The sequence below is a fragment of the Mytilus trossulus genome, chromosome 10 (genome assembly GCF_036588685.1).
Source record: "Mytilus trossulus isolate FHL-02 chromosome 10, PNRI_Mtr1.1.1.hap1, whole genome shotgun sequence".
NCBI classification, from domain to species: domain Eukaryota; kingdom Metazoa; phylum Mollusca; class Bivalvia; order Mytilida; family Mytilidae; genus Mytilus; species Mytilus trossulus.
In genome coordinates, this window is record NC_086382.1 from 67,685,512 (window position 1) to 67,757,600 (window position 72,089).

Consider the following 72,089-nt stretch of genomic DNA (forward strand, 5'->3'; position numbering starts at 1 on the left):
GTATATGAGATACAATATACAAGATATGCAGTTGACCTTTAAAGTATATGAGATACAGACTAGACAACCATACTATGATCTTGATCACTTATCCATGAATAAGGTGGAAGTCAGATGAACCCTGTCTGGTGGTCATGTAGACTTTGTGAGGATCCCATATACAAACTATAGTTATTCTGTTACTCATAATTGAGTACTTCAAATGACAAAAAAAAATTTAAGCAATTGCTGAACCAAGAAAATGAGGTCAAGAATAATGGACATATAACAGACAGAAACTTCCTACCATGACATCTGCATAGAAGATGTGAAGCATTCAGGTCTTCTACTTTCTAAAACACATGTATAAGCTTTCCACAAATTTTTAACACTGTTGTATCGCTGGATTGTAATCACTATGGCTTGCATTCTGCTTCTTTCAGGGTAGATGTGACAAAAAAAAGTATAGAAAAGAGACTACCATCAACACCAAATTTCCTATAAAGGATACACATACACTGATTCTATGAACAAAGGAGTCAAAAATAACATTCAAATAATAAACAAACATCTTTATTTTAATCTCATTTAAAGGATATAAAAACAATAAACTTGAAAAACACATAAAATACATAAAACTTTTCAAAAAGATTGTCTTGTCCTTTTACTGAACACATACATACATATAAAAAATATATAGCTAAATGCATAGAATAGAAATTTAAACCTAATATTAGTTGTAACTTGTGATAGCTAAAACAAAATATTGCTGTGTTATATTGTTGTACAAAACCCATATGACTAGAAGAATGACCACAAATATATTGCAAGTAAGATTCAAGATAAAATGTAAGGTTTTCTTTGCTTTAGACAGTATGTTGAATGAATATCTAACATTAAACCCTTAAAATGATAGCAAAATTTTCAAACAGTGCTTTGTTTTAAAGATTTTAATTTCATAATACCATTGAAAAGTATTCCTAATGAGAGAAAATAATGTCTTAATTAAAGACAATGGATAAAATATCTTAAAATAAGAAAATATTATCACAAGCAAAAGTCAAGGTCAACTGACTGTCCTTTGTCCACATGCACTACATGTTTTCGTTGTTGATGTTGACCCCAACATCCTGCAGTGACAGAGTATGTCCCAGGCTGAACAACTACATGTACGTCTTCTGTTCTTTGAAGCTGAAATTAAACACAAATTTATTCATTTGGTCTTCAACATTTATTCCTCATGACTGTAAACAGAAAACAAAATAACATCAGACTCCAATGAGTAATAATGGGTGCCAATAGTATTGATAAGTGAAATACAAACTGCTTACTCTTCAAAAAAAAAAAAAATCAGATTCATGTAGTTTTTTGGTGTTTCTTATTATTTTTATTATGGTGTGGTTTATATTGATCAAGTTCCAATGTTTGGCAAGCAATTTGGAAAGGAATATGACTTATTTGATGCTACAAATGGATAAAACATTAATAAAAGACAATTTGCAACATGTTCTAATGAAGCAAAGAAATTATTTTGTCTAAAATCAGAATGATTTGTACGCTCTCAAGTAACAAGTACCGGTATTGAAAGAAAGTATTTCATACAAAGTTATTAATCTTAAATAACATTCCATCAATCTGCAAATAATTAATCAATGCTTTTGTCATGTTTTTAAAGAAGGAAATTGGTTATGTCTTTAATTATAGGATGTTTGACATTGTTATTGTCATGGACTGATATTTTTTGTTATTATTTGTTTGACTGTGCATATAAAACGCAAACCGTAAACGGACCGGAAGTTGATAAGCTAAAAGTCCGGAAACTTCAACGACAAGCGATTGAACAAAATGCCAATGGATTATCGACATCGCCAGCCAGGCCCAACCAACTGATTTCCCACTTATTCCGATCACCGGAAGTTGATAAGCTAAAAGTCCGGAAACTTCAACGACAAGCGATTGAACAAAATGCCAATGGATTATCGACATCGCCAGGCCCAACCAACTGATTTCCCACTTATTCCGATCATCGGAACAACACTACTATTAAATCTGTAAGGACTACATACAGGGCTACTGTTCTGTATTTCACTGTATGCTGGATTATGGAATCTACTACAGTGTTGTGAATCACAATGGTCTCTGTTTGTTTTGTTAGTATCATAGTATTTCTGAAAATAAAATAAAACATAGATTAGTACATGTAGCATTTATATAGATTATCATGTATCTCTAAAAATGAAATAACAAATAATCTATCATATACATGTAGAGGTTGGCTATTGTTATTCACAATGATACAACCTGTATGAATTAGGAGATAACTGTATTGTATTTTAAGCTCGGATGGCATCAATTGGGGATTTGATGGTCGCAAATTAAGTTTACTGGCGACACGTTAGCGGAGACAGATAACAGGTATTTGCGACTATCAAATCCCAAATAGATGCCGTCGGAGCTTAAAATACAATATTGTTATCTCCATTCTAATGAAACTGACAGAAAACAACGTTAAAACATGTATTTAAAATCTGTAATATACCATCTGCACTTGCGAGTACACCCATAACATCAATTGTCAATTGATGCCATGTAAGAATGTGACCTTATCCAATCAAAATGAACATTACAAACGTTGTTGCATTAGAATGGTTAGTATATTGGTTGAGTTGGTGAAATTTTCTTTTCTTTTGTTATTTATAAACAATTTTTGACTAATTCTACTAGGCCTAGAAAAAGTTGTCAACTCAAATAAATTATTATTTACCCCCTTTTTTCAGAGTAGCATGAGAACTAATTAAGGCATACAGACTTAAACAGAACAGTATATATAAACAGATAAATTATCTTTCTACTTTCATTGCAGCAAGACGAAATCCTTGCATTTATTTTGGAATATCACTGAAAAGTTGATGATGTACATGTATATGAAATCAGTTAAAGGGGCATTAGCTGTCAATTCATGTTTAACGATGTGATTAAAATTCTCATATTTATTTCATACATGTACTAAAATGTATATCCAAATTATAAAAAGAAAAAACAAGAGTGCACACGCTGAAATGTCTCGCCTTCTTAACTAACCATTGACATTATGTTGATAGACCTAAATATAAAGATTTATTACAGCTGTCACATAAACTCAACATTAACCCAAAGATAACGAAAATTGATCAATGAACCATGAAAATGAGGTCAAGGTCAGATGAATCGTACCAGACAGACATATAAAACTAACAATTCTTCAATACAACAAATAGAGTTGACTTATTGGTTGTAAATCAAGAAAAACAGACCAAAACACAAACACTTAACACTTAGCAACAACTCAAAAACTTAACTTTGACCACTGAACCATGAAAATGAGGTCAAGGTCAGATGACACCTGTCAGCTAGACATGTACACCTTACAATCATTCCATACACCAAATATAGTAGACCTATTGCATATAGTATAAGAAAAACAGACCAAAACACAAAAACTTAACTATAACCACTGAACCATGAAAATGAGGTCAAGGTCAGATGACACCTGTCTGCTAGACATGTACACCTTACAGTCCTTCCATACACCGAATATACTAGACCTATTACTTATAGTATCTGAGATATGGACTTGACCACCAAAACTTAACCTTGTTCACTGATCCATGAAATAAGGTCGAGGTCAAGTGAAAACTGTCTGACGGGCATGAGGACCTTGCAAGGTACGCACATACCAAATATAGATACTTAATAACTTATATTTTAAAAGAGAGAATTCAACATTACAAAAAATCTTAACTTTTTTTTTCAAGTAGTCACTGAACAATGAAAATGAGGTCAAGGACATTGGACATGTGACTGACGGAAAGTTCATAACATGAGGCATCTATATACAAAGTATGAAGCATCCAGGTCTTCTACCTTCTAAAATATAAAGCTTTTAAGATGTTAGCTAATGCCGCCGCCGCCGGATTACTATCCCTATGTCGAGCTTTCTGCAACAAAAGTTGCAGGCTCGACAAAAAACTAACTTACATAACGTATGGGCTCAATAATATGTATCAGCATTGGTTTTTATGTTGTATAGACCCCATGTAGTTATTAAACTATTGAGGTGACCTCAGATGACTGTTGTCAAATGGTCATATAAGCAATATAAACATGAATAGATAAATTGTGCAATTAGATTATTTTAGGTCTGTTTGATTACATATTATTTGTTAACAATATATTTTACATACCGACAAAAGAAAGGACACACAGACCAGAAAACATATAATGCCCATTAATGGGGCATAAAAAAATCATATTCTATTTTTATGCCCCACATACGATAGATGAAGCTGAAGTCCAATCAACTTGAAACTTTGTACACTCGTGACTTGTTGCTTATGATATGATCTTTCTAATTTTAAAGCTAAATTAGACCTTTGATCCCAATTTAACGGTCCACTGAACATAGAAAATGAAAGTCTGAAAGTGGGAGTTTCAGGATAAAGTTTTTGGTCAAGGTAGTTTTTGATGAAGTTGAAGTCCAATCAACTTCAAACTTAGTTCACATGTTCCCTATGGTATAATCTTTTTAATTTTAATGCCAAAGTAGATTTTGTACCCAATTTCACAGTCCATTGATTTAGCATTGAACATGGGAAATGATGGTGCAAGTGGGACATCTGTGTACTTTGGACACATTCTTGTTGTTGATATCTTGGAGTTAATACCCCTTTAAGAATGCTCTCTCAACTTAAAAATGAATCAAACATTATGACTGACCTTACACTGCCTTGAGGTTTGTGACATGAACTGTATAATAGTACTAAATGCATCATCTATACTGGTGTATGAGTCTGATTCCTACAAAATAAAGTCAATAATAGTACTGAAGTCATCATCTAATACTGGACCATGGCTTAATACTTGATGGCTGTATTAGCCAAAGAAGAAATGCACACTGAACATGCTGAATTTGACTTTCATTATTCCAGTGCATTTATTGAAATTTCTTTACATGGCTCAGACAAGTAGATGTCAACATCATGTACTGCACCGTACCTGTGTCTATACCCTTTGATTGAGTAGTAGGAGGCATGAAACTGAAAAAGTCACTTTCAAGTTTCTTAGGATGTTAGGAGGGGGTGAAAAATAAATAAATTATCATATAATTTTGTTTCTAACATTGATCACTTAATCAATAAGACATCATTAAAGGGAAACTTCGCAAAAAAATCAAAAATTCATATTATGTCCATTCTGTATAAAAATGCTCAAATTTATAAATATTAAATTTTTATTCCGCTAGATAAGAGATCACCATCGATTTTAAATTTTGAGTATCAGTTCTTTGCGTTCCGCCATTTTGTTATCTTGTCCAAATAAAAATCACGATATGTCTATAAACCATAAAGAAACAAAACTACAGTAACCGATGTTGTCGTAATTACGTGTCGATATCTTGTCAATCGTACGGTTGTTTTATCTGACTAACTAACTTGATTGGGAAAATGTTCTTATATTTTTAATAACCATATAGTCTGTTATTTTTAAACTGTTAATATTGGAATTAGTTAAAAGTCAAAGTTCAAATCATAAATAAGAGTTCCGTGAAAATTGTTTTCGAAAATCTAATTCGTTCATAATTCTTTAAAGTAATATACTTTATTCAAATAAATTAGGATCTTCGCTCCACTGATCACCCGCATGGCTTAAGGTATTTCTCCCAAAGGTATTGTGAGGGGTGTAAGGTGACACGACCAGGTATTCAAGCGATTTCCTGTAGGGCCTGCAAGTTCATGCATCGTTTCACTTCTGTAGGTATTGATCAGTGTACACGGCCGATAACTTATAACTTTCCATTTTGAACTATCAGGTGCATGTATAATATACATCTCTGTCTTGCGTGTCCGAAAGTGATATAATATACTAGTCATTACTTAACTCATACGCTTGTTTATAGATAAAATTTCTGGTGTAAAGAATATTATTTATAAAAAAAAAAAATTGAAGATATACAAATATACGTATTTTTTCCAAGGGTTAATTTGGGGAAAATCAGAGACATATAATTGTATTATATGTCTCTGGGACAATGTAATATTTACTCGTTGTCAATAGTAAAGGACATAGTTGGATCATTCCAGAAATGTTGATTAAAAAAATGTGCGCACTTGTCGACGATTCGTTTATACGCCCTGATAGAAAGTTACGGAACTACAGCGCAATTTAAAATATATACATGTATACATTGAACATAAGAAAGAAACATACATTTTGTGCAAATTGGGGTAAAAGTTTTGTAAATAGACTAGTCCACGTATACCAACAGTATGTAATCATCCAATTCGATAGACTATTGTATACCAAAAGAAGAAGAAGAAGAGGACCAATTTGATTTAAATACAGGTCGATCTATAACTTGCTTTGGTTCATCGAAGTTATGAACATAGTAAAATCACAGATTTATATATCAATTAGATTGTTCTCGAATAAAGAAAGAAATTCGTCATCACCACAACTGTTCCGACATATGCAACTGGACGTACACTAATAATCCCCGAGGGATGTGAATATTTTCTAGGAAAGCTATTGAGTATTAAAGTTTCAAATCATTTTCGGGATTTATTTTCTTTCTTGATATTCAATGACAGCAAATTTAAAGAATAAACTGCTTGTCAGATATTTGTCCCCTTTAGGGGTATTCTTGCCAGTTGAACAGACTTATAATTACATTCAAAAATAGGGAAAGATGACATTAAATTCGTTGTCTTTTGTTTTTAAATATCTTTGGTCAAATAGTTATTAAGTATTATACGTTGTTAGACGAAGACTACTTTAATAAGGACGTCCCCGATTATGATTAAATTTGGTTGACGTTTTTCACACTTGATAAAGAATATCTATTCGTAATTATTCCAAGAAGACCTTAAATTTGCTGTCAATGTTTTAAGACTTCTCAAGTACAAAAGTATTTTTTCTTTATTCGTTCATATTATATTCCGCTTCGGTAGAGTTATCTTCAGTGAGTTCCAGTTATTAATTTGTACGTGGCTTTTAAAAAGTCTAAATCTAAGTGTTCTCATTCATTTATTTGCCTAATAAAGACAAATAAAAATACTTTGGTAAAGCTATTTATAATTTCTAAGTTCTCCTTTTTATTAGACATCAATCAAGGACAAAAGGTGTAAATTATTTCAATCGGACATATGAATTAAGTTTCCCGTCTTTAACCAAAAATTGTGTATTTCTTAGTAAATTAACTTATTTGAATTCAAATAAATAATAGCACCAAACATAATTAAATAATTCCACGGCGATCAATTTTTATTTGTCACCAACTTGAATATATATTTTAAATATGTGTATTGGATGCTCCCCTTGTCTTATAATTCACTGATCCGAATAGACAGTCACACCTGGCAAGGTGTGCCCGATAGGCGTGGTTAAATACCGAAGTGCAAATAACAATTTACCTTTCAACAAGCCATCTACGAGTATTGCTACAGAACCGTGAATACACACATCGTATCAACCAAGTCATAGCAGAGATAGTAAAAGGTCAATAAGAGTACACCAACATATTGTCTTTACAGATTATTGTACTTTACTTTGTTCACCTTATCAGTCCGAAAATACATTAATTAAAAATCAATTTATAACTTTTTGTGTTGTCTACAAAAATAATTCGAATATATACGTTTAACATAGAAAATTTATCTCATGAATATGTACAATTGAACGTATGTGCGTTTTATCTTCTTATTATCGGATGGTTATCAGTGATCTGGAAGGTTTTTTTCACTATGGGCCCAGGGCCCCTCAAAAATAAATTCAATGGGCCATTTTAAAAAATAATGGGCCATGTTGTCAAATGAGTGGGCCATTTGAATTGACTTCTGTAAAAAAATAAAAAGTATCATTATTTTCCCATGTTTTGGAAAAGAGGTGTTGGTACAAATTTACTTAAAAATTATGATTTTAAATAATATTGTTACTGTGATTCTGTAATTTCAATGAATATACAATAACTTCTTCCAAAAAGGACAATATTAAAGATAAACCTTTATTTACAATGTTTAAACTGTTACTGTTGACTTGTTTTCATGTTCATGTTTTTTTTAACATTAAATTTGGGTCTTCGTCGATACCATACTCATTCCAGACGTTCCGTATTAGAGGACATTTCAGGAACGTCCTGTGCACTTCTTGTATTATTATTATTGCTTCATCAAGATGCCAAGAATAACAGTAGAGAGTACCATTAATTGATAGAACAAAATAATAATTCGCTGAAGTCATGTTTACAAAATGTCAAAACGAGCCAAAGACCAAAAAATGACAAGGACATTTAAGCGCCTATAATGGAGACAAAAACTATATTCATAAAATGGCTTCAGGGGTTTTCAATCGAAATAATAAAGCTAAACTAAATCAAAAGATTATATATTAGAGTTAAATCTCGTCTGTAATAGCCAAATTTCACAAATGTAAAGTTGTTTATAAAAAATTATATCATGAATGATGGTTAATTGCGTTTTTTGGGTTATCAGTTAAACCGCATGGTTCTATTATAACCATAGGAAAACACCCGAGACGTTAAACCGCATGGTTCTATTACCATAGGAAAACACCCGAGACGTCCTAAAAATATATAGGTGCTCCAATGATTGGAGGAACATTTTACAGTTGTTTCCACACACATGTGGCACGGAACACGATCGGAAATCTATTTGACGATATCTAAACGTTTCGAAACGATGTGAAAAATATCGTGCGCCACGTGGGCGCTTACATTTGTCACTCTATGCGCCATTTCTGGTGAATATGTGCTATAGGCGCAGGGCGCACGTCCTTCCCGATCACTGGGTTATTAGATAAAGCATAAGTCATCAGCGCGCTTACGATTACGTTAAAATATGATTTAAAACCAAGACTTTTAATGATTGTTATTTAAATCCCGGCATGCAAAAACCAGGAGAAAACGTCACGACCTACAGGAAGTAGTTAATATTTTTTCATTAAATATTGAATTTCTCCTTTATTACTACACATATAGCGATAAAACTTTGTGAATATATATATTATATCATAATGAACATATTTAAACCATAAGTAAAAAATCGTGAATTTTCCCTTTCAGGATTTCAAAGGGATATAATAAATGTGTCATTAAAGGATTATCTTGTTAAATGCCTAAGGGTTCTGTGAAGACAAACATAAGTTGAGAAGATTTGATTGCAATAAAAACATTATGATATTAATTAGGTGAAATAACAACACAGACAGGACCCAAACCACAGTTTGGTCTAAAAATGTTGTTTGATATATTCAATATTTCATTGAAATACATGTAAGGTGTGTATAGAATTATGAAATTTTCATCTTCATATTTTTTTCATCGATCTATATAGTTTTGTTTGATAATTTTTTTTATAAGATTTTTCATAGACCACCAAACACCATAATATTCTCATATCATTTGCATATACATGTAATATTAAACAAATATCAGAAACCAAGATCAAAGACTTGATATTTTTTACCATTTTATATTTCTTACCTTAATGTGTGTTTTAAAGATTGATGTCATTATTTTGATACAGTAATTAACTGTGACAAAAATTTGATTCCATACTTTCTTTTGTTTTTGTTAATATTTTATTTTTATTATACAATATTCTTCAATTTTGTCTAGTTTACCAATTTGTAATGAAAAGTAATGTACTGTAATGGAGGCATTACATCAATTTTTAACTAAAGTAATCATTACATTACATGTAATTGTAATGCAGAAAATGTGCATTACTATTACTTTGCATTACATCCAAAAAATGTAATATTACAATGCATTACAATTACAAATTACCATTACCCCAGGCCTGATACTGGTGTATGAGTCTGTCCTACAAAATAAAGTCAATAAAGGATAGACTTAGTTTTGACAAATTTCTTTGAAACATGTCATGCACATGATGCATGTAATCAATTATTTCAGTTGTTAATTAGAATGTGTTTTTACCCCTTAAATTTAGCCTAATCAGAAATACCATCTTTAGAGACAAGAATTCTAAGAAGAAAATGTCCATTATTTCATTTTGTCATGTGTTTGACTGTCATTACTGTACAATTATGAACAGAACTTAAACATTTTTTGTTAAAATGTCAAATGTTCTTTTTTCAATTTAAAAGATTTTCCAAAAGGTACATGTATTGTTCATGATGAAATATTGGACTGCTCAATATTTAATACATTCTGAATATGTAAGGCAAACTTGATTTGATACATCCTGTACATGAAACCAATTTTCACATTTTCTCTGTAAAAAATTACATGCAAAAAAACATTTTGACAGTGTTTACCTCAATAGGTCTTTGACCTCTTGGTTTATATTCGGGCCAATTAACTTTCCTTGAAGCAGCTCTGAGATAAACATTCTGGCCTACTGTTACAGCTCTATGTAATGCATTCTTAGCCCATACATCTCCAATGGGGTCCTAAATGTAAATGTGTAATATAAAATAACAAATGAAAATGTGTAGTGTTTAAATTTGTTCTTACAATATTGTATAGATGCAAAATAACAAAAGTAAATGAATTACAGCAAAAGTTTGACAGGATTGCTTTCCTTAGAAAAATGTGGTAGATACTAAGTCAGCCGTATGCAGTTGAGCTAAGGAAGTATGTCTTTTGCTCAGTCGGTAAACACACTGCAGCGTAGCAGATAGGGCCCTGGTTCTAGTTCCTGGGAGTCAAAGATGATTTTGTATGGAGCGTGGCCTCCGGTTAGATAAGAATTATAATGCAAATTGACAATTGGTCTCCCATTGTAGCCAGGTATATATTTTTTTTTTACGTATTTACAATACAAATATGGATACAGACAATTATAAATGTGTTAAGATATATAATGTCAGAATGTAAAATGACAATTGTAAAACTGTTAACATGGGTAGGCATTATATTTGTCGATATTTTACACTGAGCGTTAGCGAGGTGTAAAATGTGGTCAAATATAATTCCTACCCATGTTAAAATGAGCATAGAGCTTGTCACGTAGGAATTATATCGATTCTAATAGGACAAATACAGTGTTTTTATAGGTCGAAGCGTACGAATATATACCGTAAAATGTTTGGCTTTTCTCGTTTCCTCACCGAGAACTCTGTGCATTACATTTCATATTTGATAAGTTTAAAAAATATGGGCAGGGAAAATATATGTTGTTTTATAAAAATATAAAATACTAGTTTATGCTAGCTGCTTAAATGTATACAATTTAAAGGATAACTATGGAAATAACGTTAATATACACAGTTACAAATGTACTTTGTGCGCATGTGTCAAACATATTTTTTATGCTCATTAGAACACGGCTTTGTTTACAAAGCGTATAAGAACCTCATATTAGAATGTGTTATTTTGGCTTCTTCATGCTTTAACAAGCTCATAGCCATTGTTAAATCAATTGCTTTCTTTAAAATAGTGGAAAAAAATTCTCTAACAAAATTTCCATTTAGGAGCCTCCATGGGGGAAATCCCCAGCAAATAGTGAGTTTGAGGGGATGAATACAGGTTATCGCTATTTTTCTGCCATTACTGAATATCACACGGGTTCACATAAAATTTTGATGTCATAAAACATAATATCTGACGCCAGTGAATAGTGATTGTTGTTGACGTCAAAAGTTCAGGCGGCCGGGTCAGCCGGGATTATCGATAAGGTGTATTGTTTGACCTGTGATTTTTTTTTGTGTCTATTGATTTCTGAAATATGTTTTCGGACAATTTATTATTTTGATTCATTAAGTTCTATCAATGATTTGAATGCAAAAATTATAGGTAATCCTTTTTTTATCAGCGCCTCCCCCTTTTTCTCAAAATTCTCTTCAGACACAATTTTTTTTCAAGGTAAGGACGAGTCTTCTTCTTCTTCTTTAGGTTTCTAGCGATCCTTCAATTATTGAAGATTATTCGCTGGGCGTCGACTATAAAATTTATAATTTACATTTTAGCAGGAAAAAATCAAAAATAACAATATCAAGAAAAAACAAAATAAAGTATGTACATTCAAAAAAATAAATTTTGATAAAACTACCGGTATATACATTTGATAACAGAATAGTTAGGGATAGAATATGGGGATGAGAGCAGATTCTGTGATCATACTCTTAAATCCCTCTACTGTACTGCATGATACTATTTGTTGTGGCAGATAGTTCCAATTTATAATTGTTCGTGGATAAAAAGAATATTTATAACTGTCTTTAGATGTTTGTATTTGCCTAAATGAGTGCGGATTGCTATGTCTGGTTCTATTGTCTAGTGGTATCAAGAGGTTATCTGTAGGGACTGCAACAATTTCATGAATAATTTTGTAGAAGAAAACAAGTCTGTAACGTAAGCGCCTAATTTCGAGTGGGTACCATTTTAGGTCTGTCATCATTTCAGTAACTGAGCTGGTGTTATGGAAGCGATTGCATGAGAAGCGTGCTGCTCTTCTCTGAACTTTTTCGATTTGTGAAATTTGCTGTTTTTGATGTGGATCCCAGATTGTTGAGCAGTACTCTAATTTTGGTCGTACAAGAGCTTTATATGCATGTGCTTTAACTTTTGGAGAGGCTATTTTTAGGTTTCTACGAATAAATCCAAGGGACTGATTTGCTTTTGATGTCATGTTATCTATATGTTTGTCCCATTTTAAATTTGATTGAAGAGTTAGGCCTAAATATTTTGTGGAGTCAACTTTTTCTAGAGAGTGATTGTGTAATTTATAAGTGAAGTCTAAAGGTTTGCGTTTTTGAGTTACACTGAGAATGTTGCACTTATCAGGATGAAAATGCATGAGCCATTCCTGCTCCCACCTGCCAGCCGCTTCTAAGTCAGACTGTAATTTATATGTGTCATCTGTTTTTTTTATTTCTCTATAAATAATACTATCATCTGCAAACAATCTTAATGTGCTATGTTCAATATATTCTGCCAAATCGTTAATGAAGATTAAAAATAAAATTGGACCAAGCACTGTGCCTTGAGGTACCCCAGATGTTACAGGTATTTTATTTGATGTTTCACCTTCAAGGACTACAGTTTGTGTTCTGTTTGTTAAGAAATCTTGGATCCAATGATATGCATTGCAATTTATACCGTAGAAACCAATTTTGTACATGAGGTGTTGATGTGAAACTTTATCAAATGCTTTTGCGAAATCCATTATTATGATGTCTATTTGAATGTTTTTATTATTTGAATTTGCAAGATCTTGAATAAATGATATTAGCTGAGTTTCACAGGAGCGGGACGATCGAAAACCATGTTGTAAATCATACAATATTTTATTTTTTTCCAGGTGTTTCATTATGCTACTAGCTACAACATGTTCTAATAGTTTGCAGCAGATGCAAGTCAATGATATTGGGCGATAGTTTATTAGGTCGTGTTTGTCGCCTTTTTTGAATGCTGGACATACACTTGCGTGACGCCAGTCATCTGGGATCTTTCCAGAATTGAGTGATGATTGGAATATGATTGTTAAGATGGGAGTGATGGATGATTTACACTCTTTTAAAATTTTACCATGGATGAGATCAGGCCCAGCTGCTTTGTTGATGTTAATGTTATTTAGAAGTTTTTCTATGCCCTGTTGTTGTATTTTAATATCAGGCATTTGTGGATGTTTACTGACGCCCTTGTCTGGTATTGGGTCATCTGTTACAGGTGTGAATGCTTTTTTGAACTGTTCATTTAGAATGTTAGCTTTCGCTTTTGAGTCAGATGTAAGTGAGCCCTCTTTTCGGAGTGGTGGTATATTAGAGCTTTCAGACTTTTGTGTTTTTATATAACTGAACAGATTTTTTGGGAAGCTCTTTGATATGGTAGTAGTGTTGTCATCAACTGGTATACCACATATCATATTTTCAATATAGTTCCAATAAGATGTTCTTTGTTGTTTTTGTATATCATGTTTTAATTTTTTGAGTTGGTCTAGTTTCCCCTTGCCTTTCAATTTGTACTTTTGATATTTTTTCTTATACTTTTTCATTTGTCGTCTAATACTGTCTGTTATCCATGGTAAATTTTTGCTGTTTCTCATCATTTTCTGGGGTATGTTCTCAGTGATAGTGTTTTGTAATGAGTTTTTAAATGTTAACCAAAGGGTGTTTGTATCTTCACTATCTTTTTTATATACGATCTTTTGATATATTTCATCGATATCCTCTTTTATTTTTTGCCAGTTTGCATTTTTATATTTGTATACTTTACGTGGCTTGGTTTGGCATCTTTTTAATGAAAGTAAACATTCTATATATACAATATCATATGGTCTGCCTCCCCTAATGGTGGCATGGTTTCAGTTTTTTCAATGATGGCTGGATAATTTGTTAACACAAGATCTAAAATTTTGTCATTTCGAGTTGGTATGTTTACGACTTGTGCTAATGAATGGTCATTTATTATATCTAACAGTTGTTGATGTTGTTTTTGGTTTGCTTTTCCAGGGATGACGCTAGTTGTTTCCCAATTGATGTTTCCTAAATTAAAGTCCCCACCAATAATTATGGCTGACTTTGAGTTTGCGTTTATTCTGCTGATGGATTCATTTAGTAAATCTAAAGATGTATCATCATCTGGCTGAGGTCGATAATAAGCACCTATATAACATTTACGTGCATTTGATATCAATAGTTCTACCCATATCATTTCACATCCTGTGTCTAGTTCTTTGAGTTCTGTACATAAAAAATTATTTGAAATAGCTATGAGTACGCCTCCATGACATTGTCCTTTTTTATTTGGTGGTCTATCTTTTCTAAAAACTGTGTAATGATCTTTTGAAAAATATTCCTAGGAAGATGTTTTAGGGTCTAGCCAGGTTTCAGTACCTATTATGATATCTGTTTTATCATTTATCATTTAGAGTAACATTGTTTTAAAATTTGATTATTTGTGTAAGCTTTGTAGTAGATTAGATGTGTTCACCTGCTTCGCCATGTGATGATATGTTTAAAAGTTAAAAAACATGATGTTTTTGTTTTCAAATTGCAGGAAGTGAAATGATCCGTTTCTGTCATGCGCATAAAATAGTAATTTTGGCGGTATTTTTAAAAGTTCGCTGACAAAATATGACCTCTTTTGTTTTCAAATTGCAGGAAGTGAAATGATCCGTTTCTGTCATGCGCAAAAAATAGTAATTTTGGCGGTATTTTTAAAACTTCGCTGACAAAATATGACCTCCTTTTTTTCTGGCACCTGGCACTATCATCTAGGTTGATCTCAGTGGGCCTTGAGGGTCACGGCCGCCTTTTTGTTAGATAAAATTAAGTTGGTAAATAATTCTAGCAGTTGATCCCAATGCATATTTTAATTATCGAAGTTGGCATTATTTCTAAGTTTCGGATGAAATTTTCAGCCTTTAAAAATACTTTAGTTTAAACATATTTATTTATAGTGGATTGGGAAACAAGTTTTGCAACTTATATTAATCCCTTTCCACTTTGCGGGTGCGAGTGCTGCCTTGTAGCGGCATTAGCCTACTCTTTTTCGAAATCTCGACAAGGGTGTCTTTAACGTGCAAGAGATATGGCTCTCTCTTAACACGGGTCAGCCATTTATCGTCCCCGTCCGACGGACTATCATCGTTTCCTCAAGACCATACTCGCGAATGGTGTCAAGGGAGAGCCGAAAATTGAGTTCCTGAAATTTTCATCCCAAACGGGAATCGAACCAGGAACCTTTGTGTTAGTAGTCCGATGCACTAACCACTAAACCACGGCTCTCATGTAAAAATACTTTATACCCTCATATTCAACGGTAGCACTATTCAAAAGCTATTTATTAGAGCAGCGTCTATAATCCCTTGCTATACAGAATTGCCGAGGTAGTCGGTTTGAAAGTGGGTGATCCTAATCATTTGATCGAATTTGGTCGGCTTTATTTCCATGTTTCGGGCGAAATTTCGGCCTTTAAGAATGCTTATCCCAGAAATTATTTGCCCTCAAATTGTAGTACTGTCCAATAGCTATAAACAGAGACATATAATACAATTAATGTATTATATGTCTCTGCTATAAATAAGAGCAGCCTCCATACTCCCTGGCTATAAAGAACTGCCCAGACAATGGGTCGGAAGAGGGTGTCCCAATGCGTATTTGATTGAATTTGGCTTTACTTTTCATTTCGGACAAAATTTCGGCCTTTAAGAATGATGAATTTACCCACTGAGAATTTCACCACCCTACCGCTATGGTACTATCCAATAGCTATTCAGTAGAGAAGAGTATAATTCCTAGCCATTCAGGCAGAACTGCCGATGTAATTGTTGAAAAGTGGGCGACCTCAATGCGTATTTTTTCAAATTTGACCGTTTTTCGTGTTACAGACGAAATTTTCTGCCTTTAAAATGCTTACTCCAGAATATCTTTAACCTCCCGCTGTAGTTCCATCCAACAGCTATTCATTAGAGTAGAGTCTATAAATTATCCCTAGTCATACAGAACTGCAGAGGCATGATGGTTTGGAAAGTGGGTGACACAGTTTCAAATAGAAGTTGTATTGTCGGTATACCATGAAAAATTTCAATTGACATCAAAATTCTATATTTCTAGTTGATGGTTAACAGAGGCGGATTTAGGGGGCAGGGGGGAGACCCCCCCCCCCCTTTTTGAGAAAAAAATTGGTTGATTATGTAGGGAATCACTGAAGCGGGACCACTCTTAGGCAGCCAGTGGGCCCCACTTATGATAATTTCTAGATCTGCCACTGGTTAATATGAGTTGTGAAAATCTCAAATAAAGGTTAAATATGCGTTAATCCGAATCACATCCTAGACTTTATATATAAAAAAAAAATCGAATCAAAAACTATAGCTAAGATTTTAAAGAAAAATAAAATTGTCGCTCAAGTAGTTTTTAAAACGCAATTGCAGGATAGCTTTTCATAAAGAGATTTGCAGAATGAGAATTGCTGGATAGCTTGAATGACACGGCTAGTCTATAAGACCGAAGGAACCAACAACACCTTAGTATGTTATACAAGATGATTGTGGAACTAACAGAACGAGTCAACATATTTTAGTTACTACAGAAGCTCAAACATTGAAGAACGACAAGAAACAAAATCGAAGGTTTTAATATCAAACTAAGCAGTACCACAATGAAACAAAGTAAGATGGGATCGGAGGGGTCCTGATCTCGAAATACCGGGCTTAGAAACATGAAATCCCGAGGTCCCGAAATTAAAAATAAATCCCGGATCCCGATAGAATCAATCCCCAATTTAACCGTGTATCATCGTACAGCGGATATAGGTACTAACCAAGCGGGCGTGAGCGATTTTGATCTTACACGGTAATGAAAAATCTTTGTTTTGTTTGAACCTAATATCAATGTGTACTTCAATCTAAACATAATTGCTATTTTGAGAAATGAATTAGTCGTAGGTTGATGATTAGAGATATCTCATTATTTTCCCAAAACAAGAGGAATTACTAAAAGCATGTGCAAATACTTGTAAAAGAAGTTGGCACATGTCTCATTCGATATATTTCTATATTCATTGCAACTCTTTTTCTGATAGAAGGTAAATTTGTGTGTATAATAAGTATAGCTGTTTCAATAATTGGTATTGAAATCTTTCATACATATGTTATTCTTCGATATTTTATCCCCAAAGAAGCGTTGTGTACATACGGTGTTTAGCTGACCACATAAATCCTTATGTACGGTGCATAGTAAAGTTGTTATACACCGTACACAAAAGCTTTATTTTCATACTCGTTTATAACCAAAAAGTTTCAAGGAATGAGCAATCACAGGGTTTATGATTGGTAACTATTACTTTTGCCCTGTATTAGGTTTCTTTCAGATAAAACATGTTAATGTCTCAACAACTGTATCGAAATTGAAAGTTGGTGTTGACATTCACAACTATTTGCGCATGAACAAGTTAATTGTTCTTATTAGAATATCAAAGTTGTTTTATGAATAGGAAAAAATCGATGCGAAAATTATTTAGGAGCATGAATTTCATATTTTGAGAAAAGTACATTGAATATTGATAGAGCAAACAAAAGATTTTCGTTACTGTGTAAGGTCAAAATCGATCATGCCCGCTTGGTTAGTACCTATATCCGGTGTTCTGATGATACACGTTGAAAAACACCCGATTCCGACGTCATACAAAAGGTCCTGCACCCCCTTTAAAACCCCAAAGAAACACTCGTTCTATACAAGAATTATAATAGATTTGGAACCACCTGGATAGTATTTTTGTAAAGAAAGTTACGGGATTCCCGTGAGTCATGCACCTATTACATGCAGTTGGAGTATAAGTACTGCTGCTTTGCGTAAATATCATAGAAAAAAGAAGATGTTGTGTGATTGCCAATGAGAAACTGTAAGAGACCAAAATGACACAGACATTAACAACTATAGGTCATCATACTGTGTAACCATGCAAATACAGATATACCAAATTACTGAAAAAGGCGCTTATTTTGACTGGGTGGATATACATACAAATCCGCAGCCATGACCCGTCCAAAGTGAAACGGTGACACTTAATTCGACACTTCTTTGCAAGTAAAGTTTATCAGTTACCTTGCATAGTTCCGTAGTGTACACCAACATGTTGTAATGCAAAATACACACCGCCCTTTCATTTTCTAGTTTAATCATTGCTTGCTAAACAAAATTTAGTCTGACACAGCATGTTTAAAACTAAATATAGTAAACATTATTTATTACCGTAATTAGTCTACATGACAAATAACACAAAAATAACACTATGATTCGATTTACAATATGTTAACCGATGCCGGGACAACCAGGTGTCTAAGAGAAAATCAGAAAAGGTTGTAGAAAAAAGTGCCATATGTACTTGAAATGTTACTTATATTGCTTCCGGATGCATGTGCGTGTACACATATAAGTAAATGTAAAATGTGGTCTTAATTGATAATAAAATTAATATTATCATTAAACATGATATCATTCGAACTTTACACTTTTCGTCAGCACATACTGTACATAGGATGGTTAATGAATTGGATGAACCTCAAACATGAACCCGAAATGGTGGTGTCTTCTGTTTCTAAAAACTTTACTTATATCTGAAATCCATGGACGTGAAGATGATTACAGTTTTCAATGCATGAATAAAAATATTACCAGGAATAAATTTACAGATAATTGCTCATGCATAACTTCAAATGAAATTAAAACGACTAAATTATTTAAATGCAAATGTGAAAGTGCTGGAACTGATCGCACTGTTTGGATGGAATTTGTTTGCACACATTCCTTCAGTAAAGACAGTAATTTAAAAACCGTTAGTTTGGAAAATATTAAAAGCACGAACGAAGTCTATTTAAATCGTTCTTGTATTTCTTTGGTTTTCAGTAAGGGAGTACCACGGTATAGAATTGTTTTGTTCTGTAGAGGATATGGACTTGGAGTTGTATGTAAGTGTAATGCGCCAGTGGACAATGAACTTGGTCAATCAGTGAGTTCTAATGATTTGACATTGAGTGACAATGGAAACCCGGAATCTCCATTGATGTCATGGAATGACAGAGAAAAGAGAGATGTTGATGATGTTGTTAATACCACTCAGGTAAATATTGATTACATATATGTGCTAATTATCTTATCCATTATCGTGGAAATTGATTGCTGGTGCAGGAATAATATGCTTTCTATAAAGAATACGTAATAGGGATTGTATGCGTCTTGACCCTAGCTACCCCCAGCGACCGATATTTTATCTTTTACCAAACCTGTCCAGTGCCAGTAAAGTGTTTTTTTTTCATTTGCTTTGAAGAAGCTAGGTAAAATAAATAGCTTCGGATAAAATAAATCCGTCATCATAACATGTTTTATATCATTACAATTTTTGAAACAACACGAAAAACATTTAATATGCATTAACCTGACAAAACAAATTATATTTTGACATTTCAAGTGATGATGCTTAGTCCAACATACATGTATTTAGTTATGACATAATTAATACTTTCATCCTAAATATCTGTATATTGCAGTAAATATTATAGTTTTGGTTTTATCGAACGACCTTCATTCTCAGTGTACCCAGAAACCAGTTAATGATTAAAGGAGATCTGGGGGAGATGATCAATGAGACAGCAACCCAACTACACATAAAAAAGCAAGACACACATGTCTACATATAGTCTTTGATGACAGACAGATGTCGTCAATGCTGGACTTTAATTTTGCTCTTTTAAAGTCTATCTATTATTTATGTTGTTGGATTGCTATCTTAAAATCCATATTGAATTCAGTTAACAAGAATGGGCATATTCTAATATAATAAGATATACTTATAAGGGAGCAATCAGTTCGTGTTTGATATGAAAGATAGCAGGCAGATATCTATGATTGATACGCCTATCTCTATTTGTTATGTCGGTAGTAAAGAGATTTACAGATAAATCATAAACGTGCAATATATATTCATCGTATAAATATATATTTGTGTAATGCAGTTCTAGGAAATTTAGTACATGTACTTCGATCAGTGACATAAACTTGTTAATATGAAGGAAATGAAATCACAAACACCTAGTACGAAAAAGCGAGTCAGCAAACAGGGGCGGATCTTTTAATTTTTGAAAGATGCGTAATTCTAGAAAGAAAAAAATGTGTACAGATAGATAAATAAATTATATAGATATATATATTTTATTTCCAATAGTGGACCAATCATAGGCGTAATCAGTACCTTGATTTTTTATCACACAATTGCAACAGACAATACACAAAAATAAAGATAGAAATACGTTTGACAAATAACATGAAATATAAATTGAGTTTATAATACATGTAGTCACATATCAAAACCAGTATGTTTAGTGTTTATTGACCATGCATGCACCAAAAGCAGCATCACATCCATTAATTTATAGTAAAAGCTTTTGAGTTAATTCCTTCCTCGTGGCTGATGCATATGAGCAAATAGTATTGTTGTTCATATATATGCAGGAGTCACCAAGGGTAGGTGCTTAAAGGACACTCAAGCCTATATATATATATACAGAAATCTAAAAAAAAAAAAAACACCGTTTTACAACATAAGCATAAACTTATACTTAAAAAAAAAATCGATATTATATTGTATTGTATATATACCGCTCGACCGAATTATTTTAAGGACTATTTTACACTCAAAATCGTATATATATATTCATGTGTATACTGACAGAAACCTCGACAGAACATACAGAAGAGAGACTCTTTTTAAAAAAAGAATAAAGATTTTAAAATCTTTTCATGCCGTGAGCTTGACAAATTTCTTTCTATTCCTAAAGCAATGTCATCTATTATAAATTGACAATAAAGCTTGTAAAAAGATAAATAGAAAATTAAGGTAAAAGGGAGTTTTCTCCAGTTGTATTGTAGAAAAACTTGGTCATAAACCATTGCATTGCCTATTGGCGGCATAATATAAATGTCATTTCTATGAATTTAGGATCAACTAAAACTATAGATCATTGCATTAACCAACCAATACTATGTTAATGCTTTCTAACAGCAAGAAGCTATTAACTTATAGAACATTTCATGTATACTAAATTTTCTATTTTGTTTTCAAGATTTCAGTTGAAACCACAGCACAAAATAATAAAATGACAACAAAGCTGATGACCTCCATACTCTCAAAGGGTTCAACCGATACGACAACTGTTAGGAAAACACAAACGACTAAACAGGGACGTAATACGACTAAGCAGGGACGTACATTATCACATCTCACAGCAAAAACTAGTCAATATGTGGCAACTACAACCAATGAATTAGCCGTAACCAGTCAGAAAGCTCAAGCAAGTCATCAAAACACAATAATTACAACAAATAGTCGCCAGGTGTTATCGACAGAGTCAGAATTTACAAGTGAAACAGAAAACACAACGAAGCAGATTGGCGTCGCACTACCGAAAAGTAAGAAAGGTGGTTCTGCAGTCGCCATTGCTGTAGGAGTAATCGTTCCTATTCTAATTCTGACAATAATTGGAGTTGTAGTTTATAAATGGTACAGACGAAAATATCCCGTTCGTATGGTTCTTGGTAAAAACTTTTCAAAATTTCAAAATCCTGTTTATAACAAAAAGACATCGACCTTATCATTAGTCAGGAGTGTTCCATATGATGCTCCGTATTCAGGTACTGATAAAAATGGTGGCCATGACAATCCAGCGTTAGATATGGAATATAGAGATTTACAACCCGTAAGTTTCAGTACAAATTATGATGATGCCGAGTCTATAACGGAAATAGACGAAGTCCCAAAGAAACCTCCACGATCGAAGAAAAGAGTTTCCGTGATGTCAACGGAGTCTACCGACGGTAGAGTCATGTCTGCATTTTTACAAGAAGCAATAAATGAAGCCGATTCAGAGAGTGATACTACAAATGAAAGCAATAAAATTAAGAAGAAAATAACTGTTGATGTTGACATGAGAAAGAATGTTTCTCGAGTTTCTGTAGAAAGTATTGAAAGTGAAAACGATTTGCATACCAGTGACGAAGAAAGCAACGATGAACAAACTTATGAAAACATTACAATTTCCAGTAAAAAAGAAATAAAAAATTCAGTACCGGACGAATCTATTGTGGAAACGAAATCAAGCGATGACGAAGACAATTATGAGGAAGTGGAAACAGTAAGAACAGAAAAAAACTTGTCAGATGAAAATGAAGATTACGATATTGTTAATGTAGATGAATCGGAAACAAATACTGCATCTCAGATCATCGATAAAACAACAGATCAGGTTGAAAATTCAGACAATTCGGATGCTGATTACGAAAATTTTGAAATGAGATCAGAAAACCATGAAGAGGGCATATCTATCGGGGTGATACAGTTAGACGAAACTGATGGTAATGAAATTCACAGTCCATTTGTTGAAGGAGGAAAAAAGAAAAAGGTGAAGGTTACGTTTGAGGAAAACGAAATACTTGCGTCAGATGAGGAGAGCATTGCCAGCATTGATTTGTCTGCCGTCAAAGATGAAACTGATATTGAAACAAACAATTCTGGAAGTGGTCGTTCGGAAAATAATCAAAATGATTTTATTGAAACTCCGAAAGTCATAAAAGTAAGTGAAATGCCTTTATTGCTCCAACCATTGGCCAAATCTGAATCACGTCCTGTGCCTAAGGCTATCTCAAAGAAAGAAAAAAGAACAATTGCTCCTGATCAATCGGACGTGCGCGAGAAAATTGCCGTGAATCAAAATAATCCTGGTGTCGTTTCCGATGATAGTGAATCAGAAAATGATACAGATAGTCACAAATCAGACGACGCGGGTATAAATCAAACATATTTGCATACTCATGAAGATTCCACGGAGCCCATTGTAAAATCAGTTGGTACTTCTGATTCATCGGAAAACGGTTCTATGGATGAATTTGAAAATATGAACGAAACGATTGGAAAACATGAGAGCAAAGAAAATGACAATAATGAACTAGCATATATACCGCCATTGCCAAATATTCCACCTCCAGATATACAAAATTTTCAATCGAGGATTTCTTCAGATTATGTTATTACAGAGACACCGAATGACGTAGCAGATGCCAGTTCAGGCGACGAATCTGCGTCATTTTCTTATAAAAGGCAAGAACAAATAAATGCTGATTCAAGGATTTTTGAAACCACCTCTATACCTTCATTACCTTTAACAAAACCTCCCCCAACATTTGAACAAAATTCAGCGTCCAGTGACTCGTTCGAAATATTAAATGGAACGAACATTTTGACAACTGATAATATTACTGTGTTCGAAGACTCGATCTTAAACGTTGACAGCGACAACAAATCGGACCTGAGCGAAAATCCCCCGACCCCTCCGATACCAGGATCCCCACCGCCAATATTCCAGCAGAACCAACCAGAATTTCCGTACGATTCGTTCACAGTTATGGCAAAGCCAGGTGACATCCATACTGATGACCAATCTCAAACCAAGAACTTAGGCTCGCCCATGGATGATACGGATGATGAATATGATGTTCTATCTAACGATGACTTGATACCAGTATCATCAGATCCAGATGAACTCATGCCTGGGTCGTCCTACGTTACATCTGTTAATCCTCAGCTGGTTACAAAAAATGAAGAGGGATCCGATGTCATTTCTATCTCAGATACTAATAGCGAACCTGGTGAATATGAAAAGCCGACAGATACAGCGTTATCTAGTTCTACCATGAATGCAGAGGTGGAACAAAGATTTTCTAAAGTTATTAGTAGTCCCAAAATAAACTTTTATGACGCTGAAACAAGCACTAAAGTTATCGCTAGTCCCAAAATTAACTTTGACGACTCTGATTCAGACAGCGGAAAGAGTGATACTAACAGCGAATCTTCAGTGTAAATTTTACAATTTCAGATGTCAATTATACTTCAAGTTGTTAATTATTTAAACTCGTTTTGTTAATAACGCATCCAAACTTGTGGTGAATGCAACCATTAAACTCATGTCCATGTATAGTGCATTGGTAACACTAATGGAAACATGCAGGATAAACTCACTTATTTTAAATACTGAAGACGTTCACTGACCACTTACACATCAGCATTTTAAATATTTGACTCATCTTTATGACATACAATCCTTAACTCGCTTAATAGAAAAATTTACTCCCTATTTTTCAACTAAATGACATAAGACGAGAAAAATAGAGTAGTACACAATGAAAGAATGTGCTTAAAACTGGTACTGAAAAGTGTTCGCTGCCCTGTTGATCCACTGCTGACATATTGAATTATATAGTGTAATGGAAGAGTAAAAAAGTACCTGTTGTTATTAGTTGCTACATTTTCAATGTTCATACCTGTATAGTTCAAGCTGTCGTGTCATCAGCGTCATAATTATAACACATAACGCCACGAGACCGAGTCTCTATATAGCAGTCCTATAGAGGTAGAACCTAATTTAATTTTATGTTATCACATTGACGGGTGTGTAGTTTGCATGAGTGGATGATTGGTACATTATAAAAAATCAAAAAATAAGGAGATGTGGTATGATTGCCAATGAGAAAACTATCCGCCAAAGTTCAAATGAAGTGGATGTAAGCAATTATAGACAATTCTGTATGGCCTTCAACAATGAGAAAAACACGTACCGTATGGTCGGCTAGTATAAAAAAAAACCACCGACTTGAAAAGTATGAAACAATTATATTGAGAATTTCCGTTTTGGAATGAAATATAAGGTTGTTCGGAAGTATTGGTATGTTAAATAATGGACGCGGCATCCAATAAAATTGAGAATGGAAATGGGGAATGTATCAAAGAGACAACAACCCGACCATAGAAAAAACAACAGTAGAAGGTCACCAACAGGTCTTTAGCATGTTAGACTACCTCAGCACTGGTCTTATTGGAAAATAAATTTATCTATGCGGCATTATTGTCAAGGAAACAACTCTCAACAACACACAACATAAAAATGAACAGCTATTTACGGCCTTCAACAATGACCACATGGTCAGCTAAGTAAAATGCTCCGAAATGATTATGATGACAAATGAAGAACAATTTAAACGAGAAAACTAATTAAGTATGAAATAAAAGAATGAACGAAAAAGAAATATGATATATATATATATAGAAACAAACGACAGCCACTGAATGATAGGCTCTGGACAGGTATGTATCATGAGAATTCAGCGGGGTTAAACTAGTTTGAAGGCTTTAAATCTAGCTTTACCTGGGACAGGGTGTTACAGTAAAACATAAGAACTCACCATAAAAATCAGTAGAAAAGGACTTACCTCATAAGATCTATAGAAAGCAGAAATACAGCTATCAAAAACATACACCGGACGTGGAATCGCACAACCATTTACGAAAAGACGAACAGATCTGAGAGTACTAGCAGTTACTGACCTCTAGTTCAAAGAAAATAAAAACAAACAAAAAATCATGCATCATAGACTTAAACAAGTGAAACTGCGAGCTACTGCTCACTGAAAAAATGTGACGAAAATTTTCAACTTGGCTACCATGTGTAAAATCCTACAAGTGTTCGGTAAACAGGAAGTTGTCGAGTGATGAATCTGAAAACGCATCACACGGTATAGCTGACTTATATAAATCCCGAAACCAAATTTCAAAAATCCTTGTATTGTAGTTCCTGAGAAAAATGTGACGAAAATTTTCAACTTGGCTATCATGTGTAAAATCATACAAGTGTTCGGTAAACAGGAATTTGTCAAGTGATCAATCTGAAAACGCATCACACGGTATAGCTGACTTAGATAAACCCTGAAACCAAATTTCAGAAATCATTGTATTGTAGTTCCTGAGAAAAATGCGACGAAAAATATTCATGGGACGGACGGACTGACGGAAGGACAGACAGAGGTAAAACAGTATACCTCCCTTTTTTAAAGCGGGGGTATAAATATCAATCAGAACACATAGTTTAGTCTTAGATGCATGTTTTTTTTTATTTGTTGTTATTTGCTTTGAACTAGCTGTCAGATAACTGGGAGTACTCTCATATCTGTTCATTGTGTCTTTTTGTGTCGGAATGTATAAGTACCCAGCCACGTCCACGTGTATTTTTGTCCATCTGATGAGTTAAGCCTTTTTCAACTGATTTTTATAGTTCGTTCTTAAGTTGTACTGTTATACCACTGTCCCAGGTTAGGGGGAGGGTTGGGATCCCGCTAACATGTTTAAATCCGCCATATTATTTATGTATGTGCCAGTCCCAAGTCAGGAGCCTGTAATTCAGTGGTTGTCGTGTGTTTATGTGTTACATATTTGTTTTTCGTTCATTTTTTTAAAAATAAATAAGGCCGTTAGTTTTCTCGTTTGAATTGTTTTACATTGTCTTATCGGGGCCTTTTATGGGGGCCGTTTATAGCTGACTATGCGGTATGGTCTTTGATCATTGTTGAAGGCCGTACAGTGACCTATAGTTGTTAATGTCAAGTTGTGTCATTTTGTTTTTTTTGTGGATAGTTGTCTCATTGGCAATCGAACCACATCTTCTTGTTTTATACAATAAAAAAATGTACACCTAATGAAATTAGCGTAAAGACGTGTACATTCATTAGGGAACATTATTCGATCCCCTGTTTGCCGACTTGTCCATTTAGCCAGTTTATTTTTATCTATGAGTTTGACTTTCCCTTTGGTATAGTTTGCTCCTCTTATCGTTAATTGAATCTATCCCATTTAACTTGAAATAGAAGTTTCAGTCAGAGACATGTATACATGTATGTCTCTGTTTCAGTCAAGATACAACCAATATAGAGTGTGTATGCGTCATACCTCGACTTAAAAAGTTTAAGTGTCGATGAAGAATTAAACATCGGATGTGTGATCCATATAATCAGACAGAGACATATAATACAATTGTATTATATGTCTCTTGAATGAGATAAATCGGTCAGAACACAGTCAGTAAATGCAGACATTTCACCCTTAGAAGATAAACATATATGACCCATACACCTTATCACTAATCTCGGCTGACCCGACCGCTTGAACTCTTGACGCATACAACAATCACTTTTCCATTGTGGCGCCAGATATTTTGTTTTATGACGTCAAAATTTTACGGGAACCTGTGTGAGACTCAGTAATGGCGGACAAATAGCGATAAGATATAAATTTCTACCGATATATTACTAAAATTATACCTCATTGACATAATTATACCCCCGCTTTAATAAAAAGGGGGGGGTATACTGTTTCACCTCTGTCTGTCTGTCCGTCCGTCCGTCCGTCCGTCAGTCAGTCCGTCCCATGAATATTTTTCGTCGCATTTTTCTCAGGAACTACAATACAAGGATTTCTGAAATTTGGTTTCAGGGTTTATCTAAGTCAGCTATACCGTATGATGCGTTTTCAGATTGATCACTTGAAAACTTCCTGTTTACCGAACACTTGTATGATTTTACACATAATAGCCAAGTTGAAAATTTTCGTCACACTTTTCTCAGGAACTACAATACAAGGATTTCTGAAATTTGGTTTCAGGATATATATAAGTCAGCTATACCGTGTGATGCGTTTTCAGATCATCATCACTCGACAACTTCCTGTTTACCGAACACTTGCATATTTTTACACTAAATATTATCCACTTGCGGCGGGGGTATCATCAGTGAGCAGTAGCTCGCAGTTTCACTTGTTGACATTACAATAAGTTACCCATACCGATTGGAAGTTTGTAAACCTTTCTATAGGAAGAGACCTCTTTGACTTCTATGACGTATCATTGGGCTTTCTCTTGGTTTTGTACGTTATAGTCTGGTGATATGATTATTACAATGTTGGTAATTAGTTTGCGCAGTTTCCCGCGATTACTGAAAGGTAGGTAACTCTATTTGCCTCGTTCTCATGACAAGGACAGATTTCTTGGCAGACGATTGGAATATATTGTTGATAATGTCAAATTAACAGATTAACGAAATACTTGTATACCATAAATGAGGAACGACGGCAATCCCTCGTATAGTATGATCTATTTACGATTTATTGTTGTCACATTGAAACACTACAAAAGTAAACTACAAATCTATATTTTATAAAATACACACCACATATAAAAATTTTAGTCAGGCACCTGTTTCTGTAAAAACAGAGGGGGTCATCATCATGATTTTTCTTTTAAAAATATGTTGATTCTGATATTATACAGGCTGCAAATACTACTCAAAATGAGGGATATCCCTAAGATTATAGAAAGACCCTCCAATGTGGGGTTGTATTACTGTTTCAGAAAAGAAAAGGAAACTTTTTTTTATTTTAAATTTATTATTAAGTAGAGTACTCAGTGACAGTGGCAGAGACAGTGGCAGTGTCTGAGCAGCCTTTGAAGTTGTGCATTAGCTGATATTGTTTTATCTGCACAGTAACACAAATAAAATTGTTCGTATAATAGACCAAAGTGGTCTATTGTTTTAGCCTTTTGAAGCCAAATATCTCAGTGAAGGGAATCACAGAAAAGAATAAACTTGATAAGTTCAAGAATTTATTTATAACTGCAACCCCACAATTTATCATATATAGCCAAATTCCATTAAAATCACATCATCAGATAAAACTTGTTTTATTAAGTTCAAATTTTAAATAAATTTTGCTCTGCATCATTGGCATGATTGGTAGTGGGTCTCGTTGGGGCCTAAGCGTCATGTGGGATTGCTGATTTTTTGTAAGCATGACATGTGAAAGTCAAATTATTATGCCTTAAAAACTAGAAATGATGTCTTACAGGACATTACAAAAAATAAGACTAGTGTAAGCGGGATACAGGAATCTGACAAAACAGTAAGCAGGATCTGGGATCAGAAACACCCTAATAAAGTACGTTATGAATGTCTTCACACAATATTGAATTATATCATTCATTTATTAGTTTTATATAATCAGTTGAATGAAGTGAAGTTATAAGTCCTAGGTGCGGGGATACACTAGGCTGCACCGTATAAATATATAAATGTTATAAAAGAGCAGTCCTTTTATTTCCAATAATCATTAAAGAAAATTGACAACCCTAAGTATACTAAATTCATGAACATATTTTGTCATAATGATACCACAGTCATGATCGACACTTTGTTCAGTTTTTCTTCTAAATACTGCCCACACAATGGTGGATCTAGGGGGAGGGGGGTTCCTGGGGTCGGAACCCCCCTTTCTTTTGCTGATCAATGCATCTAAGCTACATGTATTCCAAAATATCAGCGAGTGTAAATGTTCCTCATGTTCCTTGTTCAAGATGCACATAGACTTAGGTGAATGACACAGGTTCCTCTAGGTTTTTTCTAGCTTTTGAAATTTCTTATTCATGCACATGAGGGAGTGCTTTATCTGTGCAATTCTATGAGTCACTTCATTAGTTTTTTTTATCACAATCCTTTTAAAGTAATTTGATTTGGCTCTAGAGATGTAATAAAAATTAGTATATATAGTATGAACTTAGGAGTTTGAACTGTTAGCTGTATATTTATAATACATGTACAAATGTATATAATGATTTTGACATCTAATGCATATTTACATGAATTAAAGAGGATAGTGTGGTTTAGTTTAAATGACCATTAAGTTTTAAATGAAGATTTGTAAACAGATAGGTCTGTTAATCAAACACAATTATTCCTGTCATTTAAAAAGAACCATTTAATGTTACAGATTTAAATTGATATTTTTTGTATAAAATCTGATTGAATTTCCGACTAGACCTGGTGTTACTCACCTGACAAGTTCTTATCAGAGAGATATATCTAACAGTAGAATATAACACTATTATTTAATGCAACAATAATATATACCTCAGTACACATTAGACTATAAACTGTGAGCCTCGCAGTTTATAGTCTAATGTGTTATATAAGTTTTGAATTTATTCCTGTACTTTGGACTAGACCTTATTAATTTTTGTAATTTTAAAATACATTGTAATGTATTAATTTAATTTACTGTAAAAATAAATAAATAAATGAATGTTGAAATATATATTCATTGATATGCAAGGAATAAAATTATTATTCCCATTTAAATTTCCCAAGATCTTTCTATAAATGTGACAGTAATACATAGCAGTTTATACTTGAATGGTTTTGCTGATAAACCTTATCACCATTTTGGAATCTGTAACATTTGAACTATTGACGTCATATTACAATCAATTGTTAGGTCAAACATTTTGTCTTTAATATGACGTCATGAAATAACAGGAATATCTGTGATGGTCAATGATAATACTAACAGATAGAAATAAGGTGTATTCTATTGTTGAAGGCCTAACAGTCACATAAACTAACAGGTAGAAATAAGGTGAATTCTATTGTTGAAGGCCAAACAGTCACATATAGCTTCTTCTATGCCGTATGGTGGAAAGTTGTCTCATTACAATTTTGGCACATCCTCTTATATTATTATGAAAATCTTTAAAACTTGTATCTTCAAATAGAATAATAAAATGTGAAAGTTAAAAAAAGTTATTAAAAGACAAAAGGACAGGTCAACAATGTAATTTTTGGCTTGTTGACATATTTTTTTTTTAATTTAAAAAGTCTGAAAAAGATAGTAAAAACATATATCATTGGACAGACAAAAGGTCAGGGTAATCTTTATCTTACTTTAATTTACTCTTGCTACTTAACAAACAAGAGACTCTAATAGCCTGTGTCGCTTACATTGTTCTATGATTTCAATCTATCTCATTAGGATTTCTTGTGCTCCTCATTTAACATTTTGTTCGGTTGTTTAGAACTATGTTACATAAACAACTGAAGGACATGAGGAGTAAAAATTGGGAATTTTATTTTTATTTACAACCAGAAACCAGATGACACAGAAATTACCAACTATTAAGGTCACTGTACGGCCTTCAACAATAAGCAATGCCCATACGGCATAGCCAGCTATAAATGGGGAAGCCATGGTCACATTATTAGGAAATCATTGAAAATTTTAATATCTTTTCTATTCAACATCAAATTGATAATTGATTAATTAAAAGAACATTGAAGAACTGATTGTAATGATGAACTTTGACATCCTGTTTTCTCCTGTCACCGAACTACTGATATCAAAGTTTATAGATCCTTATACCATTGTATACAATAAGGTTGTAATTTAATTACACAAATTTCAAAGCAACATGTTGAAATAGTCCATTTGATCATTTTACCTGTAGGAAATTTAAATGTTATAAATTCTCTAAAGTTGTTGATATAAATGGTCTATTTACCTATATACTTATATATATCACAAAAGTAAACGTGATCACGTTTATTGATCGGAACAGGAACGTCATAGTGTGTCCATCCATTTGTGCTTCACTGATTAGAAGAAACTCGGAAGCATTTGAACACCTGGATTAATACAGAATTGTGTGTTTTGTGTTATATTAATCATATTAAATCTGGTACAGCGTAATGTGTTAAATGAAAATAGATAGTTGTCACAAAGGATATATATATATACATAATTGGAGAAAAAGGGAATACTTTTAACATGTTTAAACTCATCTTGTGATGGAGCCTGAAGGTATAGTTAACAATTTCTTACTTTTAATTGATATAATTATAATGTCAGTATTTTTATTGATCAATTTTAATGTGAAAATCAGTTTCTGATTGATTACTTCAACAGGAAGGCACATTATTTCATTTGTTCTTCAATCTAAGATTTGAATATAGCCTTTTAAAAAGGATAAAAAGTTTTGAGCTTAATAACAAGTAACTGTTGCTTTTTATGAATTTGGTGTACTAATGTTCCATTAAAAAAAACTGGCTTCACAATAAATATTATGATGTGTTTTTGGAAGAGATTTATATAATAGTTCAAATTGTTTAGGGTCTGATATAGCCAATATATCTATAAATAGTAATAGAAAACTAATGATTTTACATTTAAGTGGAAAAATATTAATATGGAATATTCATATCAATTTAAGGAAAAAACACTAAAAATTGAACTATAGCTTTTAGCGTTTATAATTATCATGATTATAAAAATGCAACATCATGAATTACAGATTTATTATTGTATAACTAGAATTCTAAAATAACGTTTGTCCTAAAACGATTTAAGGCTTAACTGTTGAGATTTAATACCATTAAAATATTTAAACTTAAATGGTATTAATGCAAGTATAAGTACGGTAATTTACTAGAAAATAATGTGGGTGAGGGATACAGCCCTCTCCACTAGGCCTAACAGGGTTGACAATTTGTTCAGTATATATAATATAGCATAGATGTTATCATGTATACATAGTATCTATATAAAGTATAGGTTTTGATCATAAAATAGGAGTCGAAGGAGAGAAAGTGTTTGGAGCAAATTGTAAACTGTTACATCTTTGGTCTATAGTGGATAGTTGTCTCATTTAAGACTTTTGCTAAATAGGAACAAAACAATATGCTTGTAATGATGTGGTCATGGTTAGTAAAAGTTGTCTGAAATCGATTGTACATGTAATGTTAATATAATATGTTGACAACAATGTTAATTTCAATGAGAACACATGAATCTTTTGAGTATTTGTCTGTACTATGAATTCTATCTCCAGTATTGTTGTGAAACCATTACAATCATTAACAATGGCCTGAAATTTAGTGCATATTGACATTCTACACAATGTACTAGAATAGTAAACACTGTAATAAATATATACAACAATCAGCTGACAGTGTAATAAATTTAACTGAAATTAAAATGACTATCCTGTGTGTCAAATATTACACATGATATTTGTACTTTAAATTCAAAATGGCTTCAATTTGAAATTATTAACATGATAAACTTTATCAACTTTCTATATGCAAGTATGTAAATTATCATAAATTTGATGCTCATTTCTCACATTCAGTAAATGATGTTATTGTAAAATGGTTCCAGTCAGCATTAGGAATTCTCTAACACTCGACTATAAATCTGACACAGTTTAGAAAAAAAGGAATCAGTTTAGAGTAGGCTCATAGTTATTTTAAGACTTCTAAGTGTTTTAAAATATGTAATAACATAAATAGATTTTCTTGAAAGAGGAAATTAAGCTATTAATGGTCTATTTTTATGCCCCACCTTTGATAGTAGAGGGGCATTATGTTTTCTTCTGGTCTGTGCGTCCGTTGTACCGTTTGTCCGTCCATCTGTCCCGCTTCAGGTTAAAGTTTTTGGTCAAGGTAGTTTTTGATGAAGTTGAAGTCCAATCAACTTCAAACTTAGTACACATGTTCCCTTTGATATGATCTTTCTAATTTTAATGCCAAATTAGAGTTTTTATCCCAATGTTACGGTCCACTGAACATAGAAAATGATAGTGCGAGTGGGGCATTTGTGTACTGAGGACACATTCTTGTTTGTCCTTAAAATTCATACAAACATGCATGTATGCATGTGTATGTTGAATGTACAGTTCCTCAGTACAGAGGTCTTGGGATTACAGTCTTGACTGTGAACTGTTAAATCTACAGGCTTAATTTTTGAAGTTTTTAAGTTAGATTCTGTTGGCCTGTAGACATGATTTTTACAGGCCCGAGAGCAATTTTACAAGCCTAGGCTGCCTGGGCTGCTGTTCAGTGTGACGTCTGGGATTATATTGGTGACTATTTTGATACAGAGGTGATACTGAACAAGCCATATGGTATTCTCTCTCTCCATATATATATATATATATATGTACAGTTTTTTGCCGTTTACGTATATACATGCATGTGTATGTTGAATGTACAGTTCCTCAGTACAGAGGTCTTGGGATTACAGTCTTGACTGTGAACTGTTAAATCTACAGGCTTAATTTTTGAAGTTTTTAAGTTAGATTCTGTTGGCCTGTAGACATGATTTTTACAGGCCCGAGAGCAATTTTACAAGCCTAGGCTGCCTGGGCTGCTGTTCAGTGTGACGTCTGGGATTATATTGGTGACTATTTTGATACAGAGGTGATACTGAACAAGCCATATGGTATTCTCTCTCTCCATATATATATATATATATATGTACAGTTTTTTGCCGTTTACGTATATATATCTATCTCCTGAAAAGGTGTGGTTTTTGAAAGAGCTGTATTTACAAAGTGCAACTGTAATAGTTTACTGTAGGTATAATTCCTGCACTCTTGCAAAATGAACTTCAAGATCTGGACCTACAAACTTGTTATAAAAATTTACCCAGTTGTCAAACAGGAGTATAACATTTATGCTCTCCAAAATTTTGATTGGTTGAATTTTTAGTTATAAATTATAATAATCGTATTCCAAATTTTTATGACTGCAAGGCTTGGCATGTGTCCTAGTTATGAAATTGAGAAAGTTGTATTAGAGACATGTCATATGTACCATCAGCTTTCAATAAAGGTTTAAGTCTTTAATATAAATCTTATTGGACAAACTGTAAAGGAAGTTTAGCTGCACTTGATCCCTCAGGTTCATGTTTGAAGACAACAGGCTTTGTTGAGTGTTTTTGGCAATATTTGTAATTGTTTAGTCACAGGTTATAGGTATTAAATTGATTTTAATCCATAAACATTTAAATGTTGAGAAGGAATTATAAATAGTGTTTTGTTATAAAGTTTGAAGTAATAATTATAAAACACGGACATGGTTTAGCAAAGTAGTTCCTGTTAAACTCGTTATGTCGATAATGACTGTTAGCTCAGGATATAATAAAGGTAAATTGATTTCTTAAAAACTCATTATCGAAAAAAGTTACCATTGTTATAGTTCTCATTATCAGTCAAAGATTTTTATCATGAAATTACTGTTGCTAATTTCCTTTTTATGAGCTTTAGTCCATACAGAGGCCATTTCCTATTTGTATTGAAGATCTTTACTTTACTAAACAATGCTTTTATATAGTCAGAAGTTTAAAACCAATATATGTACTTCAAGTTGATATATTTATTTTTTTAAATTTTTTTGTATTTGTTTCCCTTTAAAAGTGCTTGAGCATACCAGAGTATTTCATGAACATTTAAAAGTCTTAATTGGCTTTGAAAGTCCAGGACCTACAATCCAACCTCATTTGAATGAAAATGTTGAGAGAATATGGTGTATAAACTTCTGACATTATTTCAATTAAATGAGATGTTTCCCATTAAGCCCTTGTGATGTTTCAAGAGAAGCAAGCACCCTTCCTTTTGTTTAACCCATAATTTGTGTATGTAGAACAAGTCATGCCTAGCTTTTATATATCAAAGGTTGATGTACTGTTGTTCTGATTTATATATAAATCTGCAAATGTGCAGACTCAAATTTTTGTCTTCCCTCATTGGGATTTGAACACCTGCTTTTTCACTTATGACCAACTAGACTGAACTAAAATTTCAGCTTACAGTGGCCTATAGCTAGTGCTTAACTTACCTTTCTTGGTCAGTAGAATCACCAGTTGTAATGGTATACATTGCTGTTGATTTACATTTGTACATGTATTTGGGAAAAGAATAATACTAATTGTTTTTCTAGTCAAAGAAAGAATGTAGATATTTGAAGTGAGTGTTTTCATAACCACTCAATAACAACTTTATAAAGTATAGAATATAGATTTTATGTCAAGAGGAAAAATCAATGATGAACCAAAATAATGTTATCAGTTTTATATAAGGAAAACAAGAACTGATATTGATTCACTGACAAAGCATACAATTATATTCTGTTCATGTTGTTAAATTAGCTTTAGCTACATTTATAATCAAACAAATAGGGCCAATATATTTATTTATGTGTTTGCTTAGCCTGTTTTGAGAACTTTGGTCAAGTTTCTTTTCCATTCTTTTAATGTGAAAATATAAATCTTCACAGACTTATAATAGAATATTTTTTGTATATATTTGGTATTGCAATTTTTTAAATACAATATTGTTATTCCAAGTTTGTCTTTAAAAAAAACAGAAAGAGTTGTCTTCCTTGCAGACAGCTTTTCAAATAATGTTTTCTTCACATCATTTTGTTAATTGATGATAGTGGATACACATTCTAACTCAGTTTCCTTTTATGTTTAGTCTCTAATTATTTCTATGTTGTCTGGTTTGCAGCAACCATGCCAGACCCTCTTGGGTAGTCAAGGTTGTTACAAAAAACCCTCTTGGAGTATTATTTAATTCCAATCGACTGTTTGGAGGGTATATGTATACATGTAATGACAAATGGTGATTCATGTGGTCAGAAGTTCCAGATCTTTAAAATTTGAATTGTTTTTTTGCAGGTAATACAAAGAAGTTTCTGTACAGTGGTCCAAAGAAAGACGACCAAGAAGAACAATGGACCTTCTCTCCACGTAAACAACAGGCCTCTCCTAGAGGTACTTAAATTATGTCATACTGTGATAGTTGATATACTTATTTACATAAAAATAAATAAAATATGGAGTAATATTAATGAGACAGATATTTAGTGATGATCTCTTTTAAGTCATTAGACGTGATTAGTAGGCATTATAAAGCCAGCTCAGCTCTTCATGTCCCTTACATTACCCCATAAGTTATAGAAGAGATAAGCTGTTAAAATACCCATAATCACAGAAGATCAGTATTTGAAATTAATGAAAAATGAGATGTAGATAAAAAAAAACGAGTAACCCACCTACACAAGTTTACCCAGAACTGATTATTAACCTTTAACACTTTATTCAACACACATATATGACAAATATGTGATAAAACAACAAAAAGAGAAGGCATATTTCAAATAACAAAAAAATACCAATGACACTGCATCATTACCATGATTTCTTCAACAACGCTTAAGATAGCTACTTATCCTATGGATTTTGTCTTCCAGTTCAATATCTGTAAAGGATTTCTTTTAGCAGCAAATAAACTTTTTGAAAACAATGGGAGAAAAAAAGATCAGCTAGATTCTGTTCACTTAGACCATATACTTTCCAAAACCTTTGGTCTTTGGTTGATTCAATCCCAGGACTGTTAAACCAAAGACTTCACCTTTATTAAGATTTTGTTCAGTTTTTTGAATTTCAGCATAAGGAACAATAAATTTTATACATGTATAAACTCATTTATTTCAGAAACACAGTTTGGTGTTGACGATGTATGGAGTATACAGAAGAACGTTTCTTTAGGAAAAAATATAAAGCCTTCTACAGATGGACTTAATTTGAAAGCAAACAATACTTATTACTCTAGATATGGGAATGTAAAAGGTAGGAATTTTCACTCTGGTTATTTCTGTAAATAACCATATGCAGAAATTTAGTAACACATGAGTTCAAGATTTAATTTTAGTTTGATGTTCGGTCCATCTGTTTGTCTGTCTTTTTGTCAGGAATGTGCTGTGGTAAAGGCATGTTGAAGAACCCATTGAACAACTCTGAGCAGGGTCTTTAGGTGCTTACATCTTTTAATGCAAATTTCTGCCCTATCCAATGTTTCATCTTACAATTTCACCTCAGTTTTAAGCTTCAGGTCAAAGTCGTTCAAAACAGCTTTGTCTAGCAAGGTTCATCTGCCTGAAAATTTTGGGAAATATCTTGGCAGATGCTGGGGACAGGTTCTTAAAATCAGATAGAACGTTCAAAAGACTCAAAAATACCTTTTCCTTTTCTCTAGTAAGAAACCACTTTCTAAAGTTCCTGGATTGGTGCATGTTAAAAGGCAAGTCATTACTGTACAAACATATACCATTTCTTTTGTTGTACAAACGTATATATAAAAGGTATATCATTGGACTCTGTTGGGACGACTATGTAAAAAGTCCTTGAAAAGATCAATTTGGCTGATTTTCTTTATATGAGAACAATATTTGTATATGATTTCCCTTTCGAATTACTTCAAATGTTTAAAGCAAACATTTAGACATTTATGTGTTGAATTATTTCTTATCTTTAATCTGTAATATACAAGATACAAATCATTTAAAGACAACTTCAAAGTTTGTACAAATATTATTGACTGAATGTTTTTTTAAATCAAAAGTAAAATATATTTTCTCTGCTTATAACATGTTTTAAAGGTTATCATGTGTCACTTTTACTTTTGTACTACAAGCCATACATTATACTTAGAACACATAAAGATTCACTGTCCTAAATCTCAATATTTACCAAAGTATAGACTAAGATTTAAATTCTGAACATTTAACATGAACTTATTGATCATACATGGTGTGAAAACCAATCTACAGATCTGAAGAAGAGGTGTATTCTAATTTTATCATGTGAATTATAGTACTGTCATGACACCTAGATAAGTAAAAGCTTATTGCAATAGAACAGATTATTTTTGTTTGATATTAAAACAGATAGGGGATTCCCAGTAACAGAAATATTCACTTCACCATAATGCAAAGGTTAAAGAACCTCACTTTGATAATATATGTAAAGGGAAGAATGGAAATGAAGTATTAATTCATACTGATTAAAATCCTATGCAAAGGAAAAGTGAAAGAATGAAGGGTCCTTTAGTTTATATAACTCTTGTCTTAAATTTGGGATAAAAACTTCAATTGTTTTATTTTAATCTAAGATTTTAAGAAACATGATTTTGTGGTAAGAATAGAATATCAATGGAAATTGTGAATGAGGTTAAATATGCAATTCTTAATTGATTCCCAGTATAAGATTGTATCTGTTGGCCACCATTTTTGTAAATTTCAGATTTATAAACAGTTCACAAATGCTGAGAAACATCTTTATGTGAAATAATTTTAGCATATATATATTCTATTGATGTATAAAGATTTCTTAGCTTCTTTAAACGTTCTTTTCCTGACCTCTTGAACATTTTTTTTTGTCAAAGTGTGGTTTGTTTGAGATCAGTTCTTTATTGGTCAAAATTTGCTTGTACCATCAAATTTTTCTGCGTCTGCTGAGTTTTCCATTGCCATGTCACAGAAAGCTGAATGAGGTCTCTTTGCAGATCATTGGAAAAGAAGGATGAACTTGTATGAAAAATCTTTAGAAGAACATATTCCACCACAAAATTTTGTCCTACATAATATGTCTCTACTCATAATACATGTAATAGTTAAAGTTAAAACTCAGTGAGCCTTGTGTTTTTAATTTGAAAATTTAACTGTCTTGAGCATGTTGAGCTGAGAATAATTGTATCACACTAAAGGCAATGGTAGAATCATATATAGGAGTAATATGTTATACATATTTATGTGTTTTTCAAATTTATTCATTGTGTCACATTGATAAATCATCTGTTGGCTGCCATCTTTGAAATGGATGCCAAATACATAAAAAAAAGTTCATAGAACTAGAATTTTAAGAAATCTGATAACTGCATAGAATAATATACTGTGAATTACTTGGGTGTCAAAATTTATTCTTCTGCCAACATTTTCAAAATGGGTGCCAAAAATAGCTATCAAATTTTAAGCAAATTTAAAATCTTAATAGAATATGAAATCATGAAATGATTTCTGATGTAAACAAATATCCATTAGGTTTTGGCGGACATTTACCGAATCATATTTTGGAGAAACAGCACTACTTGAACATAATATTAAATTTATCTATGTTATTTTTAGAACTAGGATGAAATTTTGATAACTTCATATTTTGCTAGTTATGTACTATTACAACTGATCATAGTTTAACTACCAACAATGACTTGGTTGTGCCAATCATGATGTTTTGCTGGTGGACATATTCTATGTAGGATATTTGTTATATTGATTTGTTTGCATCAGTATAAGTTATTTGTTTATATGTCTCATACAATAATAGTTAACAGTTGTAATGTTGAATAACATTTCTTTTAAAAGTGTTTTCACTTCATACAATGTGAAGAAACATTCTACTTCATTGATGTGTGTGAAAGAAATTCAGTAGAAAGGATTAGTCTCAAATAAAATTTAATCTGCATTATTGGCCTGCATTTTTAGAGCAAAATAATCCTTAACAAACTATGGCATTACAATTTTATAAGAAATCCATTTTTATTGATCCCTGCTGGGAAGTATTTATCCTTTAATTAGATTTTAATTTGATTACAACATGTTAAGAAGGAAATAGGTTTTATAGTAAGTAGTTTGTGAAAAGACAGGTGTCGTAAATATAGAAAGTTAAACTAATATTACATACATGAGAAAGGAGCTTTAGGCTTTTCTGTAAATGACTATCCGTTTATTATGTCTTCTACAGGCAGACCCCTGAATTTTTAATGAACAAAGTGAATGGGATCTCTAAGTTGCTTAACAATATCTATTTACCCTGAAATTTCAGAAAATCTATCAACCTGTTATGAAGTTATTGCCCCTGAAATTTATTTTTTTCAGTGATTTCTGTTGGTTTTTTTTGCTGTCTATTTTTAAAAGTAGAGGAGCTAGGTGAAAAGTCTGAACTTCAAAAATGATCATCATGAAAAAATCTGTCTTCTCTAAAAATTTGACAATCTGTTTTGGAATTATTTTCCCTGAAATGCTGATTTTTAAACCTTTCAGTCTTGACTAGCAACAGTAGAGTTAGGTAAAACATGTAATCTATATATTGCATAGAAAATCATCAACACAAAGAATGACAATGAAGGTCCTCATTATCAGACTGGTGTTGTTTTCACTAGGTGGGTGGTTCTAGTATAGAAGTACCTCTTACAAGTTATATAATATTTATAAGGTATGAAGTAAAAGCAACTTATGCTGAAGTTGCAATATGTTATAAGACTGACCTTTTCAATCATATTAATTATTCATTATTTTTTTCAGGTAAAGATGACTTGACGTCAAAAATTGGAGGATCAAACTTCAAGGTTGGAAATGAAAACCAATTTGGTGAGTGAAATGATACAACTGTGTGATTTATAATTTATATGATCTATTGCGCTTCATTACAGATGTTAGACATGAAAGAAAATATAAATAATGAAGCAGAAATAAAAGAAAAAGAAAGCTTGGATCAGGTGTTTTTGTTACATTTATTTGTTATTCTACTGGAGATATAAAACCTGTGTCATTCACAGTAATGCTATGATATTAGATAAGAAATAAAGTCAGCTAATTACAGGTAAATGATAGACCTTGAGTGGTATAACGCATATACCTGGCTAATTTGTATCTGTAAGGGATATACATTTGTAAGTATAGGTTCTTCATAATCAATATGGGAAAAATACATGTATTAAACTTCAAGGTACAGTGCAACCTGTAAAAACCAAACCTAAACAATAACTATACTTTTTAAAATATATACATTCCAACTTAAAAAAACTATTATTTAGCCTTACACATGTATGACGACATGTATGAGGGATATTTCAATTCAAAGTTTATCTGTTCTTTATCTAAACAAGTACTGTGGAGTCATTATTATTCATTGAGTACCAAATTTTGTGGGTTTCATTTAAGTATTGAATGCTTCTTTTTGTAACTTCATTGGGGTGTAAAAGCGTTGACCGAAGTACATTTTGTATGAAGCGCGGAAGCGCAAAGCGCAGAAGCGCTTCATTCTAAAAATGTGCGCACGGTCAACGCTTTAACAACCATATGAAGTTACAAAAAGAAGCCTTCAATACTTATAATTACATTTTTTATGCTATGATCATGAAAACAGGAATTTCATATTTTTTTAATTTTATTCACCTGTGTACTTTATTGTGGGACCACGTGTTATCATGAATGAAAAGTTTTATTGAGTGATGCAATTGCTTACGGAATAACACGCGATGTGCAGTTAGCCAATCAGGATAAAGTATTATAATGAAACATACATCTAATGTAATTATTGGTAAAGTGAATCACAAATTCAAATGCTCAAGAATTACAAATTTTCTATGGAGAGATTTGCAAAACCATGAAATCAGATATTCACAAAAATTCAAGTTTTTCTCAACCCACAAAAATGGATACCCACGAAAATAAATCAATCCACAATATGACCTCTTTAATAGCTAAATATTAGAATTCTCTCCTTTTCACTGTTAAGCAATAAATGAAATGAAAGTTCAATGAAGATTTTATGTGCTTCAAATGATTAAACCATTGTATTTGTCATGCACAGTAGTTTCATTATAGTGAACAGGATATTAGATAATCTTCTATTTATTGCATATAAAATCTCCATTGAAATTTTTATGTTAAAGTCTGGATTAAAAAATCCCAAATTGATAATATGTCAAGTATAAACAATACCTGTAGTTATTGATTTTATGTTTTGGAGAGAACCTAGGACAGTTACATGTGATATCTTGAGGATATTAAAAACAATACAGAGGTTTATCTTGGTTCACTAAATGGTGCACTGTGTTAATATGACATCATGTTTACCTTAGTATTTCTTTGTGTATATTTCATATGTGAATACATTTAAGAATACTCATGACCTAAATGTTTAAAGGATATTGTTCCTGTTATGAAATTTTCAAAACTCATTTTAAATTCAGGAATGTATTTCCCGCATGCAAAGCTCTGATTCCCTGCAAATTGTCTTTAAAAATGACTATTAGTTGTTATTTGGGTTCTTTTTGGTTTTATGAGCTCTTGAACAAGTTTCATTAGGATTAGGATTTACAAATATTCAGGCTTTTAACATCATTGAAGAGACATACATTGTCAAAATGCAGCTCTGGTGTTATAAAAATCATAATACATGGCAAAATATATGAACCATGATCTTAATTTTCTTAAATTATGATCAATGTCAAATTACCACGCTCCCATAACAGGTACATTAATACAAATGACTGCATCATAAACTTATTGTCCAAAGACATTTTAGGTCCTCCTGAGCCGAGTGGATTAAATAGTAGTTACTACTGTAATCATTAGCCAGTCAACACTGAGTTTGTGAGTTCCAACCCCACTCATGTTGGTGCACTGGACTGCAATCTTAATTGACTAGATATATTGTCAGTTTTCTTATTGAAGGTCAGTGGCTTTCTCCATGCACTCTGGCTTAAATTCCTCCACCAATTAAAAAAACAGGCCGCCATGAAATAGCCCAAAAGCGGTGCTTAAAAGTGGTGTTAAAACACCAAAAAATCTAATCAAATCCAAAGACATTTTGCAATAATTATGATTTTATATTTACAGGATCTACAGCAAATTCTACAAACAAATCCTGGAATTATGAGAAGAGAGGATTTAGTTATTCTTCATTTGGAACAGCAAACAATGGCATGAACTCTTATAATGGTTCACCAAACAGTACGAAAAACTCTCCACCATTTAGTCCTTTTGGCAATGCAAGGGGCAACCAAGACAGTTCATTATGGTGAACCATTCATGTAGTAGCTTTAATATTGTCAGATAATCATTTCTGTTCACTTAAACATACTTCAGTGTAGTTCTGACGCCTAGTGAACCAAGTCGTTTAGGCAATTTTCTGCCTTGACATTACAATTACTATTCACTATGCTAGCTGTAGAAAAGGAAAGTGTTTTACATGTGCTACTTAAAGAACTGGCTTAATGACTGGAGAAAAAAAATATAGAATAGATAAATGGGCATTGGCTTGGAAGGCAATATGTTAACATTTTCCTTGTATGTAATAAATATGATAGATAACTGTCTAACATGATACATTGTAATACTATTTTAATACAGATAAAAACTTGCAATAAATTGAATGTTTAAGGAAACGTATTTCCAGTTATTTTACACATTCAATTTTTATTCAAGAAAATGTCGAGCTGCAATTTATCAATGAGTAAATGGACTTATACAGAATGTTAACTCTAATTTCTTTACATTGTATTGAAAAGTTTCAACATCCATTCAGATATTGCCAGTATTAATCAGTTTGTCTGAGACTAAAATGCCAATCCCATATTGTAATATCCCTTTTTGAATCGCTTCATTCCCATCTATTTTGAATATATTCAAGGGAACTTATTTTTGTGAGTTCCACGATAAAGAGGCAATTCACAAATTGATGACCTATGAAAAACATTTTATTTGGTTACATGAGTAAGATGGTGAAACGTTTCATTTTGATAAACAAGAATTTTTTTCTGAACCCTGACTTAATATTTCTTTTCGTATGAATCATCATTTATTTATTTAGCTATCCTTAATTGGATTGAAATTCTTATTTGCTCTATCATTTGCTTTTCATTTAGTTAAGCTTCAATTGTTCATTACCTGGGTTATGCTTAAATAATGATTATAATTTTATTCATGTGTTTTGATAAAATTACTATTTTTAATTGAGGATTGATATAATCATAGATATTAGGAAAGAGATCTGATAGTTTTATCTGATGTTTGTTACGTGTAGTCTTAATATTTTACAAAGGTGAATTTTAATGTCTTTCAACATTAACTACCCCACCCCTTGCCAAAACTTCTTTAAAAGTTATATGCTCAAGACATAGGACTGTTTCTTTAAAAAATAATAATTTGAAACTGAGAATGGCTGGTTCATTTTGTTTCAAACGGCATGTTTTACAAACATAGCCAGCACTGGTTCATCAAATGGAAATATTTCAAAGTGTGAGAACTCAGTATTTAATGTTACTTGTTGACATGTATGTTTTAATGTTGAAGTGCTCCATAAAAAAAAATTATTTTCCAGATATGTTTTCTCTTTGTCGTGTATGACAAGATTTTGAAACAATGTTAAAACTTAGTCATAATTGTTCAAAGTTTGCAAGTTAAGTTTTAAATTTGTTTTCAATAGTCATTCGAAATCTGGTTTAATAATGAATAAAAAGTATTATATTTGATATGATGATAGTTGTAGGTACAACATGTAGATGACTATTTTTATTGTTATGATGAATAAATTATAGACTACTAAAGTGCATTTATTTTTCTTCTTGGTAGACATTCACTTGATGTGAAATATACTACTCATGACTTGCAATTATCTGTAATAGTTGCAATTATTTTACATGCATAATGTTGTTATTTCTGCCTTTTTTTGCATTTATTTCTTGTTTCCTAGAATTAAAGTTGTAATTTAATTATTTAGAATATTTTTCTTATGATATTTCTTAAAATTAAATCTATATATTTCAGCAAGACGAATATTTAAATCTCTTTAATTTTTGTGTTTTAATCTTGACAATTTCAAAATATTCAAATAAAAAAAAAGAAATGTGTTAAGAATATTACTGTATGATGTTAAATCTAGTATATTGACTGATCAGATATTTAGAGAAAAAGATATCTAAATTTAGGCAATTGTGTAAAATTAAAAAAAAAAAAAAAAATGACCTAAAAATTATTTTCTTCTTGTCAACAATGTCAAACTTATGTACTTTTACATTAGTTTTGTGTAAAGGTGTTTTATTTCATGATATATATTTACAACTCAGAAGTTCCTTTCACACAAAAAAAAAAACCTGACAAGTCTTTCTTAATTTTTTATGACTTGAGAGTAATTTTACTTTTCAGATGTTTTGCATAATTTAGTTGCATTTGTTGAATCTTTATTTGTTGTATTTAATTTAATTTAAGTTCTGTTGAAATTTTTGCATGAATAGAAGAAAGAAAATAAAACAGAATTTCAAGTTAACTTTTAGTTATTTTATTTTTATTGCATTGAGTTCTCATTATGACACCATTTTCTTTTATTATTATTTTTTTTATGATTATTTCTTGTTTCATGCACTGCAACCAGCATAATAAATTAATATGTATAAATTAGTTTTAAAGATGAAAATGGTCACAATGAAGTAGAGAAAAGAAATTTATCGAACAGACATTCATATGATTGATGTTATGAAAAGAGCTTGTAGGTTTGCAAATGTAATGGCACTTTTATCAGCATTAGTTTTATACAAATTTAGCTAGAAAATTTGTTAAAAATGATTTATTTTAACCCATTTGGGCTGGATATTAGAAATTCAATGACCAGGCCAAAACAGTTTAAAAGTTCTTATTTGATAGCACATTCCTTGTAAAATTCAACAGTGAAGGAGAGATAATTCATTTGAATAAAATTCAAATAGCTTTAAAAGGTAAAACATATGAAAGTAATGAGCAGTTGCTTGTAAAAGTTTGTTGAAATACAAACAAACAAACATTGGAATGAAAACCCCTTACCTTGTATGAAGCAGGAGTATGGATAGTGTACACATTTCATTCCATGCATCCGTCATCAATCAAGCAGTAAAAAGTCACAGTTATGAAGTTTTATAGATAAAATCTTGCCAATATTGAATGGTGATTGTGGCAAATATGGATCTTTTACAAAGTAATTTCTATTTAATTAAGAGTAAATATTAATATAAATTCAAAATTATTTTGACTGCATTTTAGTGGTTTGATGGCCTAGGGGACAAAAATGTGTTATGTTACAATTTGAAAACTAAATCTGTTGATCATTGTCTAGCTGTAACATGTTATCAGCTTTATTAGGAAGGTTTGAACTGTTTCTATTCTTTCCTGATTCGTCACCAAACAATCTGGTATGTTGATATGTTCGAATGCCTCTGAAGAAAGTTTACAATTTGCACAATGTGCATAAAATATGCACATAATTGAAGGAACAAAAAAACAGGGTAATATCTGTTGAACTTTTGTTCTCCAGAATGTATGCCATTAGTTTGTCAATTTGCCTGTGAGTTTCGTTGATGTTTAATATTGTTTAGAAAGAGAAATGAGCAATACAATTTGTATTGTAAACTGTCATCACACCACAATTGAAAAAAAGAGGGACATAGGAAATCTATGAAAATATATGAAAAATAAAGTGACAACACCATGACTAAAACATTTTTAGCTCACCTAGCCCGAAGGGCCAAGTGAACTTATGCAATCACTTGGCGTTCGTCGTCGTCTGTCGTAAACTATTTCAAGAATCTTCTCCTCTGATACTTCTATGCCAAATACTTCCAAACTTTAACTGAATGTTCCTTAGGGTATCTAGTTTATAAATTGTATCCGAAGTTTTGATCTATCAACAAACATGGTCGCCATTGCTAAAAATAGAACATAGGATCAAATGCAGTTTTTGGCTTATATCTCAAAAACGAAAGCATTTAGAGCAAATCTGACATGGGGTAAAAATGCTCCTTAGGTCTAAATCTATCAGCCCTGAAATTTTCAGATGAATCAAACAACCCATTGTTGGGTTGCTGCCACTTAATTGGTAATTTAAAGGAAATTTTGCGGTGTTTGGTCATTATCTTGAATATTATTATAGATAAAGATAAACTGTAAACAGCAAAGTAAGATCTACAAATAAGTCAATATGACCAAAAATGTCAATTGACCCCTTTAGGAGTTATTGCCCTTTAAAGACTTTTTTCACAATTTGTTCATCATGTTGACTTACTTTAAAAAATCTTCTCCTTTGAAACTGCTGTATCAATTTCAGCCAAACTTAGGCTAAATGAGTTACAGAGTATCTAGTATAAATTTTATATTTTATTTCCTTGTATGTCAAGAAACATAGCTCCTATGGCTAAAATAGAACATAGGAGAAAATGATTTTTTTTTGCTTTTGAAGAAAATAGGACGATTCAAAGAAAATTTAAATAAATTGAAAAGCCAAAATAATCATTGATGAGAGATTTAACCAAAAAAATTAAGGTGAGCGATTCAGACTCTTGAGAGCCTCTTGTTTTTTAATCTACCTCCCCGTAAATAGACAGCATTACAAGCTTATTCAAGTAAAGTATAAGCAAAAGTTTCAAAGTTTAAAGACTGGGAGCAGGGTCAAATAATATTCATGGGAATGAAATGTCCCAATGTCAAGTCACTGGTTCACCATAAACTAGAAAAAAGATAGAGGGTAGTCCTAGCAAGGGCAAGTTGATCCTGCTCCACATTAGACAACAGGGTAGTTGCTCATGCTCGTACAGACAGGGTCTAATTCGGTAAGTCACATTCGGGGAAAAGGGTGCGGGATGGTAGTTAAGACATATCTCTCTTCATTTGTGAATCAAACATTTTATTACGGTCAACCAAATCGTGACTTCAACACTTGGTGGAGTTAGTAACTTGAAAACTGACCCAAAAATATGAATGACCTGACCAGGTATCGTTATTACATACCTTCTGAATAAATCTGTTCAAAGGTTTGGTTAGCGTTTGAGGTGAATGCCGACATTTGTGTGTTTTGTAAAAAATATTACCTTAAAAGATTGGATGTGAAATACATGAACGTATAATATGTCGGCATGTTGATCTATATTTACGAATGATGTTCTTGAACCGATGATACAATTTAGTAAATGTTTTCACTAGTTTGTGATATCTAAAACCTTTCTTCATCATTTTGTTTTACAAATGATTTCGATTTATCTTTACTTTGTTTAAAAGTTGACTTTTTAAATCTGTAATGTGAACCATGAAATTATCTTATAAATGTGGGTTGATACCAATTGAAATACTATATTTAATAATTATATTTCAATTATATTTCAATGATAGAGGTGATATGGAAGTAAACCCTTTTCAATATTGGTAGATTGGGAAATTCAGATTTATAAAAGAGGGATTCCATTGACTACTCAATTTTATTTAGAAAGGTTTCAGATCATATTTTATTCATGAATGTTTTCAATTAACAAATGACCAAAAGCAAGAACTTTCTGTACTATAGGTACTTTTGGATACCATCATATGTGCTAATTTCCCCCAAAAACATGAAAATACCCAAAAATATGGCATTTATTGAAATGGTATTTGGCATAAAGTACAACTTAATCTTTAACTATGTTACAGTCATCCTGCGCTAATTTTTCTCCCATAGGAGATATCTCGCATTATACCAAAATGTTGTAACCAGTTAAGTTAAGAGATATCGTCAAAATGAGTTTTTTTAATTGTTGAATTTATAATGAAAGTTTGTTTTCGCACTAATAAGTTTGAGAAACACAATCAACACAGTCTTTAATTATCCAATATTAGAGATTATAATACTTGACTCTTTATTACTCTAATTAAACAACAACAAATAATTTAAAATGTTTTGGTCAACTGATAGTTTCTTATTAAAATAATAGTATATTCTGGTTAAAAGTTTTAAGATTTAGTTCCAGTATTGTTTTCGCAATGACAACACTATTTTGCAACATGTGTTGTGTTCTATGTTTTTTCTTTATATTTAATGGTAAGTTTAGATAAATCTAATTCAAAAGATATAATCAAATATAAGCATATTCTTGTGAATTAATGCTCGAAAAGACTTTAACTTTGACTGAGGGAGTTGGAACTTTAGGTTTACTAATTTATGATTTGGTTTAGATCTTTCAGCGAAAACGTTTTGTGATATACTGAGTTATTATTATAATTTTTATTTCATTTATATGAGAACTTTGTACAGTTGGTTTAAAATGACTTTTAAGACAATTGACGACAACTTTACGGTTGAGTGATTTTTGGAACAAATGCGAAGTAAGGATTATTTTTGAACGGACATAAACCGAGTTCACCGCTTTTCAACATACGCACCATTTTCACGATTTTGTCATTTAAAGCTTGGCTAATGTCATGAATTTTTTGCTGCATAAGAAATAAATCGACGTATCAGGTCTTGTTGTTTGGAGTCCGAGGTTCTCGCAGTTTTTTTTTGTTATCTTGATTTGTCTAATCGTAATAAATTTCCGATATTTGAACACAGATAAACTACTGTTTGATGTGATTGAGCTTTTGAATTTCCATATGTTGAGGGACTTTCCGTTTTGAATTTTCCATGTGGAGTTCTGTATTTTTGTTATTTTACTTCTCTATGACGAGGCATCTACTACTTGACCAACGCAATCCGCGATTTTTACAGTATCGTTGTACTAACTGTGTGTTCGTACAACACATGTGGGTCCGATCTGCTTGCCTGAATTTATTTTTAAAAGGAACACTGAAAAATATAATCAAAATCAAAATTAATAAAAAAAAATAAAACCATAAAAACAAGTATTTATAGATGTTATGTGTGACCAGAAATGAACGTTTTAGGAATAAGTTGCAAGCTTAATATACATAAATATTAAAGCAGGATAAAAATGTTAGAGGCATATACCGATATTATTCGATGTAAAGATTTTAAAAGTCAAACGAGTTGAAATGGCGGCCTTCACATAGTATGCTTAGCGAAAGTCTCTACGAGGTATAGAATTAACATTTACTTTATCTAAGTGAATCTGGATGAATTTTACTTTAATGCATGGGTTAAAAGTACGGGTTGCCATTGTCAAGTTTTTAATTTTAAGTTCTTAGACCACATTCATACCGTGTCAGAAACCTATGTTGTGTCAACTATTTAATCACAATCCAAATTCAGAGCTGTATCAAGCTTAAATGTTGTGTCCATACTTGCCCAAACTGTTCTGGGTTCGATCTCTGCTTTCGAATAAAGCTGCGCCCTGCGGAGCATCTGGTTAATAACAAATTCTATGAATTATTCTTGAAATATGTAAAAAAAAGATTTAAGATGGCGTTTTGTTTATTAAGTTCAAGTTGAAGGATGCAGTGAATTATCAGGCTGGACAGGCTGGGGTTCCTGTTCAAGGTCTTGTGGATCAGGTTCACGATCAAGGAGTAGGACATGCTGTAGCTGGTGGAATATATTTGGGTGGTGCATTGGATCAACGAACACAGAGTACAGTACATCATCTTGTAATACGCATTGTTGTGCAGGTATATATATTATTCAATTATTGTATAGGGAGTATAGTTGTTATTGTCGATGTTTTTGCATCGATCGTTTTTGCACAATGTTTTGTCCAAGTTCGCTACATTTCAAATTGCTACCTTCAACATCATGATGATGGACTTTTTTTAACGACCTTGATTGGCTTTGCAGCCCTCGATGGACCGGTATCAGCATTAGGTTAAACATGAAAACGGACATTCTAATGCAACAACGTTTGTAACGTTAATTTTGATTGGATAACGTCACTTTTTTACATAGCATCAATTGACAATTGATGCTATGGGACGTACGCGCAAGCGCAGACGACATATTGTTTCATTAGAATGGAGATAACAATATTGTATTTTAAGCTCCGACGGCATCACTTGGGGATTTGATGGTAGCAAATACCCGTTTACTGTCTCCGCTAACGCGTCGCCAGTAAACTTAATTTGCGACCATCAAATCCCTAATTGATGCCGTCGGAGCTTAAAATACAATACAGTTATCTCCTAATTAACATACGATCAAGTACAAAATAATATAAAAAGGAACAGAAAATTCATTACGAAAAAATACAAAATTAACCAATAGAGAACGGGAAGAAGATAAAACATCGCAAAAGACGAAATATATAGGCCCCATATAGGCACACATTGTAAATTTTAATTTACTCTACCCGATATCCGTATTTGAAAAATAACTTGAGTATTGATATTTATAACAGTTTATAATGCTTGACTGTACACTGCAGATCTATGGAGCCAGTGTTTTTATTTTCATATTTCATATGACAAAAGATGAAAAAACAAATGTAAAAAAAAAACATTTTCACAGTTTATTATCTAAATTGTATACAAAACAAACGTAAAAAGTAAAAAGTTCCCAATTTTCAGTTCATGGTTCGTGGAGCTCATATGGCCCATGGAATAACTGTCCAGTCTCCTGTGGTGGTACTGCCAACAACCAGTACAGAACCAGATACTGTAACAAACCGCAACCAACCTGTGGAGGGTCTAGTTGTTCTGGTAACTCAAAGCAGTATCAGATATGTAATTCTTCTCCTTGTCCAGGTAATTTAACAAATTTGAACAATTTGAGAACGAATTATATAGTTAAAACAAATATTAATTATGGGTATTTTTCATATAATTGCAAATTCAATATAGAATTTCTAATGCTTTTTAATTAGTTGACTTCACACCAAGCGTACAAATGAAGAATTCATCCACGTTAAGGTTTGCTTACTATGCAAATGCCCTTCAATACAAAATTTGATTATATGTAAAAAAAAAAATAAAAAAAATGAAGGGTTAAATAATACATTTTAATATGGATACATTTAGTTAATGGTGGATGGAGTGAATGGTCTAAGTTTAGTGCATGTCCAGTGACTTGCGGAGGAAGTACGAACTCATGGACAAGAGCATGTGACAATCCCACTCCTGATCACGGTGGAAACGATTGCTTGGGCGATAGCAGTGAAAGTGCAGTATGCAATACGCTAGACTGTCCAGGTATGTATTTAAATGAATTTTCTAGAGGTTGTAATACATTATTGAAATTAGATAGTCACATAGTTCGACACGTGAAAAACAAATGAATGCAGTTCAAACATAATAAATACAATCACACTTATAATTTAGTACGTCAAACGGCTAATACATTGCCTATGACTCAAGCTAATAAAAATATCAAATCAATGAAGAAGTTTGCAAAAGCGCAGAAGTTAAGATCAGAAGCGCACCATCTGCCGAAGACCATGTATGCTTGACGTAGTTAAACCATGGGTTTTAAACATTGATGAACCAAAGGATAGCAGAATTAATCATTAATGATCTTTTATGGCAGAACAGGATTGCTGACTACTAGGTTGAAAATACCCTGGGTATGAAAGGACCAACAATGACAACGATGCTGTGGTGATATAGCTCGTCAAAGATATCACACTTTTGATTATACGACAGACGCGCATTTCCCAATCGTAATACTCATTAGTGGTAACTCGTATCAAAACAGCCAGAAGTCGACAAATTATCTAAAAAAAAAGATAACATAGATCAAAATCTATAAGTATAAAAAGTCGAACGTATCCTTCTTAAAAATATCTCAATCCCCAACACCATTATTCATACATGTTTTGAATCATCCTGTTTGTGTATCATTCTAAAAGGATAAACCTACCGGTAAAAGATTTATTTAGCTAAGTGGTTTTCAACACCTTTCTTTTCTTCTTTGTCAATTTATAAATGTGTATATCACATATAACCATGTATCAAATTTGAAACATAATCAACTGAACTTAAAATTACACAAATTTCACAGTTAAAAAGAAAGAGTTCATAATTTTTGGACGTTAACTGAGTTTCATTGTTCAAATTTTATATAACAAAGTGTACGGAATTTCATCCTTTAAATTAATAAATTGCATTGACAGAACGTTTCTCCTTTGGCTTTCGTTATACCTTTATATTTCAGATTATTGCGGTTCCGAACCTTGTGAAAACGGGGCGTCATGTGCAAACATTCACTACGGCTACAAATGCACTTGTGTTGAAGGGTTCCAAGGTACCAACTGTGAAATAGGTGAATTATATGTATTTAAAAAAGTTTGAAGTATTCAAGTATCAAGTATAAATGAAATCCTTTCTTTGTATTACTATATATATATCCCCTTAAATTCAATTAAGTTGTCATAATGAAATTTCATGATGTCCAAGTCTCATCATACAGAGACGACCATTTGATATCATGTCGCTGTGGTTAAGGGTCGATGTACTTAATATTATGGTATGATTCAAGTCATTAGCAGAAATGTAATAAAATGCCATTTTCAGATGGACAAACCCTCAAAATATTTTGAATTAATGTACATGATCCACTTTTATTTTAGATATCGATGATTGTGTCTCTGTGGATTGTCAACACGGTGGAAAGTGTGTAGATGAAGTGAATGCTTACAATTGTGAATGTGTTCCAGGCTACGCTGGTCGTCACTGTGAACAAGGTATAAATATAAGGCTATATTATCTTTTATTTAAATAGTTAAATGAAAAAAATATTTTAGCCATTATCAAATATTTCTTTTATAAATGTATGATAGGCTCAGACCCTCGACAAAACAATTATAATCTATATATTAATATGATAGACAATCAGACAATCAAGTTCGTTTGTGTACTTTCTAATTTTGTAAATTATTTGTTTCTTCGTTCTATCATTGTAACCTATTTATCAATACAAATACTTCATTTTTGAATAACTCTATCGTTCTGAGAATAGGTGTGTACATAATTGTTTTGGGTACAGTATTTGTATACACATGTAGTTTTGAATATAAATATTGTACTAAAATCTGACCGTCTGAGGGCACTGTATACACTTATCATCCGGCGTAAAGTCATGGTTTAGTACGATAGTCTTGGGTATAGATATTGCATACAAAAGTTATCAAGTTTATAGTTATTCTACACGCAAATTGTCCTGTATATAATAATTGTATACGTTAATCGTCCTGAGTATAATCGTATGCACATATCGTTACAGATGTACATGGTAGGTATTGTTTATACAAATCATTCTCAGTAATCATGGTGATGTAATGTATATATAAAATTGAAATGGGAAAATGACTCGTTTATACAAATCCATGTGAGAATATGTTTTGTAAAAATCAACCATTTTCGTGTTTTAGTTTTGTTAGCATACATAGTTCTGAATGAACGTTTTGATTAATCACTTTCTTCTGAGTATAATCATTGTTTACTATCATCCTATTTATGAAATTGTATATATAATATAACGTTTCCTCCGTATTTATATTGTATAAACAAATAGTGAATACAAATCAAGCGAACTTTGTAAAGGCACTGTATACACTCAATTTCTTGAGTACAGTCATTGTTTACTTAATTAATTGAATACGCCAATCGTTTTGAGTATCTACATTTCATTCACTACAGGTTTTGTTAAACAGATTGTTCTGTATATAGATATAGATTCCACAAATTGCTCTTAGTATATGCGTTTTAAACAAAAATTGTCCTGAAATTTTGAAATAGATATTGTATACATGGTATACTAGTACTATAACCGTTTTTAGTATATTCATTGCATATTTAAACAGCCTGAGTATATATATTCAATATCTATACAAATCTTTCTGAGTATTGGGTTTGTAAGCACACATCGTTGATGTTAGGGCTGATTGAATGTGACATATTTGGTGACTGATGTTTATTGTACAAAATTACGAAAACTGGTAAGTATTCCTGCAGATGATATTTGAAGGGGTAAGTCCAACAATTATAATTATAACGTATTTTTCCGGTGACAATAAAAACAACTTAATCGGTTATGCGTTTATTAAAATCGGGATTTGTAAGTGACTTGCTCACAGTAAGTATACACTAATCGGTGTTGATGTGCATAGTGTTCTAACATGATTTCGAATGTACGCGAATCGTTCTGACATATACATTGCATAATAAAGCTGACTGAGAATAGGTAATATACACCATCGTTCTGAATATCGGATTTGTATAAACACAACATATCGGTGTTGATGGCATACATTTAGTTAATATATGCACATATCATCTTACGATTATGTATATTTTTTGTATAATTATTGTCTAACAGAGTCGTTCTATGTAGAATAATTTACAAGCAATCGATTTATGAATGTTTATTGTATTTACAAACTGTTTTGAGCAAATATTTTATATACATAAATCGTTCTGAATATATATGTTTGTGAATACCATTTGTTTTAAAGTAGGTATTTTATACACAAATCGTTCTGAGTATAGTTGGTCGAGTTATTATCTCTATGACACATTTCCCCATTTCCATTCTCCATTTCTAGTGAATGTGTACATGTATTGTTTGCACAAATCGTCCCAAAAATGATTGCATAAAAAGTCGCCATGAAAATACATATATCAAGTTAAATGGTACTGAATATTGGATGGTGCTGAGTAAAGGTATTGAATACAGATATCGTTCTGAATATAGTTTTCGTATTCACATATATTCTTGTTTATATGTATTGTAAACATAAATTGTCTTGAGAAGAAACATGTTGTACCTAGATTGTAATTATTATTAATTTTATTGTACATATTATTGTTGTAGGTGTTGTCTATAATAATTGTTTTAAGAAGAGGTATTGTCTTTATCAATTCTTTAGCGTATATGAATTGTATCCACGATTAGGTTAAGTGTTTCTGAATCATTTGTACAAATCGACCTTTGGACAGGCGTCGATCTGACAATACGTAACGTATACAAAATCATTCGTAGTTTAGGTAATGAATTCACATATTGTTTTGTATTGTGTTCACTAACCGTCCTGAGTAAAGGTACGGTTTACATATTTGTCTTGTAGTATAGTTATTGCTATAACAATTTGTCATGTAAATATGCATCGTTTACAAATATCGCTCTGAAATTAAATGAACTATCGTCATGGGTATAGACATTGTACGCATTAATCTTTTCAATTATGCTTATTGTGTTCACAAATTGCAAATCTGAAAAAAAAGCATAAAGCTTGTCGAAAATCGAGTTATATGGAGGGAGTTCGTCAATGGCCTATGCTCCCCGGAGAAGCCAAGGGCATAAGTAAGTAAGTATTAAGTAATTTCACAAATCGAGTAAAGACATCGCCTTCACATATCATCGGCCGAGTATAGGTATTGTATTGTATTGTAACATACATCGGGTAAAGGTATCACATTCACGTATCTTCACCTCGAGTATGTTTATTGTATTGTAACACAAATTGACCAGAGTATATTATGACTGTATTGTTATATTTATAAGAAAAAAGTATTGTATATATCAATAGTTCTAAATACAGCTATCATATACCAGCATCGTTCTAGGAATAGGTATATTCGACTCAATTTATTTGCATATAGGTATAGTATTCACAGATCATCATGAGTATGATATTATACCAAAAAATCGATAGGCATTAATTACTATTACATAAATTGGTTTGATAATAGGTATTGTATAAAGTAATCGTTTATAGAATATGTATTATGTACAAAAATAGATGTGAGTATAATAATTGTATACAGTTATTGTCTGTAGTTTGTAAAATGTATTATACACACAAATATATTTGAGTATAGGTATTGTATACGGTTATCGTTTGCTTTCTGTGGTATGCATTATATATGTTATATACACTAATATATTTCAGTATAGTTATTGTATACAGTTTTCGTTTGTAGTTTGTAATATATATTATATTACACAAAGATATGAATGCTCTTTGTTCGGGCTGTTGTTTCTTAAACACAGTCCTCATTTCCATTCTCAATATTATGCGAGTATAGGCAGTGCCTACAGTTATCGTTTGTAGTTAATGTTATATGTATTTTCTACACAAATAGATGTGAGTATAGGTATTGTATGCAGTTATGGTTTAAGGTTGTATAATGTATTATATACACAAATAAATGTAAGTATAGTTATTGTTTACAGTTATCATTTGTGGTTTCTTGTATGTATTATATACACAAATAAAGGCGAGTATAGGTATTGTATACAGTTTTCGTTTGTAGTTAATATAATATGTATTATCTACACAAATAGATGCGAGTATAGAATATATAAAAAAAAGAGGATGTGGTATGATTGCTAATGAGACAACTGTCCACAAGAGACCAAAATGACACAGACATTAACAACTATAGGTCATCGTACGGCTTCAATATATGTATTGTATGCAGTTATGTTTTTAGGTTGTAGTATGTATTATATACACAAATAAATGTAAGTATAGTTATTGTTTACAGTTATCATTTGTACTTCTTTGTGGTATGTATTTTATACACAAATATACACAAATATATACGAGTATAGGTATTGTATACAGTTTTCGTTTTAAGTTAATATTATATGTATTATCTACACAAATAGATGTGAGTATAGGTATTGTGTGCAATTATGTTTTTAGGTTGTAGTATAAACAAATCTTTCTGTGTACATGGATTGTATCCATTGATCAACATGAGTTTATGCATTGTCTTACATAACTGATTCTAAATATCAGAACTGGATACACATGCATCTTTTTGCAGGTTTTCTGAATAAATCTACTTTTGAGAAATTGCTGCGACAAATCATCCTGAGTATTTGCATCGTATAAACAATTATTTAGTATAAACTATGTACACGATTCTTTTTCAGGATAGACACCAGTCTATGAAAAATGCGTATCGGTAAAAACTTTTCTTATATCACATAGCGATATTGGGAAAACGGTAGTATTACATTTTCCCAGCATTATGTTGGCCTTTTGTGTACCCAAGATAGGTGAAGGAAGTCAACTTAGGAGCGCTGTGATTGTATGTAAGGGTACAATATATTTTTTATTTATCTATGAATAACTGCAGTGTGTAAATTTTCAATATAAATGTTGAAACCTATTAAAATATTTTCTAGAGAATTATTCGAAAAGGCTTCCAAAATTTCATAAATTTGGTGTAAAATGGCATGGATACCGTAAACAAGCTCCGATGGAAATTGGTCATGATACTATTTGGCTTCCATTTTTAGAATACAGTAATAAAGTACTAATACAACACATAACTGTTTTATCTAGGTTTTTATTATAAAAACTGGTAAATTTAGAAAAAGTATGTATTATCGGCTATGGCAGAATAATTAGTACCGTTTCCCTATAGTCGAATATCAATTGTAAATATGCAGATGTTCTATGCGGAAAATGTTGTTTTTGGCAACGAAAAATTAAGATAATACTTACTTTAAAACTTATTGTTCAAATATAATCAACAATTGAGTCTAAATATACATTCAGCAGTTAGTTTTAAGCTAACGTTTATGTCCGTGTAAAATTTGAAGTGCTGTGTTTTTCTTGTACATAAATAAACAAATGCTATTATTTCTTATATCAATGCGATACTTTTAAGATATCATAGCGGTGTTTGTTTATATCAATATTAGTACTTATCTATACTATTAAACGAGAAGACCTAATTTTGGGTGTCGCTTCTCTTCTTTCCTCAAAAAATTAATCAACACGCCTCTGTGTCCCATAGGTACAGTGCATAGTGCTATTTGTCATCCATTCATATGATTAATCAGATTGAGTTATTTTTGGAGAAAAACCAGAAAAAAGGCATCCGGATATTGTCCCGTCATTGGACGAAATTTTAAGTCAGATTATACTTCCGGTTTGCGTTTTTCTGTATACTTTGAACATACATATACAAAGAATAAAGTGTATTTTCAGAATTCTATCTGCTATCATTTTCAAGTTTACTATCCACGGCAGTCACAGAGTTTATGAAATAGAGAGGGTCTGTATACTATATCAATGACCATTATGGATCGATTAGTAAACTTAGAATTGAAAGTAAATACACTAAAGTTATATAGTAATGGAAGTTCATAACTCTGAGGTTCATAATATACAGATAAGCGCTAACAATATTCATGTGAACTTTTGATACCTTTTCTGAAATTCTCCAGTCATTTAATCTTTTACAAAATTCATTGATTACAAAAAAAAGAAGATGTGGTAGAATTGCCATGTTGAGACAACTCTCCACAAGAGACCAATATGAAACAAATATTAACAACTGTAGGTTACCGTACGACCTTCAACAACGAGCAAAGCCCATACCGCATACTCAGCTTTAAAAGGCCCCGAACTGACAATGTAAAACAATTCAAACCAGAAAACTAGCGGCCTTATTTATGTACAAAAAAAATAAACGAAATACAAATATGTAACACATAAACAAACAACAGCCACTAAATTATAGGCTCCTTACTTGAAAGTTCATAACATACTTAATGTTTGTTCATATTGAAATTGATAGAAAACCAAAAAATGGGAATATTGGAAATAAACTTGAGGAGGAGGGATAAAAAATTTTTTTTTTGAAATTCTCCAGTCATTCAATATTTTACAAATTTTTTACTTCTTAGTAGTATTGTATGTAAATAAGCAGTTTTAAGACCATTGCTTAAATTCAAATTGTTTTTGGTAACATCTTACAAATTTCTCAATTGATTTTAGAAGCAAAACAAATAAGGGTTTTATAAACAATTTCGTTATCAAATAGCTAAGTATCGAAATGATTGTTCACATATATTACATTTAGCAAATTTTATAATGATCGCACCGAAATATTATATATCCGATATTCTTGAAACGCACGCATGGAAGATTTTCTTTATTGATAACAATGAAACTAACTTGTGACAAAGATAAATCATACTGTCCTCGTTCAGATTGATTCGGAAAAATCGGACCTGTACGTTTGAATCTTCTTTTTATACAACTTAGACCGTTGTTTTTCCTGTTTGAATGGTTTAACACTAGTAATGTGTTTGTTCCTATATAGCGTGGACACTGTTTATCGTCATGAAAATTGATGAGGTTTTCACAAATCGTCATGAGTAAATACATATTTGGTACTTAAATCATGCTGAGAATAGGATTTGTGATGAAAACAGTTCTGAGTAAATGTGTTGTATAGAAAAAAGTATGATTTCTTGTATATAAATGTCTTTGTGTATATGTTATTTTATATACAAATGGTCAGGGCCCGTATGCATAAAAAATCTTAACTTAAGTGTTCCTTAAAATTAGATTTCGCTAAGAATCCCTTTAGTTAAGTAAAATTCTTAAGTCATATGCATCAACTTACTATGCCGTGTAAAAGTTTGTTATGATTATTTACATTGGTCGATACATAGTCTTGTATTAAGAGCAGGGGTTATTTGATGTTGGTATGTAAAATAATTCAATAATACTTAACATAGTACAATGTTGAAACAGACGAAAAATTGGCACAGATGAGAAACGGTTGGCGTTTCGATGGATGAGCATGGGAAGAAAAAATAAATGTAATCCAAAGCTTCCAATTACTTGATCTTTTATTTATCATTAATGTAGGTTATATTTTCTGGAGACAACAATATAATTTAAACTTTAACTAAACATGAAAAAGGTTTTAATAGCGTAGCAGTGTATCATTGTAAGCCTGTGCTTACAAATAATTTATAGGTACCTTAGACTTAAGTAACTTTTAGGCGTTTTCTTAGTTTAAGTCGTTTTATGCATACCACTTATGTTTTGTAGGCGTGACTTAAAACAACTAAGAAAACACTTAGTTTAAGATTTTTTATGCATACCACTCATGTAAAAAGGGCGGAGTTTCCTTTACTTAAGTGTTTACTAAGGAAAATCTTAACTTCTGTTGCGTTATGCATATGGGCCCAGGAGTATATATCTTGTAGACATAACTAGTGGCGGGTATTTGCATTGTACCCTTTTATCGGTATAAGAAAACGTATTATATACTTTAATAGTTCTAAGTAGAGATATCTTATGTAATGTTTCTTCTGAGAATATTAGGTATATTCGACAGCAATTGATTTTTATACAGAGATAATTTTCACAGATCGTCATCAGTATAAAATTGCATCAACAAATTGTCCTTACGCTAGGTGTTATCAACACAGATCGTCCTTACAATAGGCAATGCATACACAAATTCGTTTGAGTATAGGTTATTGTATACAGTAATCTTTTGTAGTATGCATTATGTACACTTATACAAGTGAGTATAGGTATTTCATGCACAAATCTTTATGGTTATATGTCTCTTAAAATTCAAGAGTCAATCTTAAATTGAGAGTAAATTATATGTCCTTCCAAATACCGTTTCGATCCCTAACATCACTGAAGAGACATATATTGTCGAAATCTAGATCTGGTGTACTAAAGAAATATTGACACCGAATGTTTGTGGCACAACATCGTAGCCACAAGTTAATATTTTTTTTTTGTGACGTATTAAATTTATATTCAGATCCATTTTGTTACATCTTGTGATCAATTTTATTTGGCAATCGTCAATAGCAGTCAGCAGGGTTAAAGAACATCAGTTGTTCGACCTGTTAGTCAAATGCGTTTTGTTTAAATATACTTTTTCACTTTTTTGCTCTTTTGGATAATGTTGTTTGTGCTGTTTTTAGACCTTTCTACAACGACATTTGTTTGACATGCACACGTATAAAAATTGCGGTTTTTATCCAACGCAATCATAGGTTTGAACGTAGTTTTCAATTTAGACTCGTTTATATTTTTTGTTTGGGCATGTATCATATTTTCACTCCGGTTTATATGATCCGTTAATCCTATATTGTCTCTTAAAATTCAAGAGTCAATCTTTAATTGAGAGTCAATTACATGGCCTTCCAAATACCGTTTCGATCCCTAACATCACTGAAGAGACATATATTGTCGAAATCTAGATCTGGTGTACTAAAGAAATATTGACACCGAATGTTTGTGGCACAACATCGTAGCCACAAGTTAACATTTTTTTTCTTCTCTGTGACGTATTAAATTTATATTCAGATCCATTTTGTTACATCTTGTGATCAATTTTATTTGGCAATCGTCAATGGCAGTCAACAGGGTTAAATAACATCAGTTGTTCGACCTGTTTGTCAAATGCGTTTTGTTTAAATATACTTTTTCACTTTTTTGGTCTTTTGGAAAATGTTGTTTGTGCTGTTTTTAGACCCTTCTACAACGAAATTTGTTTGACATGCACACGTATAAAAATTGCGGTTTTTATCCAACGCAATCATAGGTTTGAACGTAGTTTTCAATTTAGACTCGTTTATATTTTTTGTTTGGGCATGTATCATATTTTCCCTCCGGTTTATATGATCCGTTCATCCTATATTGTCTCTTAAAATTCAAGAGTCAATCTTAAATTGAGAGTAAATTATATGGCCTTCCAAATACCGTTTCGATCCCTAACATCACTGAAGAGACATATATTGTCGAAATCTAGATCTGGTGTACTAAAGAAATATTGACACCGAATGTTTGTGGCACAACATCGTAGCCACAAGTTAACAATTATTTTTTTCTGTGACGTATTAAATTTATATTCAGATCCATTTTGTTACATCTTGTGATCAATTTTATTTGGCAATCGTCAACGGCAGTCAGCAGGGTTAAATAACATCAGTTGTTCGACCTGTTAGTCAAATGCGTTTTGTTTAAATATACTTTTTCACTTTTTTGGTCTTTTGGAAAATGTTGTTTGTGCTGTTTTTAGACCCTTCTACAACGAAATTTGTTTGACATGCACACGTATAACAATTGCGGTTTTTATCCAACGCAATCATAGGTTTGAACGTAGTTTTCAATTTAGATTCGTTTATATTTTTTGTTTGGGCATGTATCATATTTTCACTCCGGGTTATATGATCCGTTCATCCTATATTGTCTCTTAAAATTCAAGAGTCAATCTTAAATTGAGAGTAAATTATATGGCATTCCAAATACCGTTTCGATCCCTAACATCACTGAAGAGACATATATTGTCGAAATCTAGATCTGGTGTACTAAAGAAATATTGACACCGAATGTTTGTGGCACAACATCGTAGCCACAAGTTAACAATTTTTTTTTCTCTGTGACGTATTAAATTTATATTCAGATCCATTTTGTTACATCTTGTGATCAATTTTATTTGGCAATCGTCAATGGCAGTCAGCAGGGTTTAAGAACATCAGTTGTTCGACCTGTTAGTCAAATGCGTTTTGTTTAAATATACTATTTCACTTTTTTGGTCTTTTGGAAAATGTTGTTTGTGCTGTTTTTAGACCCTTCTACAACGAAATTTGTTTGACATGCACACGTAAAAAAATTGCGGTTTTTATCCAACGCAATCATAGGTTTGAACGTAGTTTTCAATTTAGACTCGTTTATATTTTTTGTTTGGGCATGTATCATATTTTCCCTCCGGTTTATATGATCCATTTATCCTATATTGTCTCTTAAAATTCAAGAGTCAATCTTAAATTGAGAGTAAATTATATGGCCTTCCAAATACCGTTTCGATCCCTAACATCACTGAAGAGACATATATTGTCGAAATCTAGATCTGGTGTACTAAAGAAATATTGACACCGAATGTTTGTGGCACAACATCGTAGCCACAAGTTAACAATTTTTTTTTCTGTGACGTATAAAATTTATATTCAGATCCATTTTGTTACATCTTGTGATCAATTTTATTTGGCAATCGTCAATGGCAGTCAGCAGGGTTAAATAACATCAGTTGTTCGACCTGTTAGTCAAATGCGTTTTGTTTAAATATACTTTTTCACTTTTTTGGTCTTTTGGAAAATGTTGTTTGTGCTGTTTTTAGACCGTATAAAAATTGCGGTTTTTATCCAACGCAATCATAGGTTTGAACGTTGTTTTCAATTTAGACTCGTTTATATATGTATATATATATATAAATATAAGTACGTCTGAGTCAGTGACAACTCTACAGCAGATTTATCCATCGGATCACCAGCAATGATTGTGATACATGGCTGTGTACTTTATGAATATACAATCGTCTAAACATCAACCTTACAATGTTAGATCTGTGAATTTGCTTTCGCAAATTTTTTTTTCTTCCCTCGATGGGATTCGAACCCGTAATACTGAAATATCGTGACACAAAATCGCCTGCACTGTAGCCGTCCCGCTAGACCACAAGACCACATGGGCTTCACAATGATAAAGCTCTCGGTGGCCGTGTGTTACTTTTCCTCGTCAGTTTTAATCTAGCGTCGTACTACAGTACATGATATATAAAGCATGGAGATGTTATTGTTACAGATCAGCTAAATTATCTATAGTAAAGGATCCTGCAAATCAATGCAAGTTACAGTCACAGAAAATAATTATATTCATAAGTACGTCTGAGTCAGTGACAACTCTACTGTAACAACATATTTATCCATCGGATCACCAGCAATGATGGTGATACATGGCTGTGTACATTATGTATATACAATTCGTCTTAACATCAATCCAACATCGTCTAAACATCAACCCAACAATGTTAGTTCTGTAAATTTGCTTTCGCAATTTTTTTGTTATATAGTTATTTTCTGTGACTATATCTTGCATTAATTTGTAGGATCCTTTACTATAGATAATTTAGCTGTTTTGTAACAATAACATTTCCATGATGATTGATAAAGTATCAAATGAATTATTTGGCACAATGTTTTGGAATTGTGGGTCCCCAATGCTCTTCAACTTGTTTGGATCTATAACGTTTTCCATCTAAGCGTCACTGATGAGTTTTATGCAGACAAAACGCGCGACTTGCGTATTAAATACTAATTCTGATACCTTTGATAACACGAAATAATGTTTCTGAGAGTAGGTATATTCGACCCAAATTATTTTGCATATAGGTATTGTATTCACAGATCGCCATGAGTTTGACATTATACCAATAACATGAATAAATCGAATGAACGATATGTATTGTTTACACAAATCGTTTTGAATGTAAATATTGTATACAAAATTTGTTTGAAGTATATGTATAATATACACAAATCCATGTAGATGTAGTAGATTTACTCCATGCACAAATCCATGTAGATGTAGTAGATTTACTCCATGCACAAATACATGTAGATGTAGTAGATTTACTCCATGCACAAACCGTTATGGATGTATACATATATGTATATATTGTATACACTAATAGTACTATGTATTAGCACTGATCCCATGAATGTCATGAACATAGGCATTGTTCACATAAATCGTCCCGAATACCGAAACTTTAAATTCATTCATCTTTATAGTGGGTCTCATGTACAAAAATACCTCAGAGTATAGGGATTGCCTGAACAATTGTTGTAGGTATATAAAATGTATAGACACATGCGTCCTGAACAATTGTTGTAGGTATATAAAGTGTATAGACACATCGTCCTGAGTGCATCGTAGTTACATTTCCTTTTAGCATAAATTGTGAACGCGATTCGATAACAGGATAAATAGTGTCTACACAACAAGTCACGAGTATAACTATTGTTTACAAAAACTGTCCTGGGTATGAGAGACTGCATACATAAATCAGCCTTAGTATGGAAACCACAAACAAATCGTACTGCGTATAGGTATTGCATATCGTCAGTTTCTTAGTCATGTTAGTATATGTATTGAACTCATAAACCAATCAGAATATAGTTATTGTAAAGACATCGTCCTGAGAAAAATTGCAATACATACAAAATGTTTTAATTTTCTTTACACAAATAGTTCTGTGTAAAGTGATTTTAATGATAAAAATCGTCATGAGAATAGGTAACCTACAAAAATCGTCTTGAATATTTATTCTAATGCATAAAGAATGCTGTCTGTCCGTGAGTACGGTGATTGTAGACTCAAACAATTCTGAGTTGAGGTATTAGATACACACATCTTTAACTATTTGTTTTGTGTACACAAACTGTCATGAGTATATATATAGCAAACGAAAATAACTCTGAGTATTTGCAGTGTATACTTTGATAAAAATAGTAAATGATTTGTATTCATGAATAAGTATCAAATCCATCTTAGTATAGTTATCATATGAAGCATCAATCTTAATATAATGTAATGGTACCCAGATTGCACTGAGTACCCAAACTGCACCTATTTAGCAAATATAGCAGCGGGAATCTTACAAGATTTCCTAGAGACTAAACAATTTGTATTTTCATGATTTTATACTATGCCGCACCTCTTTCAACATAGGTAAACATGTTTAGATATACGCATAACGTTCACAGTATTTATCAACAGATGTGTGTTTGCTGAAAAATCAAAATGTACCATAACGTCGCCATGCGACATCATTAAAACGTCATGTTTTAAAAAGTTAGCAAATAAAATATATTTCAAGTATTCATTTCTTAAATAATGAAGAGTAAGCATGGACAAATATCCAATTGTTCAAAAAATTTGAAAAAATTAAACAAAAGCTCTGTTACTCGACTTTTGACGATGTGAATTTAAGAATGGATGCAATTTGGGTACTCCTCATTTCAGAATCATTGATGGTTTGGAGGTTAGTTAAGACCAATTTTTCTATGATTCCATATGGATTGAAAATCAAATTGGTGTACCTATATAATAAAGAAGGATAGGGCTACAATTCACACACCTAATTAAATGGGCATTCAAAAAATCAACATGTGAATATATATGTTCAAACTCTTTTAGGTCATTTTTTAGTAGCAATAAACGAAAAAAACTATGTTGATTGGAGATGCTTTGATACTATATATATGCCCTTGAATTTTTACTAGATAACATTTTTGTTCGCTTTGGGGAGTCCGTATATCGTCAGATTATCGGAATTCCGATGGCGACTAACTGTGCACCACTTGTTGCGGACCTCTTTTTGTATTGTTATGAGTTACAATTTATGACAAAAATAAGCAAAGACCCAGCAAAACAACATCTGATAAACAAATTTAATAATGCTTTTAGATATTTGGATGATATTTTGGCTCTCAATAATGACGACTTCAGTATGTATATTAATGAAATTTATCCTGCTGAACTTACTTTAAATAAAGCTAATACTAACAATGACCACTGCCCTTTCCTCGACCTTGATATCTTTATCACTAACGGAAAGCTGAATAATAAAATTTATGATAAAAGGGATGATTTTTCATTTCCTATCGTTAATTATCCGTTTTTAGATGGTGACGTTCCCTTGTCACCATCTTACGGTGTTTATATATCTCAACTTGTACGATTCGCTCGTGTATGTAACAATGTTTTAGATTTTAACGAGAGAAATTTATGTATTACTGAAAAATTATTACACCAGGGTTTTCGATATCACAAACTAGTCACAACATTTACTAAATATTATCATCGGTATAAAGACTTCATTCGTAAATATAGCTCAACATGCAGACTTCTTATACGTTCAGAAATAAAAAATAAATACATAATTCGTTTTTAAGATAGACACAGTTAACATTATTTGTCATGAGTATCATTATTGAGTACAAAAGTCATTTTGATCGAGTTTAAAGGACTGCATATACTGATTAACCTATCATAGAAAATATAAAAAAAATCACACTGAGTACATATTTTGTAATCTTAACTCGTTCTAAATATTGAGTCATGTTTTAGTCAAGATATACAAAACCAACAAAAGATTTTTATAAATATATCTTCCTGTTTTTTTTTTACAAATTAGTTATAGTGTGGATACTTTACAATGTAAGAACATGAATTCGCCATGAGTATAATTATTGAGTACAAAAGTCAATCTGATCGTTTTTGGTAAACACAAATACTTGTTTTAAAAAGTTAAAACATGGTGTGTTTATCAAATAAAAGGTAAAATAACAAAAATACTCAACTCCGAGGAAAATTCAAAATGGAAAGTCTCTAATCAAATGGCAAAATGAATTGATGAAACACATCAAACGATTCGACAACAACTGTCAAATTGCTTTTCAGAAATCGCGATTACTCTAATATCAGTACACTGTTTTTTTTTATTTTTTCAAAGTATTCTTTTATTCATGTCTGCAAGAAAGTTCATGCACTTTCTATAGTTTTTGCAGGTCTTTCTTATTTTGTGCTGTAACACCAGCGTCCTAGGTTAGATTGCGAGTTCAAAGGTCAAAGAAATGCAGTGAGTTTTTTAATTATTTTGAATTGTATGACATACCTTCATGATTGTTTTTCTAATAGATTACTGTGGTTTTGTTTCTTGCTGAAGGTCCTACGAGTGTTTATAATTGTGTAAACACCTGTATACCACACCTCCTAATTGTTTATCCCGAGTATACATATAATATAGACACAATTTTGTTCCGCAAAATATAAACTATTTGTGCCGAATTGCTTCATAAGAATAAAAGGTTGATTTGAAAATTGACAAAAACCCATTTTAATGTCCATTGTCGAATTCTTAAGACAACCTTGATTCAATAAAAGTTGATGATCTGTATTTCATTTGTCTTAAAGGATATGTATTTGACATGTACAAAGTAACAGTATTAGTATCAATAACAAGTTAAAATATATTTGGTAGATTTTTTTCTGTTGAAGTATCTGCTACGTAAATTGTGAATGATTTTTTTCCTTTTTGACAAGAATACACCAACACACATACAATATGAAAGCGTCGTTAGAAAATTCACGTTTTTCCATTAATATCCCTTTTGTCATATTTCAAAATTTTGTCTAGTGAAATTTCAAATATACGGAACATGTTATTGACGTTGTTATATTAAAGACGTTAACTGGTCTTATGTTAAGTTAGACTACAGAGCCTCAGTCAACTAGGGAATTATCTAGACGAGAAGTCACAGTACAAATTTTACATCAAAATAGATAATTTTAATGAAAATATCATGGATTTTGTAATCAAAAGAAGCAGCAATTCAACATCGTTGGCATATGAGATTTACATCTTTCCGGTAATTAAGATATTACTAAAATTGTAAATTGATAAAAATTTTGGAATGACTGTCCGTGTTTTTTTAATCGAATATAACCAGTTGATTACCGTCTTTCTTGTGGTGTCCCCATTCGACGTACATGTTTACTTAGTTTTGATAAGTTTCCAAAATCTTGCATTTTACTTGCGCAAACAGATATCCAAATTATCTTTGTTCAAGAGTGCAAATCTTAGTTAAACGTAAACAAATCCTTGTAACTTTTGCATGTTAAGAATTAATAAAAGAAGGAACACATGATCACAATCTTATCGCCAATAATCTGTTTTGTACCTGCTGTGTTATTTAAATAATAATAATAAGATTTAAATTAACAGAAAGGCTAGTACATTAATTAAAAAAAGGTTTGCGTGGCAAAGTCAAAATGAAGTGTTTTCCTAAAGCCACTGATTCAAACTGAAATCTATATTAATATTTATGTTTGAGTTTTGAAATAAAATTCAGTCTTTGCATATGAGGAATAATTTTATCTTAGTTTAACATTCAATACGAACTGTTAAAGGCAGGAAATAATGCCAAAACTGCTGGTTATAAATAAATTTATACCACCTCACCTCAACTATCCTCTTCATGCCAGTTGGCATTTAAGACTTCAAAACTTTTATTCTGCTTAATATAATTTTGAATGATTTTATGTAATGACTGTTTGGAAGTAAACCAGAGAAAGTTAAAATTTGTTTGAGACTTAGATCAATGGAAGGGATACTAAAACATAACTTCAAGAAGTAAAACTTACAAGTATTTACATATATTTTCATGTGCAACCAATGCGTGCAAATGTAACCAATTCGTGCGCAAATACATAATGATTTTTTCGCATAAATAGATTTTGATAATCGCGCAAATGTAATACATCATTAAAATCCAATGTATACTTATTTTAAACTAAAGGCAAAGGATACGCCATAAATGATTTTTTTTGCAAGTAAGATATATATTAACGTATACGCTAATGATGTATTGCGCTATACACAATTTTAGAATACATGTAATGCAGAGAGAAAAGGAAATTATGTAATTAATATTAAGTAGTTTACGCTTATGAAAATCAACTATAAGATCTAGATAAAAGGATAAAACATTTCACTTTTTTTTCTAAAATGACAACTGAAAATTTAAGGTTATTTGAAATTTGAGATGGCATGTTACATGACTAACGTTTCAGAACTGTTCTTTATTCAAAACTAATCAAAGTTTCAAATTTGGTAAGCACAAGTAGAATAGTGATTATATAAATATAACGAGTACAAGGTTTTTTCAAATATTAGTTCTATAGATACGATCTAAACAGCTTTAATTAACTCTCTAAAGGTGATTAGAAAACAAAATATAAAGAAAAAAACACTTGTGTTTACTCTCGTGAGCTATTCCTGGAACTCTTTATTACCTAAAACTAACAAATAACAGCAAAACTACTTGTAGTTTGTCGATCACCTGATCATTGCCAATAGATACATTTGTACATGTGATTTTATAACATATCTTAAACGAGATTTTTAACTTTAGCACAACTACACGTTTTCAAAATGAAGACACATTTATTTCGCACTAGCATTTTACTTGTCTTCTTAGCCGTTGAAGGTGAGTATAAGTAATTCTTACAAGAATTGGTATACACATTTATCGATATGCACTTAAAGGTATATCTATATACACATTCTGATTACCAATTTTTCTTTTGATACAAGTATAAAACTTACAAAAACAAGTACTGTTCTATTCTGATATACATAAATAATTTGATATATGCACAACATTACTAAATAATATGCAAATCATATTCAGCTTTCAAAAAAAAAGTTATTATTCCTGTTACCAAATAAGTTGCAAAGTTCACATTTAGCAAAGTGAACATAAGCGTAAGTGGAGATGATTGAAGACTAAGAAATAGAGGTTGAACAATTATTAAAATCAAGTTAAAAGAAGATACACATTGCATTCATACGTTTAGAATGAATTATTTCACGAAAAGATCATTACAAAGAATTTTCTTTGTAGAACATAATCATATTATTAGGAGATGTTTATGTTACTGTGTAAAGGTCTTCTTTAAAAAAAAATTTAAAGCTTCGAGTTTTTGTTATATATCAAACTTTTAATGTTCACGTTCTTTTTATTTTACTGAATCTAAATGCATATACAATGAAATTGGTGTTTTTCTTAGACAAATACACTTGTAATAACTGTAATCATATATCCTACTGAATCCATTATTCATATTAAAAAAACAAAAGTGGCCAGTTATTAAATAATTATTTAAATATGTATTTGCAACACACAATAATGAAATTGTCCAAGTTACATCCTAATAACTAGAAAATGAATCAAAACAGTATTCAATTGCACTTGTTTTAACTACATCAAATACATTTTTAAACAGAATTTTTGAATTAAACGACTTATCTGGAAAAAAATATTAGATCACTAATTACGGTTCGTGTAATGATTCTTAACATATCTGGTAATAGCTGAAGGATGCACTGAACTATCAGGTTGGACAGTCTGGGGTTCCTGCACGAGATCGTGTGCCACAGGAACAAGGACACGGAGTAGGGAATGCTGCACCGGTTTTTGGAGTTGGTGCGGCACGACAACAAAAGAATACAGTTCATCATATTGTAATACGCAATGTTGTGCAGGTACTTATAATTTTTATCTATTTCAAATATTTCTTTTATTGACTTTCTAAACCTTTGATCTCGAGCGTCATTGATTGAATTTGTTATAAAACAAGAAGATAGTGTTGTGAGCATACACATGCTGTATTTTTCTAGCACTGAATCGGTGCCTCTAC

The 72,089-nt window shown here is 31.9% G+C and overlaps 4 protein-coding genes across 6 annotated transcripts in view; 3 read left to right on the top strand and 1 right to left on the bottom strand.

Moving 5' to 3' along the window:
• Positions 1–536: 536 nt before the first annotated feature.
• LOC134688407 (uncharacterized) lies at positions 537–15,091 on the bottom strand. Its single transcript, XM_063549111.1, has 5 exons — positions 14,933–15,091; positions 10,315–10,449; positions 4,735–4,815; positions 2,046–2,147; positions 537–1,170 (listed from the first exon to the last, which is right to left on the bottom strand). Exons 1-5 carry the CDS (start codon positions 14,942–14,944, stop codon positions 1,027–1,029), a joined length of 474 nt encoding a protein of 157 aa, XP_063405181.1. The 5' UTR covers positions 14,945–15,091; the 3' UTR covers positions 537–1,026.
• Positions 15,092–18,776: 3,685 nt separating this feature from the next.
• Positions 18,777–24,785, top strand: LOC134688408 (dentin sialophosphoprotein-like). Its single transcript, XM_063549112.1, has 2 exons — positions 18,777–19,564; positions 21,564–24,785. Exons 1-2 carry the CDS (start codon positions 19,013–19,015, stop codon positions 24,351–24,353), a joined length of 3,342 nt encoding a protein of 1,113 aa, XP_063405182.1. The 5' UTR covers positions 18,777–19,012; the 3' UTR covers positions 24,354–24,785.
• A 3,532-nt stretch (positions 24,786–28,317) lies between these two features.
• Positions 28,318–45,868, top strand: LOC134688409 (uncharacterized). Of its 3 annotated transcripts, none has more exons than XM_063549114.1 (5): positions 28,318–28,459; positions 36,656–36,751; positions 37,475–37,609; positions 41,119–41,184; positions 43,441–45,868. In XM_063549114.1, the coding sequence occupies exons 1-5, from the start codon at positions 28,432–28,434 to the stop codon at positions 43,623–43,625; spliced, it is 510 nt and encodes a 169-aa protein (XP_063405184.1). In that variant the 5' UTR covers positions 28,318–28,431; the 3' UTR covers positions 43,626–45,868. The 3 variants fall into 3 exon arrangements, with proteins under 3 accessions (XP_063405184.1, XP_063405185.1, XP_063405183.1); XM_063549115.1 differs by lacking the exon at positions 28,318–28,459 and adding an exon at positions 31,696–31,999; XM_063549113.1 differs by lacking the exon at positions 28,318–28,459 and adding an exon at positions 35,013–35,123.
• A 25,055-nt stretch (positions 45,869–70,923) lies between these two features.
• Positions 70,924–72,089, top strand: part of LOC134688105 (thrombospondin-2-like) — a 7,852-nt gene continuing 6,686 nt past the window's right edge. The window contains exons 1-2 of the mRNA XM_063548575.1: positions 70,924–70,935; positions 71,764–71,875. Of these exons, the coding sequence (XP_063404645.1) occupies positions 70,924–70,935; positions 71,764–71,875 (124 nt within the window). The remainder of the gene's footprint in view (positions 70,936–71,763; positions 71,876–72,089) is intronic.

What these genes read in the sequence shown, in the direction of transcription:
- LOC134688408 (XM_063549112.1), top strand. Translation starts at nt 19,013, where the DNA reads ATGAACCCGAAATGGTGGTGTCTTCTGTTTCTAAAAACTTTACTTATA. An exon ending in ATGTTGTTAATACCACTCAG is followed by an intron (nt 19,565 to 21,563) that starts GTAAATATTGAT and finishes TTTGTTTTCAAG; the next exon opens with ATTTCAGTTGAAACCACAGC.
- LOC134688409 (XM_063549113.1), top strand. Translation starts at nt 35,087, where the DNA reads ATGTCGATAATGACTGTTAGCTCAGGATATAATAAAG. An exon ending in TAGCTCAGGATATAATAAAG is followed by an intron (nt 35,124 to 36,655) that starts GTAAATTGATTT and finishes GTTTTTTTGCAG; the next exon opens with GTAATACAAAGAAGTTTCTG. An exon ending in TGGAAATGAAAACCAATTTG is followed by an intron (nt 41,185 to 43,440) that starts GTGAGTGAAATG and finishes TTATATTTACAG; the next exon opens with GATCTACAGCAAATTCTACA.
- LOC134688407 (XM_063549111.1), bottom strand. An exon ending in GAGGTCAAAGACCTATTGAG is followed by an intron (nt 4,816 to 10,314) that starts GTAAACACTGTC and finishes TTTATTTTGTAG; the next exon opens with GAATCAGACTCATACACCAG. An exon ending in AAATACAGAACAGTAGCCCT is followed by an intron (nt 1,171 to 2,045) that starts GTATGTAGTCCT and finishes GTTTAATTTCAG; the next exon opens with CTTCAAAGAACAGAAGACGT.